The sequence below is a fragment of the Heteronotia binoei genome, chromosome 1, assembly GCF_032191835.1.
Source record: "Heteronotia binoei isolate CCM8104 ecotype False Entrance Well chromosome 1, APGP_CSIRO_Hbin_v1, whole genome shotgun sequence".
Taxonomy (NCBI): Eukaryota; Metazoa; Chordata; class Lepidosauria; order Squamata; family Gekkonidae; genus Heteronotia; species Heteronotia binoei.
In genome coordinates, this window is record NC_083223.1 from 126,872,667 (window position 1) to 126,944,410 (window position 71,744).

A 71,744-nucleotide genomic window follows, 5' to 3' on the forward strand; every position below is an offset into this window, starting at 1 on the left:
CCTTCCTCTGCTTTCTCTCTTATGTATGCAATATTTCCATGGAGCTATGCAAATAATAACAATGTAGTGAAAATGCTATCAACATTCCCAACAGGAAGGAAGGCTGAGTCAACCTTGAGCTGGCTACCTGAACCCAGCTTCCGCCGGGATCAAACTCAGGTCATGAGCAGAGCTTGGACTACAGTACTGCAGTTTACCACTCTGCACCACAGGGCTCCAAACAGCCCACCAGAAATCAAAGTATGCAGACTACTGTGTACACTACTGGTCCAAACATGACTGTCTCAGAGCTCTGTCTCAGGGCAAGCTACACCTCTCATGCCAAAGGTTGCCAAGGAAGTCACCCTTCATACAGTTCAGAATTAGCATGGATTAGAATGGATTGTTCTGAACTACTATATGAGGAAAGGTGCTCTTCCTCTCCCTCACTTTTTTCACTAAGAAAAGAAAAGGTGCAACATTTTACATTTTCTTTTTTGATTATTTAATATCATTAACACTTTTAAATGAAACATTATGATATCCTACAAAGAAACAGAAATGACCTTCTCTACATCTTAGTGCTGACTAGCCAAGGGAAAGAAAGCATCACATAATGGGTGATTTGTTACTCTTCCAAGGCTGTGTAGCTTCCACAACAGCTAATCACTTAATGCATTCCTTTTTTCGAACTTTTGATTTCGGTGCTGCCAAAAAAGAAAGGGAAAAGGATCCATTAATACTCAAAGTTGTACATGCGCATTAAAAATTAATTAGAATAAAAATGGGACTTACCATTTGGGTTTTCTTGTCTGTAGAATGTTTTCAACATTGCCACAGCTTCTTCTGATCGATAACCAGCTATGCACTATAACCAGAAGATTTTGCATTTTTTTTAAAAAGGCATCCCAAATTCCACTTTGGTATTAGAATTTACTAGTTCCTGACCCAAAAAAGGGTTTGTGTATCTTTACTATATGGATCCCATAAAGACGTGGCTTCTGCTACCTCAGTGCTGTATTGTCAAGAAAAATTTTCATCTTCAGAACATCCCTCTATCATATAGCTATGAGGCAACTTGAGGGGTATCCTTTAACAGTAGTTAACATAAAGGAACACCAAATTTGCATACAAACACAAGGATATTTGCATAGGCATTTTCTAGCTTCAGATGTAATTTATTCATGGCCTTTACAACTCAAGAGCTGCTGCAGTATGGCTCTTTCCCATATTAGCAGGTTATATAAATTGTATGCCGTGCAGGAAGAGCTCATGCTATAGAAAGAAGCCCATATTCTGACAACTGTCATTACAGACAGAGGTTAGCCGCGCATTCCCCCCACATGACCATCTTAAAGCTTCTTTTATTATCTGTGTGACAACAAAGGAGATATGCTACAGTAGCTCACATGCCACAAAGGTATAATAAGAAGCTGTCTCCACCACATCTGAAACACTGATTTTTTTCACCGGTGAAGGCTTTCAAATTCATTGTACTTCAAAGTATGGACAATTGCAAGGGTATCTTTTTACCTGCAGTTTAAAGTGATACTGTTTACACATAGATTAGCTTCTTCTGTGGACTGTGAAAACCAGACAACTAGAACAGAACATTGTCTTCACTAGCGCTATCTAAGCGTTTCTGACAAGGAACTCCTCTTTCTGATAATGTTTCTCCTCTACCTGCTAAATTTTCCCTAGCCCACCAAAATAACTGAGTTATGTTGCAGCTTATCTCACCCACAAATTATTCCGCAGTATTATTTATTCCTTGAAAATTATTTCTTGAATGAGAGTGACAGATTTTTTAAAAATATACCAAAGTAGGATGTTTCCAGTGAATGCAAAAATCTAAAAGCATATACCTACATAAGGGGATGCTTTCTATACTGTTGTCTGCTGCAACTGCTTGCAAATGATGATCCAATTTCTTAAATAAAAACGTTCCCTCTTCTGCAAGTTCCTACAATGTACATCTAAAGTGTTATTCCCAGACTGAATATCAAGACAAATTTTATTTTAAAAACAATATATTTTATCTGCTTCTCTTAGCCTAGGATCCTTTAAATGACACTCAGCACCAATCCTAAAAGTGAATTATCCCCTTTCCTAAGCACTGCAACCCTGTTGCCTCTCCCTATGACACAGTAACTCAGACTCAAAGTATCACTTTGCTTTTCTTCCATCAATATCTTGCATTAAATATGCTAGATCTTGACTTTCTCTACTAAAATTTTGCATAACACATAGTGCTCTTCAATGAACCGATCAACCAATTTGTATCCATTTTGTTTCATTTTGCTATGGGATTAGGTACTCCCAGACCATTCACAAGACTCACTGTGATACCCCATCTTCATTCCTTCACACCTTTTGATATATTATACCTTGTCCTGTGGCAAAACAGCAGAGCAACATAGGAGATTCTGTACAAAACACTCTTGTCAAATAGACTGCCTACTCCAAACCCTAAAACACAGTGCCAAAGTATTCCACCTGAAATGTTTCTCCTGTGTTTGTTAAGATAGCAGAAGAGATGTCCAAAACAGAGCAACAGCCTCCAAACCGTTCATTTTGGCAGCCATATACAACAAGTGGGATTTATATGAATAAGTTAAGGAATTCCTAAAACAAGGAAGTGTTATATGATTGTCCCAATTTAATAAGAGGAAACCTTCTCTCACCAACTCCTGCTTCTTTGGTTTTGACTCAAGGTCGTCCTTGAGGACGACTCCATCCTTGACTTTGTCCTTGCCCACAGCAAGTCTTTTTAAAATAAAGCTTTGTTCCCACAGTTTCTGCACAGACAAAATCACACATAAACATTATCAACAAAAAGATGACCTCCACTGTCTTGCTAGTCAAGCAATCTATAGATTCATTTATTTTATCAAATTTATATCCTGTCCTCCTCTAATGGGCTCAGGGCAGCTAAACAGTTAAAAACAACATAGAATATTAAAAAAACAGAATATACAATAAAAACAGTTCCATACATTTTCCAACCATAAAAATCCAAGATGCACGTCTGATTATCTGTATTTGTCCAATGAGATTGTCAGTGCTGTGGGGCATTAGCCATCTCCCCTTAACCACTGAAGGCAAGTTTAAATAGTTCGGTCTTACAGGCCCAAAGGAACTGTGGCAAGTCCTGCAGGGCCCTGATGTTTTCAGGGAGGGCATTCCACAGAGCAGGGGCTATTCTTGAAAACGCTCTGGCTCTAGTGGTGGACAATCGAACTTCTTTCAGTCCAAGGATCTTAAGATTTTAAGACCAAACATAGCGCTCTCTGGGGAACATATGGGAAGAGGTGGTCCCGAAGATAGACAGATCCCAGGCCATATAGGGCTTTAAAGATTATGACCAACATCTTGAAACGAATCCGGAATGCCACAGGCAACCAGGGTAATATTTCCAGCGCAGGTTGAATGTGCTCCTGTACAGGTAGCTCCAGTAACAACCTGGCTGTTGTGTTTTGCACCAGTTGCAGCCTCCAAAGTTGAGTCAAGGGCAGCCCCATGTAGAGGGCGTTACAGCATGTTACAGGTTGAAAGTAACATGCCATTACATCATATAGTAAAGGATACTCATCATGCGCAGGGCAGCTGCACACATTATACAGGGTTCTACAGTAACATATAATACTGTATGCTGAAATACTTCCTCAGGGTCTTCCTTTTGCTGACGACACCAGTCTATCACCTCGTCAATTGCCACCATTTCTGCATGGCGAGTAGCCTGTGAGGATATAGAAAAACAAGTATTTATAACTAATGATAATGACATTGGTATGAATGAAAGAGAAAACTCCAACAAATCAGCTCTCTTTTCAGAAAAAAAGAAGCTATATGGCTTCCATGATTCCATATTTGTGGTCTGTTGTCTGACCTACCTATAAATTATGCTGAAGCACTACAGATAGCACTTAGATTAAGACAAACAGCTGAAGTGGTGATGCCATCATGGAGCACACTTGTCCCCACTACTATTCAAGTGACCCTTCTCATTAGAGGTAGGGTGTATAGCACATCACTTCCTGACGGTCTGGTAAAGAACTAAATGAGCCAGCTGAGATCATGCCACATGTGTGCAACTTGTTAGCATTCATTCAAGCGTGGACCATACCACTAAATCTATTCCTAGCTTTAGAGAAAAACAAAACATACAGCAGTTCCAGTGTATAATATTTAGCAGTGCTGACTCTGATAGATTCCCCCGACTCTGGCATAGCCTTTGTTGAGATCAAATTGGGCTGCTGAAATAGGAGAAAGTGAGGAACAGTCTTCCTGCTGTGGAAAGCTTGTAGAATCCAACATGTAAGGTTTATTATTGATGTTCACAAGCAGAAATATGTCAGGGACAAGGCTCATGATAAACTTACAACAATGGATTTTAGCCTACCACTCGACTAAGTGTGGTTTATTCTGTTAGTGTAAGGCACATTCTGTCATTAGGGCATGCCAGTCTTTGTGAGTGAATTAACGCTTGGCATCAGTGCAGTGAAATGTAATAGCCAAAAGCATATAAAAGAACACTACAATATTTATAGGAATTTTCTTTGACACTCCATCAGTAAAATATAAAATCATATTTTATTGATGTTTTATTAAAAGATCCTTTATTAACGTCCACCATACCCTCAAAATAGGCTAGTAGTAACCTGTGTTACATGAATCAGTTTTTCCATTTTTAAAGCCACCCCAGGGCACAACAATTACAGGCATTGCACATATTCTCTTTTAGAGCAAGGACAAAGAGGGTACAGCAGCAGGGACTATTTGGAGAAGTAATGCTCAGCTACAGGGAAAAGGCTTTTTCTGCCCTGTCAGATATCAACATCCTTGCTATTTTTTATCAGCTTATGAATAAACATGAGGGAAGAAATGAGACCTACTAGTCAGAATAGCTAAAAGGATAGCATAGAAGACCATCTCACCAGCTTTAGGGAAGTTCACTGATTCAATTTCCAGTCACTTCTAATTACAAAGATCTGAAAATGTTGCTGGGATGAACTGAAGCTGTCAGTATTTCTCTCTTCTACCAGCTGATAACCTCAATTTTTAATGTCATTTAGTTACAAAATGGGTAATGTATTTTGGTAAGTTCAGTTTATTTGGATATATTTTAAAGCTATTTTATGTGAGAAAAATAAAGCCTTCATGTTTCACATAACTTTGCTTATTTTTCTGTCATTGTTAGACAAAAATCAAAGACCAAATCCTAATTCTCTGAAAGATTAAAATGTGCTACTTTATAACGATAAACATAAAACATAAACATAAAATTATTATAGAATTATTGCTATGTAGTGCAATCAACTACAAATGAACATTATTATATAGCTTTGCTCATACATTTAACATTTTAAATAGTACGTGAAAATCATGCTTAATGGAAGCTATGAATGCTAAGAAATCTTAATCTCCAATAAATCATCACCTATCCACTTTATCTGAATTTGGCATCATACCCACACATTTATAATCCAGTCATGACCAGAGGTTTGTCCTGGAGAAGCCTTCTTTGCAATAGCCTTGCAGCTGACGTCTATACAAAACCCATCCTTATGAATTAATTTGCAGTATACACTGGATTCTTAAGCTTCTCCAGACAAGTTTTAGTGTAATGAGTTTTAATGAGTAAATATATGCAAGAACTGCAACAAAGAGTACAAAATGTGTTGGGAAACATAATGCTGGTCCAAGAAAACAAGGGACACAAGGCAGAATATGACAGTAACTTCCACTGTATCAATACCTGTTAAAGAATCAAGCTTTCAGATATCCTTAAATTGTAAAATGAGACTATAAGATACAAACTGGGAAATCTAAAGCATCAGGGAAGCCACAGAGAATGCACTGAAAGGGGCTACCAGGAAAAGATTCTGGGAGGAACAGTACACAAATTATATATTTTACTGTGACATGTCCATAGATAATTGCTATGAATGAATATATTACACATACACAGTAGGATCCTAAAGTATATTTTATTAGAAAAACTCCTTCATGGGTAAAAAGATTGTTTGGTAGGTACTTTTGCAAGCAAAGTAGAAAAGGCTAGAAAACTATTCCAATTGAAAAGAATTATGGTTTTTATCTAAACTGGATATAAATTTTGTCTGGAGGAAAAACAAGAACAGGCAAGGAAGCTGCCACAAGAAAAACAAACTCAGGCAATTCCTCCTGTTCACCTCAGGCAGTTCAGAATAAATAGCTCAGAGAGATATCTGTTGAACTGTCCTAAAGAGTCCTTATTAAGGAACAGAAAACAGATTAAGACAAGTCTACTGTGCCTGCAGGACTACTCTTTAACACACACTTCAATTCAGGTCCACCTCTTGATGCTTTGTACTCAGGAATACACACTCAAATACATACACACACGCTCCTCTCATGATAGTTGTGAATGAACCGAAACCTTTATTAGGCATTTGGTGAATGAACCACACATATCTAAAAGGCCAATTTTCACAGTATAACATATGTTCTTTTTATATCATACACACAACCTTTCAATCTGGAAATCTGCTGTTAACAGGTTTTAAAAAATTCTTCAGTAAAAAAACATAATACAAAAAATGTAAAATCATCAAAATTCAGAATTATTCATAAATCAGTGCTACATGTTACCCATGCCAAATGCCTTATAAAAAAGGAAAGCTCTCATGACCCTCATGAAACCATTATAAGGAGAGTCCCAAGCAGAATCTCCCTTGATAGCATGTTACAGAAGTATGGTGCAACACAGAAATCAAAATGCAAAATTCATAGAAATAACAATTCAAATGTGCACAAACCTAGCAGCATCCTGCAATGCTGTGACGTCCCTTCCAGCTGTATAATCATTTTCGGTGACTCCTATAGTATCATGTGATGCAATGACCACTTTTGGTTAGGGGTGGACATGAACTGGCTCACAAACTAAAGTTCGTGATGAATTTTGGCAGTTCTGCTGCCAAAAAACCAAACTAGCTTACCCAAATACAAGCATCCTTCACTTACTTTTTTTAAAGCATGGGGACTTTCATTTGTTTACCTGGAGGACTTACATTTTTAGTTTCATTCACTTCATTCTTCCCTTTCCCTATGATCTCATTATTGTAGACCATGAGACAGCCAACAGGCACCTCACCATTTTCCAGTGCTTCCTTCGCCTATCAGACACAAAAAGATTTGGAAAGGACAATGTTGAAACAGTTTGTCAGTGTGTGTGCAGAAACAATGCAAAGTACATTCTCTAATAGTTACCTACCCCTTCCCACTCCGAATGCCAGCACTGAGCAAGGATTTCAAAAACAAAAGATCTTTGTCCAATATAGTAGCTGTCCAGTTTGGTGTAGTGGTTAAGTGTGCAGTCTTTTGTCTGGGAGAACCGGGTTTGATTCCCCATTCCTTTACTTGCAGCTGCTAGAATAGCCTTGGGTCAGCCATAGCTCTCGCAGAGGTTGTCTTTGAAAGAGCAGCTTCTGTGAGAGTTCTCTCAGCCCCACCCACCTCACAGGGTGTCTGTTGTGGGGGAGGAAGATAAAGGAGATTGTGAGCTGCTCTGAGACTCTGATTCAGAGAGAAGGGCAGGGTATAAATCTGCAGTCTTCTTCCATCAGAAAACAGAATCCCTAGCCTAAGGAAAGATGGCTAATAAAACCTAACAAGGATGGATTTTCTATTATTTCAACAGTAGGCCTGTGGCACACCCGTCACAAAATCAGGACCCTTCACAACCACAATGTGGCAGACTCAACTCCCTAAAGCTTAGAGATGTTGGGCAGGGCACATGTAGCCCCCCCACACTCTGCTCTAATACAAGTGCAAGATTTTTAAAAACTTTTGTGAGAAATATTATTTGTTGTTTCAGAGGAATTGTAAGCCAAAATGCCCTCAAAACAAGGTTGGGGAATTGACAGGTGGGCATCTGGCTTAAAAAGGATCTTGAATCTATGTATACAGGATACACATTCAGAAATTATTGCTTAAATTTACAAGGACACTAATTAAGTAAAAGCAATTAAAAATTTATTGTAGAAAAATATAGAACACACATACAAGACAATGAATACATACAACATACTTACAGTCCTAATAAAAATAGAGAGAAAAGCAGAGATAATACAAGGGATTGACAAACAGCGTGATAATTACCAATCGTAGTCTTCAAGGAAGGCTCCAATGGTGACGAACGAGGACTAGGGGGAAGGGACCCTCAACCGGCCAAGAATCGGGGATGTATTTAGACAGTGGAACTGGGGTACTGCTAGATGCACACCTGTGGGGAGCTGGGTCACAGGTTATAAGGACTACCTTGAGCCTTTAGGGGGTAGGAGGTACAGGGGCGGATGACAGTGGTCAGCTGGTACATGACCTCAGGAAAAGGGGAGGCTCCGCAATGACCATAAGGGCTGGACTTATGTGTTAGCCAATAGCCAGTTTATTGGGGGCACCTGATTGGCTGCCCATATCTGGCCAATGAGCAGGCTTGGCTCTGGTTACCTGACTGGACTTCCAGGTAACAATGGACCAAGGGGGAGGCTCCAGGATGACCATTAAGGGAAAGAATGGGAGAAATGATTGGGGTGAGGGTGATTAAAACTATCAAACTTATCTGAAAAAGTGAATAGGTGGCCGAATTGCTACCTAAGGTAACACTCGGTCTATACAAAGACACTTGGCTCTAGGTGAAGATGTTCTTTCTCTTCTTCATCCTTCTACTGGCACCAGTCTTTGTCTTGGGTTCCATTGGACAAAGGCTTAGGCAGTCTGGCAGGATCCACGCCTAAGATAAGCTTGATGGCTTTATGCATAGATGACATCCATTGAGTACGTGAGCCTCCCGCTTCGCTGTTATGGAGTTTGGCACTGCAGGAAGATAGCTGCTGGTAGTGTTAGCCTTCCAAGATGGAGTCTCTGGTCAAGGCTGGAAACCGCTTGCCTGCACAGTTCCTGGCGGTGCAACTTCTTCCGCTACAACGGCCAAGATGGGGATCGCATGGTTCTCCTGGCAGATGTGTGTGAGTTGAGTCTCCAGGCACCCTGGCAACCAAATGGGTGACTACTTTGTTCTGGAATTAGGAGTATTTTTCTCACAGAATCTATTTGTCATTGACAGATCAATTGGCTGCACTCAAAACTAAGTGGGGAAATTAGGTATTCCGTTACATTATTCGTGGATCAATCACAACAAGCTTTCAAAACAACCTAGGTTTGTATTTAAGGCTAAAGTATCAGACTTTACAGTAATCTATGCAGCCAAGATGAATTCTCTGTTTGCTTACATTTGTATATCTGAAAATGCATCTCAGACTTAACAGAGTAATTAATTTATATGGTCACATTAGTATATACTGTATTTTGTCTTCATTGTGACAAGATATACATGTTTCCTTATAAGAATGTTTTTATGATCAACTTCCTATTGTAGCAGGAAGACCCCTGCAATATGCAATTGGTGGTTGGTTCAGTGGCAGATCAGGCCAGAGGCAGGATCAGAAAAAAACAGCTTTTCTTTATTGACGTACATGCATGCATGGGTTTCAGACCTATGGCTGGTGCCAGAAAAGTAAGTCTGAACAATGATTCAAGGAAGGACATAAGGTTTTATACTAGCAAATCCATTACATCAACAGGATCATCACACGGGAAATGCGTAAATTCTCAGACAAGGCAGGATTGCTGCATCTCAGGTACATTCCATACATGGCATTATTTTTATCAAGCATACAGCAAAGTTTCATCACATTTTCTGGTAAAATAAACAGCATCTTTGGGGGCGTCTCCAGGAGCGTCTCCCGGAGAAAGCTCCTGGGTTGCCATACTTCATATCGTTACCACAAGCAAGCGTAGACCACAAGCAAGCATTCATGTTGCAAGATAAGTGTGTTCAGATTCAGCTGTGAGCTGAGCGCAACGAAGCCAGGCTTCCCACAGCCTGTCGTGGACCACATCCTTTAGTTAGGCACAGGGAGACTTCATATTGTGTTTTTAAAACTTTTTCTTCTAGCTAAGCTCTTCTCTACCCCCCCCCCTTTTTGGGCCTAATCAGTTTAATTCCAATCCTTTATTAATCAATGGCCAATTTTATTTTCAATCTTAATTAACACCTGCCACACTATTGGCCGTTTTTTTTTTAGATGAGAAAACACAGCTGATTATTATGCTATTTTAATAGTACTATAACTAAGGCCCTTGCCAATATAGGAGATACACAGTCCATCATCTGGGAAGTGTTGACAAGAAAAGAGGGTTTATAAGTTAGTATTACAGTGTCCATCTTTCTTCTGAGGCTTTTGAAACAAACCATTAGTCTCCTTCCTCTGCTGCAACAGAAGCCTAAGCAAGTACTAATTGACTGAATGAATGCATATTAATATTTTAATTATCCACGTTTCTTTCCACACATCAAATATTAGACTCCAAGTTTCTCAGGACAGAAACCTGTCTTCTTGTACTCTGTAAACCGCAATGCAGACTGATGGCGCTATGTAAATAAAAACACATCCCAGGATGCAAAATGCAGTAATGGTGACTAAAGTCAAAACCAGATACAAGATAACAAAACAAAGATAACCAGCTTGGTGTGTAGCAAACAGTTTTGCTTCAGTGCAGAAAATCCACACTCAAATCCCCTCTTAACTATGTAGCTCACTGCACAGTCCTGGCAAAATCGACATCTTTCTGCCAAGCGCACCTGACAGATTAGGATGAAATGAAATAAGAATACAACGTAACCCACTCTAAATCCCTTGGCTACAGCAGGGAAGCTGTTGAAATTAAAGAAGGCATCTGCAGTAAATCAGATGGAATGCAAAAGGAGGCAGACAGCCTGATCCATTCTTCTGGCAAGGACAAGATGGAAAGAAAATGCAAATACAACATCCTCTTTTTTATTTACTTTCAATTTATATCCCGCCCATGCCAAACGGACTCGGGGCAGCTAACCACCATTATAATTTCTTCAATGTATACTACCCTGGCATCTCAGGAGGAAAAGGCAAGATTAAAATGTAATACAAAAGTAACTAAATAATATCTTCACAACTATGTGACAAACATAAACTGAAATTAACACAGCTTAGAAAAAGAACCCTGCAATGTCTGTGTCCAGAAGAAAAAAAGCACTTAAATAATGTCTCTATGGATAATTTCTTATATTCCATTTATACTGCTGTTCACAGTGCTAAAGTAGAACCACACAAAGCAACTGACATGTAGCATCTCAACTAGTATAAACATATCTAATAGTCAACTGTGGCCTCATCTGTGGACACTTAAACCCATGGAACCACATGGACAGAAGGGAGATTTTTTTCTCCAGACTTGGGGGATCCTCCAGGTTTGCAGAAAAACCTGAAACCTTTCCAAAAGGGGGAGGAGTTAAAAACTCCAAAACACACCACTGCTGCAGTGGGGGAGGGAAAGAAGGCTGGGAGCCTCCTCCCCACACACAGGGAAGCAGATCAAGATGGGTAGCTGTGTTCATCTGTAGCAACAGAAAAGAGCAAGAGTCCACTAGCACCTTAAAGACTAACAAAGTTGGTGGTAGGGTCACACTCACTTCTTCAGATACAAGGAAGCAGTGGCTCTGTTGGTGGACAGCTGGTAAGAAGCTTCCTTGCCACCTGCCTATTTTCAATGACATCACTTCAGTCTCCCTACTCAGCAGCCAAGGTGAGAGTTGGGGAGTACATATGATGCAACAGTGCTGGAGACAGATTGGGGCAAGCAGACTCCTTCTCACTCACCTGCCTGCCTTCTGCACCATAGCCACCTTCCCAAACTCTCTCCTAAGCTGCAGAGCACCAAACGTTGAGACAAGAGTACTGGAAGCAGCTGGGAAGCTCCTTCTCACTCATTCATCTCCTGTGCCATCACTTCAGCCACCCACAAGAACTCTTCCCTTACCTGAGTGCCAAGACTGAGGTGATGGTGCTAAAGGCAGTTGAATATATACCACAACAATCCACAATGTTTTGTTGCAGGTCCTTGCTTGTTATCATAAGGGACATGGTAAGAAGTTTATAGTGAGTCCAAAGCAGTGTACAATAGCACCAATATTTTAAAAATACACCAATATTTTAAAAAACCCAAAACACTCAAAATATTATTCCATCATCAGTAAAACAACAACTTTAGTCCAAGTCCACATACCATGTATCAACAATGAAATCAACAAAATGCCTTTTTCAAGAGTACTATTTTATACAGTCTCAAACAAGAATATCTCACCTCCACTAGCAGCCCATTCCAGAGTACTGCAGCAACCTCTGAGAAACTTTAGGCTGACATAACTTGACAAGATAAGACAAGTCAGTACACCTATCAATGTTCTCAGCATGATATGAACAAACCTAGCATGGGCTAATAGGTAAGTGTTGTCTCTATATCCCAGGAGGGTAATCTATGAGTCTTATATATTCTTTTTAAAAAATGGGGGAGGGGGGGAGGAGCCTAACAATTTGCTGACAAAATATGGGTGTTCAGTATGGCAGTACTTTAAGACACAGTGAACTACCTGAGGGAAAGAATCCTCTAGCTATTTGAGGATTCACCTGCTTCTCTGTCACCTGCTCAAAACCTTGCAGGACACAACATATCTCTTAGGGTTTCAAGCATGTCCATTGCTTTCAGGAATGAGAACAAAGAAACTCTCAAGGATGTATCCCACAGATCAACATTTCTGGGTCAAGGAAGTAATGTTAGCAGGGGTCCTGCTCATTGTAGCAGGCCACTCTGAATCTGTAAGGAAAATGGCTTAACTTAGGGCCTGTTCAGGTGCACAGTTTAATCAGTTGTCGCTGCTGTTTCCTATTGGATTAAAAGTGGCTGATCAGACAGCAACATCTGCCTCCCAGTAGTCAATCGTCACCCCCCTCCAATCCTTCTCCAAATTGGAATATTTTGTTACCTGCTCCTTTGTGGTGTTTTTTGAGTTGTCTGGTTTCACCTCGTCGTTTTCTCCATCTGGATAGTTCTGCTGTGATATTAACCAACTTCTGGATGTCTGAATGCTGTCCCAGAGCAAAAGGAGCCTCAGACATCCGGTTTACGGTTGTCATTTTTTTGTACTACTTAGCAATATGCACATAACTACATGTTTTTAACTATGCGCATAATGTGTGTATGCGCATTATGCTCTTATGCGCCTAATGGTGGAGGAAACAATAAAGAGAACTGTATGGTGCCATTGTGTGGACGGCAGAAGACGGTTTCACCGTGGAGTGATTCGAATTGCAGTGTGGCAGTCTGATCAATAATACCCGGAACAAAGATATTCGGAACAGAACCGGGACAGTTTAACATGGACTCAACACGCTGTGTGAACAGGGCCTTAAAGTAAAATACTTTGTTTCATGATATAATGTATCAGCAAGACTGCCTCTCCAACTCAGCTCTGCTCTGACAGCTTTACTTACCTGAGAAAGGCTTTCTAAAGGAACTATCCTGCAAATGGGAGAACCAGTAGCTCCCACCTTGTAGGATGGCCGTCTTGAGGAAACCAGGAAAGCTCCCACATATCTGTCATTTTGTAGAATGTGCAAAACAGTAATGCTCAATAGGAATAATTTTTTTAAAAGATTAGAACTGCAAAACAATGAAACAGTCCAGAAAGGCACTTTTATAATAGTATAGGATTGTGGTCTATGGCAATGATTATTATAGGTATCATCTTGCTTTTACTGCATTGTCTTGTATCTTCCAATCCACTCTTCGTATTCTTTATAGTATGCCTCGTCTTAGATAGCTTGTTTGCATAGTTCTCTAATTATATAACCCAGTCCTATTGCTATGTTTACTGGATATCTTATGTTATCGGGCCACACTGTTTTATACCCTGTAACATGCCTCAATAAATCACAATCTCTGAACCAGACACAATGTTAGAGCATTCCACAGGAGACTGTCCCCCGGTAGTCTAAGTCTTTGATTTATGGTGGTCCAAAGAGAATTTCAGAACATAGCAATTTCAGTCATTTCCTCATATGTGTTGAGTCAAGAAACATGAACAAAAAGCTTTGGTAAGATGATTTTTTTTTTATTGGACAGTGTTCTTATAATTTGGAATGGGCCAAAGGTGTATTTTAGTTATATTTTATTTGTTGGATTTATATCCCACCCTTCCCGCAAAACAGGCTCAGTCAGGTAACATCAGAAATTAATAAAGATTAAAACCTCATTAACACAGTAGATTCTTAAAAACAATTAAGACAGCAAAGTATACATAGCATTACAATGAGCTGGACAGATGGTAACAGGAGTCACACCAAACTTATATAACACCAGTACTCCATATGGGCAGACTGATAGGGTGACTTTTTGCATGGAGATCAAATGACTGTCCACCACTTCAACCAAAGGCCTGGCAGAACAGTTCCATTTTACTGTAGGTTCTGCATGGCCCTGATCTTAGGCAGAAGCATGTTCCACCAAGTAGGGGCCAGGACAGAGAAGGCCCTGGCCAAGGCTAAGTGGATGCACTTTGGGCCAGGGATAACCAGTAGATGTTAGTCAAGGCTCTTGGGGCGGGGGAGGTATATGGGGAGAGTCCGTCCCTTACATAGTTATTAGAGGAGCAGTTTCATATTCAGTCTGCTTCTAAACTCATTTCAAGTAAGGAACTGAAAATCAGGAAATTATGGCCAACAATCATAGAAATAATATGCTCCAACCTCTATCATGTCCTGAATCCCAGGGTCGTGGTCATGCCTGTGCTATAAAAGTCACTGAAGGATCATGACAATAGTATGTTAAGGAGAAGAATTTATACCCTGCCCTCAGAGTGTCATACAATCTCTTTTCCCTTCCCCTCCCCACAACAGTCACACTGGGAGGCAGGTGGGGCTGAGAGAGCTCTTTTGAGAACTGGTCTTGAGAAAGCAGCTCTTTCAAGAATGGTGACTGACCCATGTGGAGGAGTGGGGAATTAAACCCGGTTCTCCCAGATTAGAGTCCACACGCTTAACCACTACACCAAACTGGCTCTTAGGCTGAGATGCAGCAGTGCCATCCTGACCAGCTATCCACTGACTTAAACAGCATTAGAAGGTTGTTTTCAGGATTGCACTAGTAGGCATGCAGAACAGGTGCAACCATGTCCAACTTTGTATAGGATCAGGGTATGAAATATACACAATTGAACTGACGCTTCTATCCCATGTTAGAAGAACTGATAATTCAGCTGAGGAAAAGAGTGAGAGAATTCAGCAACAAAGGAGATGTCTGAACAAAGTTTGAGTCCGGGGTGCCCTTTTATCAAGATGTAAGCTTTCGTGTGCACTTCTTCAGACACTTCTTCAGATACCAAACAGTGCAGTAAGGCGCCTTGCTTAGTTTGCAGGAGGAACTGTTGGCGGAACCTGGCTTATTGTACTACGATGAGAAAAGCTGTCTCAGTGGATATTCTCCCTTTTCCAAAACGAGCAATGCGACAAAAGCTCGCCTGTAGGCCTCGGCAACTGGTTCTCCTATGGATCCCCATATACACTCACCATGTTTATAGCTCGATCCATCCAGGCCTCCGTCTCTTCCGCGATCACCACCCGCTTTCCCGCCGCTTCCATTTCCAGGGCTATGCCTAATAGGTGGAACAAAGGATGTAGAGCTGAAGCTTCCGGAGGATCCCGATAGAGGAAGAACCGAGGCAAACTGGGGAACTCCGAAACAGGTGGGACTCGTATTGCCTCTCGGCCGCCTTGCGTAATGAACGTCTGAGGCTAGGAGGAGGGGCTTCATCTTGCAGCGGCTGTACTTCTGCAACAAGAGAGTGAAGCCGGATCGTCTTGGATATACGCTGTCGATATGCTGTTAGCCGTGTGGGGCTTCTTGAAGCGCCACAAAAAGAAATGCTTCTTCTTGGGAGCTTTCCTGGGCGGTGAGTGAATGCGAGTAACCGACAAAGCTGCCCCCCTCCTACATTTGATTGCTCTTGGTCGCTCTTTAGCACAATGTACTTGTCTTCCATCTGCACCTCTCTACTGACGTCCCTTCCATGTCTCATCATTTTTTACTGGTTTCTCCATTACTGCTCCTTGTATACAGCCTTCCTTCCCACATGCATCCCGTTCTTTTCCTTTACTGACCCTTTCTGTGCGTATTTACTGAGTAGCAAGTCCTACTGTGTTCAGCGGGGATTACTGGCAAGTAAATGTGAATGGGGACTACTGGCAAATAAATGTAAAATGCCCTATTTTTGAGTGCCTGTCCAAACGATGATAATATTTGTGGAGCTGCTTTTCTAGTATTTAAAGCATGTCCATGTTCACATACATAATATTGGCTACAGCTGTAGAGTAGGACAACATTATTATTCTCGTTTTGTAGTTCAGGTGTTAGACTGTAGTTGGCTGTCACACCCACCCTTCTGCACAGTGACTGCTCTCTACCTGTTCCTTGATTTCCTGTTCTCTTTTTATTCAGTATATTAAACACAAAAGCGTCTCTTATTTTTTTCACATGTGAAAAGAAGACTCGAGCTGCTTTGTTAGAATTATACTGGGAAGAGGAATTAAAAACCAGGCCCATACATCACTGTTGATATCTTTCCACCCATTTGCTGAGCTGCATGCTTAGACTCATCCCTTCCCCCTCAGGATTACGTTTTTCTGCTCCTTTCCTGTTACAGTCTGTTCTTCAACAAACATGCTTATTTCTCAGCCCAGAAACTTTAACATGTGGTCTTTGCTTGGTAAATAAAATTATTTTTAATAACCCATATGGGCTAAGAAAATGAAGCTCCTTTTCTTTTCCTGTTATATTCAGATAAACTGGAATTTATTAAAGCAAACTAAATAAACAAATAAATAAACTAGCAGTTTATTAATGGCAAAATGCACCAGAAGAAAAATCACCATGTTTGTGTACTTGGTGCATTAAAAAGAACCCACATCATTACATGCCAAGCTAAACTGTTCTTAGCTTTGTTGCAACATGTATGTAGGTGTTCTACAAAATGGTGCAGTTATTGATTGTGCCAAAAGCTCCTTGGGCATGTAGATTTTCTGTCTCATTACACAGAGATTTCACTACTAGCCTAGTTCATTTATAAAATGGCATGCTGTATCAGGCCTTGACATATTGTCTTTGGCTCTGGGAGCCACCCCCAAAATTTAGAAACCTGGCTAATTTTTCAGCATTTAGGGGTGTTCTAACTTTGCTATCACAAAACCTGGTTCTGTTTTCTTTGTAATTCTATATAATGTTGTTAAAGCTATGACAAAAGGTAACCCTTGTTATTATCACAACAACAAAAACAAACCTCTAGCCTAAAACCTCTCCAGTTTCTCCTAATTGCATTATTACTTGAAAAAAAATCTACTTAATTGAAAACTGGAGCCAGTAAAGAAAGCAGTGATTGTGCCAAAAAGTTAAATAATTATTTCATCCACCACCATTAAATACTGTCAAGATATATTTACATATATATAAGCTACGACCAAAAATTCAAGCATATTTATTGCTTTAATGCAGTAATGATAATTAAGCTTTGGATTGGATCCATCCAGCTTTCTTGCTCAATTTTAGCCGATTCCCAACTTTTTTATAGTCCTCATTCCTCATGGCTTTTGTCTATACAGCTCTCATGACACCAAACATAGCATAGCATTTTTGATGATCAGCGGGGACTCTTTCTCCCTTTTTTCACCAGGGAAAACTGATAGGATCCAACCCTTTGTACTTCTGCTGAAAATTACTGAACTACTGAAAAACACTATGTTAAAATTACTGCTGAAAATACTCTTAAGTGCCACCAAGAAATTCTAGATATCATGATGACCTGGCAGCTGGGATTGTCAAGCCCTGTGCTCTGCCAACAATACAAGGGAAAGGTTGTTGAGACAGTCTTTACCAGTTATGGATGGCATTTCATTAACATAGGGCTTTAACAGCATTTGAAATCTTAAAACTTCATTTTGGCCTGTTAAGACATTGGCATTTACCTTTTAGCAAGTGCAATTTAAGCAGCTACTCTACTTTTTAAAAATAAGATTTCTGTTTCCTGTGAGGAAATACAGAATTAAACTGTAACACAGAATTATAGTGACATACTAATTCTAAAGTGGTAAAATTTGAACAGAGACTTTAATAATGTCCAATATTTGACACTAATATCAAGTTCACATATTTAGTCTAAAAATGACAGTTACTGCTTGCATGTGAATCTGCTACAATCAGTTTTGATGGATTAGGGTTCCTTATCCCAGCAGTCACCACTAGTTCAGTCAGTTCACATGATGTTGCTTAATTTGGGTTGTGTAATTCTGAAGCTGTTTGCTGTTACAATTTTATTCAGATTACCTTGTTAAGGGAAAATAGCCTGAGGAAGGAGGGTTTGTGTGAACCTGTTCTGTGATGGGATCCAGTCTTCCTTACTGTCCTTGTAGTTAGCAGTGAGAACTCCCTCTAGGTTAACATTTTTGGTATTTCTACTGTTGTTCTGTGGCTGTTTAAAGGGAAGTATCTTCTAGAGCACAACTAATCTAGAGCAGACTTAACTGCAGTTTTAAAAGTTGCATTCCCTCTTGCAACACCTTTCACAGGAGTTTATGTACTTGGAAAATATGGGCAGAGAAAAATGAAAGAAATTCAAGAAAGAGAAGCAGCAGAATATATAGCACAAGCACGAAGGCAGTATCATTTTGAAAGTAACCAAAGGACTTGCAACATGACAGGTAAGGCAAGAGAAAGCATGGTTCAGAGCATACCAGAGAATGTAGCAACCAAGCCAGCTGGGATAATAGGCTTTGTTTTTGTTTCTCTCCCCATTCTTGATTGCTGTTGCAGCCATTAAAGAATTGCAAGGAAAAAGAACAAGACTAGGAAGGAGACCCTGCCCCCTTTGACCCCAGAACTTTTATTTGGTTTCTTGTTTGGAGGTAGCTACTTCTGGGGTGTGTGAATGTTTCCTGTGATACCTGATACCTACCATTAGCCTGAGAGCACATCACGAGGAAGTGTGCCAACTAAGCGATTTGGAAACTTTAGCTGACTCAAAAAGCATTCTGGATGGGACTTACTGTAATGAAGTACATCATTGTCTTATATTCTAACTAGGAATAAAGCCCGTTGAAGAGAAGAATACAACAGACTCTAAAAAGAGGCTCTAGGCAAGTGCCCCTCCTAGTTGTCTTCCCATTCATCCAAGAGAAGGCATTCATTCCTCCACACACACACCTCATGGGGAGCTGATCTTCCATCTGGAAAGCAGTTGTAATTCTGAGTGATTTCCAGCTGTCACCTGGAGAATGGCAACAGTGGGTCCTGAGGGGGAAATGGATGGTTTGGAGGGCGCAGTGTAAAGCATTGTACCTGTCTAAGGTCCCACCCTTCCTCAAATCCCACCCTCTCCAGGCTTCACACCTTAAATATCCAGGAATTTCGTAACCTGGAGCTGGCAGCCCTATCTCCTTCTCTTTATCTGCCCCTCTGACTTTAGCTTTCCATAGTCTCCCTGAAGCCTCCACCTAGGGAAAACACAGTCTTTATCCACACTGGGGAGGGGGGACAGTTTACATCAGTGGTCCCCAATCTTTTTGGCACCAGGGACCAGTTTTGTGGAAGACCATTTTTCCACGGACCGGGGAAGGACATGGTTTTGGGAGGATACAATTTATTTCTGTTAGTTTTGTGTAGTCGTTAAGTGTGTGGATTCTTATCTGGGAGAACCAGGTTTGATTCCCCACTCCTCTACTTGCAGCTGCTGGAATGGCTTTGGGTCACCTATAGCTCTCACAGAGCAGTCCTTGAAAGGGCAGCTTCTGTGAGTGCTCTCTCAGCCCCACCTACCTCACAGGGTATTTGTTGTGGCAGAGGAAGATAACGGAGATTATGACCGCTCTGAGATTCAGAGTGAAGGGGGCGGGATATATATCCAGTGTTGTCTTTTTCTTCTTCTTACATTGTAATATATAATGAAATAATTGTACAACTCACAGACTGGTTGCTAACAGGCCACGGACTGGGGGTTGGGGACCGCTGGTTAACATCATTCTCCTTTCCCCCTTTGATCTGAACAACAACCCTGTGAGGCAGGTTAGGCTGAAAGTCCGTGACTGGTCCAAAATCACCCAGTCAGCTTCCACAGCAAGAACCTGAGTTTGGCAAACCCCGCTCTGAAGCCGTAACTCCTATGCCCTCCTCAGACTCCACCAAAGAATCTACAGGAATTTCCCACCAACCTGGAACTGGCAGCTGTAGTTAGGACTGGCCCCAGTGAGTTCTCCTTCAGAGGCATTTAGTGATACCTTTCAGACCAACATTCACTCTTTGATAACTTTGTTGGTCTTAAGCACAGGACTTCAGTTTTTCTCTTGCTTTCCCTCCCTATCTCTGTCTCTGTATTTAGCCTGCTGGTACAGGACATCGTTTATTCCCGTGTCTCTGTCTGTTTCCCTTCCGGAGGAGGATAGAGAAGAGATCTCAGCCAATCAAGAGATAGTCTTTCCTCCTCCCTCCCTCAGCCAATCATGAGAAGACATTCTCTATGGCTGTTTCCCTTCTTCTCCATCTTCTCCAGATGAGGGAGGCTTTCTTTCTCTTCTCTGCAAAGCAGAGTAATAGGCAGCTTAGCCAGTAGGAGCCATAAACTGCCAGAATCAAGGTTGGTTGCCTTTGACTGACAGAAGCCGTTTGGCTGGCTAACAACAGCCACTCGGGTGGAAGAGAGGAGTGAAGTCAACCAATGAGTTCTCCCTCAAAGGCCAAACTAGGACTTTAAAGGGCCTCCCCCACTGGCTTTTACTGAGAGAATCAAGCTTGGTTGCTTTTTACTGAGAGAAGCAAGGCTAGTTGCCTAACAGCAGCCACTGCCTTGCAGTTTTCCCACGGGCCATCCTCATTTGTCCTGGGGCCAACAGTGGGTAGGAGAGAGCAGAGTCAGCCAATGAGATGCAAGAAGAGTTGATTGATTTTTACAGGCCAAAGGTTGATGCACCACAGTCCCACCCAATCCCAACCAATGATAGCAAAATTGGGAATATATTTGGATACTTAATCCAGTGGCTAGAGCTGTGAACAGGCAAGGCATATCTTTCTATACACCTGAAAAGGTCCCCAGGTTTGCAGAAAAATGTGAAACCTTAAAAAAAAATAACTGGACGGCTTAAAGATCCAAAAATGATAAAAGGAATGCCCGTAACTTTGAGCAGCAGATTCCCTCAGTGGCTGTTGCTAAGCAGCCACAGCAGTCCAAGTTAAGCTATGTCAGTAAGAGGCATGGTGAGGGGAAAGAACCCTTTCCAAGCCTATTTTAGCCTTTGTGGGAGAGCTCATTGCAGCCAGGCCTGGTTAGAGTTGCCAACTCCAGGTTAGGAAATTCCTGGAGATTTTGTGATAAAGTCTGAGGAGTGCAGGGCTTGAGAGGGGAGAGGTTTCAGCATGGTGTATTGCCACAGAGTCTATCCTCCAAAGTAGTCATTTTCTCCAAGGGGGACAGATTCAGTTGTGATTCTGGGGGATATCCGGGTCCAGCGTGGAAGTTGGCAACTGTGCCTGGCAGCAACCTCTGGTGACTTGATGCCACCTATCTTGCATGATTCAAGTAGGCTTGCTACTTTTCAACAGCAGCCACACCATGAAAGCAAGCGTGATGTAGCAGTTTGAGCTTCAGATTAGGATCTGTGAGACCCAGGTTAGATCCCATCTTGCTGTGTAAGCAGACTGGGTGATTCTCAGCCAGTCACGTACTCTCAACCTAATCTACCTCACAGGGTTGTTGTGTAGATAAAAAAGAGGAAAAGAGAATAATGTAACCTGCTTTGGTCCCCACTGTGGAGAAGGGTGGGGGGGTATAAATGAAGTGAATAAAGAATAAGTATAGGTGAAGATGGGATGCAAATAAAAGTTAAGTTGGTGAATGGCTGAGAAGGAGAGAATGAGGCGGAGACAAGATATGGGGACTGCTAAGAGGGAAAGAGGTGAGGAAATTCCTAGGAATTTGGGGTGGGGGAGCCTAGGGAAGGTGAGGTTGGAGGAGGGGAGCTCAGAGGGGTATTATAACTAGATTCCACCCTCCAAAACAGCCATTTCCTCCAGAGAAACTAGGGTTGCCAATCTCCAGGTAAGCAAACCAGGAAAACGCTCCATGAAAAATAAAATGTCAAGATTATAAATAACAAATATTTATTAAGTGTATTCTTACCAACACTGAGCAAAAAGTTCTTCAAGGTCTTACTGACAACAAGAGTAATAATAAAGAATATTTATAGAACAAAATAAAAAGATAAGTCCATTTGAAAATTCTTGTTGATTCTCTAGTACAAGGGTGGGGAACCTTTTTTCTGCCAAGTAGGTGGATATTTATAATATCATTCGCGGGCCATAAAAAATTATCAACTTAAAAAACAGTGCTCCGCCGAGGGAGAATGATTCAGACCAGCAAAATTAATGCAAATAATTGTTTTTCTATTTGAAGTCATGTGGGGAGAACCTAATCTGGCACACACACACACCCAGCCCGCCGCCCTAGGAAAATGCATAGGTCCAAAGCTTTTTTGTAGAAAGAGCCCAGCAGGAACTCAGTAGCATATTAGACCACATCCCCTAATATTAGCATATTAGGTCACACGCTCATTAGCATATTAGGCCACACCATCTGAGATAATCAAGTGCAAACTGAACTGTGACAGTAACTTTTCCAGGCCCTGCAGCAATTCTGGCCAGCCAGCCGGGTCCCAGGGAGGCTGCCACACAGTACATCTGGGCCCTATGATTCCTGCCTGGCCCTGGGGAGGCTGCTGCACAGCGCAGCTGGCCCCACGATCCTCGCTGGCCAGCCAGGGCCCAGAGAGGCTGCCACATGGCTCGGTTCGGCCCAGTAATCTCCGAGGGCCACACCAAGTGACCTCGAGGGCTGTATATGACCCTCGGGACGTAGGTTCCCCACCCGTTGCTCTAGTATCAGCAACTTATGCTTAAAGTAGAATGTCAGTTGCAGAACGCTCACCAATGCCACAATACAAAGCTCTGGGGCCGAGGAAAATCCTCATATGCTATGGCTCTGGAGCCAATGGCTGCTTGCTCAGTTATATACTGCAGAAAAACACGTTTAGCCCTTTTCCAACCTGGCTGCTGCCTTTTTCATTTAACAATGTAACAAAGTTCTCATGTATGGATTAACTTTTCTGTAGTATAAATACAGCTTACAATAAATTGCCCACAGATGTTACCAGCAATAATAAATTTAAAGTGACAGCTCATAAATTACAAAATGATACTATTTTCCAATCATTTTAAATGGATTGTGCATACATGAGAACTTTGAGGATTTGCCTTGGGACTTTGTATCAGAGAATCCATGGAAATCTGAAATCTAAAAAAAAAAAAAGAGGGGATAAAAATAATAGAAATGTTTGTAGAAGTGTTTAAGAACCAGGTCTATCAGTGGCTATTGGTACACAAACTACTATTGCCAGCCTTGCTTTCTGTCAGTAAAAGGCAGGGGTGAGGAGAAGTGTGCACTAGGGACATCATTACCTCGAAACTGGTTGAGGCATTAGGCCTTCAGACCAACCACTGCACCACCCCATCCAATTTGAATGGATGGGACAATAATGAAAGGGGAACCATGCACCCACCAAACGCAGGGCGTACAAATAGTAAACCATTGGGACACTGAGTTTTTTTGTAATCGCCCCCTTGTCATCCTTCGACATAGTACTCGGAGTAGAATGGCTAGCCAAGCATGAACTGGACATTAAATGGGGTGATCAAATCATTGACTTTAGAGATCCCATGTGTGAGAAATACATGTGACGAGAGACATGGGGGCACAATCCCCCGCCTCTCAATGAAAAACTGTGTCTTACGATAGAAGAAGTGAGAATGATCCCCCGGGAGTACCGGGACCTGAAAGCAGTGTTCAGCGAGGAGGAGGCCAACGAGCTCCCCCCACACAGGGATACTGACTGCGCTATAGAACTGATCCCAGGCCAGGACCTACCCAAAGCAAAAATTTACTCCATGGGATGGGACGAGAAAACCAAACTCAGAAAATTCTTAGATAAGAACTTAGAGCGAGGAATTCATCTGCCCAGCCACGGCACCCCACGCAGCACCAGTGCTTTTCCGCAAGAAAAAGGTCGGGGAGCTCTGGCTTTGTATGGATTTTCGTGGGATTAATGTGATTTCAGTGTTGAACGTGTACCCCATCCCCCTCATCAAAGACCTCCTGAGTACAGTCTCAAGAGGGAAAATGTTTACTAAATTAGACTTGAGAGTCCGTATCAAAGAGGGGGATGAATGGAAAACTGCGTTCAACACTCCCATGGGTCAGTTCAAATACTTGGTGATGCCATTTGGATTACAAGGAGCCCCAGGGGTATTTATGAACTTTATCAATGAGGTGCTAAGGAAGTTCTTGTACCAGGGGGTAGTGGTGTACCTGGATGACATCATAATCTATTCAGAGGATCTCCCCTCCCGTGTCAAGTTAGTATGGGAAGTCCTAGAAATTTTGTATGAACACAAACTGTTTGCCAAACTATCGAAATGTGAATTCCACAAGACGGAACTTGATTACCTAGGATACCGGGTTTTGGGGAAGGGTTTAGCGATGGACCCAGCGGAAATACAGGCAGTGCTAGACAGGGAGTCCCCCAAAACCCGCAAACAGCTACAATCCTTCATCGGATTCGCAAATTTCTACAGAAATTTTATTCAGGAGTTTGCCCACATCATGCTATGCCTCACAGACCTCTTAAAAACTAAAGGGAAGGGGCCAGAGGCAAAACATCCTGGAGCAAAGCTCTTGTGGACAAGCAAATGCCAAGAAACATTCAATCACATAAAGAGATTATTCACTAGTGAGCCGATCTTAATTCACCCCAATGAATTAAAAAGCTTCGTGGTTCAATGCGACGCCAGTGACATCGCAGGAGGAGGAATTTTAATGCAATTAGATGAGGAGGGGGCCCGCAGACCCTGTGCCTATATCTCCAAGAAATTTTCCCCTGAGCAAAGAAATTGGTCAGTGTGGGACAAAGAAGTCTTTGCCGTGAAATTTGCATTAGAGACTTGGAGATCCTGGTTAGAAGGTGTTCGGGTCCTGTTTGAAAGTTGGACCGATCACAAAAATTTGGAAGCACTCAAAGGCCGTAAGAAACTAACCAAGAAACAAATAAGGTGGGTGGGGTTTTTTGCTAAGTTCAATTGCAAACTGAAGCACATCCTGGGAACAAAACATTTCTTAGTTGATGCCTTGTCCCACCTACCCCAGCATGACAGCCAAAAAGAAGTAATTTGATCTCCCCATTACATCTGGGAGGGGCTGTTACCACCCAGTCGCAAAAACTCTGGCAAGAAACGTAGAATCTTTTATTATAATTCCTCCAAAACACGGTGGTAATGTCATACTGATATTTTGTTTCAGTAGAGATTTTAACTTCTTGCTTCTTGGACTGTTGCGATCCTTCATTGACATACGGGATAAAGATCATCCTTGTAAAATGTGTTAGTGACATTTCTCAAACTGTAGTTAGTTTGCTGATCATTTCCTTCCCATTGATAGTACTTTCAATGCTTCCAACTCTGAGGGATGCTTTGATGTATCAACTGAATTCTGAGAGCCTCACTTCTCTGCTGAAAAATAAGTAAGTATAACCAGTCAGTTTTTTAATAGTGTCAGAAGATGTTCTATGTATGCCTATTCTCTGGACTAGGGCATTGCACTTATGTTGCAATGAAGTGAGTGTGTTATTTTCAACATCCTGTTAAAGCTTTTAAAACCCTTCTATCTTGACAGGTAAGAATTAAAAAAAATTCACAGCATGTGTAAAATCTTATATGCATTAAGAAAAAAAGATTTTGCACTGACAGATCTCAGGTTCCTTAACCTTCCTTCAGCTCTCTATGGCACATAAGATTTCATTCAGGAGGATCCTCCAACACTCAGCTGTGGCTTTTTGGGAGGAAACAGCAGAGCAATCTGGTTCTGCAAATGCCTAGTTATAGGAGTTTGAGTGCAGCTCAATATGTTTTATAAATAAAAAGTGGAATCCTTTATTGAGAGGACTCTGGAGACTAGAAATTAGGAAAAGATCAGCCAGTTTGTTTCAGAGGTCATAACGTGTAAAATCTGATTTACCTGGAGCTACCTTGCAACAAGTCATGCTGACTCAGTGACTCCAAAATGTATGATTCTTAAATTCTTATCAAGTATCAGATTTTCACTGACCTGAAAGCTGCATGAATAAAGGTCATCCTGAAACAGGTAATTCTATAATATAGCAGATTGTTTTCAGCTTAACTTCCTGTCCAAAGCATACTGCTTCCTCAGCAACTGTTCTAATGCTTGCATCACCTCTAACATTTGATAAAACATTTTTTGCAGGGGGTTTTTTGAGCAGGAATGCACAGGAATGCATTTCTGGCTGGCTTGGTGTCAGGAGGTGTGGCCTAATATGCTAATGAATTCCTGCTGGGCTTTTTCTACAAAAAGTCCTATGTTAAACAATGGTGACATCAAAGGATGTGGCCTAATATGCAAATGAGTTCCTGCTGGGCTTTTCTACCAAAAAAGCCCTGATTTTTTGTATTGATATTTACTTACATTTAAATCTGAGTTGCCCAATTTATGTTTCTTTATTTTTCTTTCTCCACATAGACCATCCAACAAGTTAGAAATATGGGAAGATTTGAAAATTATAAGTAAGTCACAATGATTCATGATGATTGAATGAGGCTCTTCATGTATACCTGAGAACTGTACAAGCACAGAAAAACTTTGGGTTGTCTTCAAAGATGTGGTTTCCACTCCCCTTTTGCCCAACCCAAAATACATATTGAATACTGTTGATTAAATGGTTCCTAGTCTAAAGAACAGCTTTATAGCTAGTAGTAAGCTTTTTTTGTAGAAGTCTTTTAAGGAGTATGTCTTTTTCTTCATTTGAAATTATCCAATAATCACCATTTGCATGTGTAATGTTGATAATAAGATACAGCATTTAGCTGCTTGGAAGAGAGGAAAGAAAGAAAACCATTTTGGTTGGGCTAAAAAAAGTTACATTTTGGGGTTTTGGGCTCATAGATTGCTTGTACAGATTTTGGATTGAAGAAATGCTGCTTTTCTCAAGTGCTTTTAGTACAGAAAAAAACTTTTTAATGCAGTCTAAACTTTCTGTATCTTTTTTAAAAAGTTTTTTTAAAACCTGGTTTTGCTTTTGGATGAAAATACCAAAATCCAAAAAGCAAAAACAGGTTTTTCTATAGGTGTGGACAACACACAGCATAGCAAACTCTCTTTTGAGACCCTGAGCAAATACTTCTTTGGTGTAACAGAGTGCTGCTATCCAAGGGGAAACGGGGGCAACATCCACCACTACAGATGCCTTATACAACCCTAGGATCTAATGTTCATGTAAGGCAGAGATCTTCTGCCAGGCATTTGGCTGAGGCGGCAATGGTACACTGAGTAGTCTGGCACTCTCATATTGCCCCACCATTCTCCGTAAGCTTCCTCCAGAAGGCAATGAAGAAATTATGCTCACCATCTGTAAGATAATATAATTAATGTTTTTATTACTTGGTTTAAACTTGGGACATTTTATTATGTTGTTAGCTGCCCTGAGTCCTGCTTGCAGGGAAGGGTGGCCTATATATTGAATATAATAAATAAATTCCTTCTGCACAGTGTCAAGGTAATGCAATTCTTGTTTTATTACCCCCAAATATTATTTTATTGCCTTTTATTTATACACTTATGTTGCCTCAGCCTTTCTTCACTACAGCTAAGGCTGAATCCATAACAAAACTTCAAGTGGTAGTGAACATACATAAAAATGACTAAAGCACTTTGTACATGCAATATAAAGTGCTACAGAATGGTAAAGGATGCTTCAGTTCAACATTACTCTGAGTTAACTTCAAGTCAGCTGTTACTGGACCGTTTTGTGATATCAAAACTATTTCTCCTCATACACCTTAATTCCTTCTGTATTTGATCCTGCTAATTCAGAATTATTTTCCTTTAGTACTTATGGGCTGTTTTATTGTACAAAAGATATCACAGTTATAGAAGATTTTTAGAAACAGACACCCCCCTTCCAAATTAACTCCAGAAGCTTAGTCCTCATTTCAGATTTAAAAAAAACACAGAAGTAATAGTTATTCTATCCTGTACACACAAAACCATAACAGGTAACAAACCAGAAGGTAGTAAGTACCCTTTTATTCATTTTGATGCCATGTTCTTTTTGGCACTTTCTCAAGGTAATGCAAATGCTCATTCCTTTTGCACTACGTCAAGGTAATGCAATTCTTGTTTTATCAAAGGTTTTACAAGAAGCATTGTAGCTGTGTATAGCACATGTATGCTTGTAGTTCTTCTTCGTGTCCAGCTAAACATCATTGGTGGATATATCTACTTGGATAATGCAGCAGTTTGCAAAAATGGCACAGTAAGTAAATCTTTTGAAGCATACAAATATAAAGAATTGAAAAAGCACTAAAGGTAATGAAAATTAATTGCACATGCTTAAATTGCACTGAAATGATCCACATAATGGGTTGTATCCTTTAGCTGCATGAGCAGATGATCTTTCCCACCTTCCCACAAGAGTCCTCTGCAGCTTCTGAAAGGGCATATGAAAGGTAGTCATTGTGGATGAAAAGCTAACAGGCATAGATGGCTTCCTTGCTTCCACAGCAAGCTCTCCTTTGAGATCCTGAGCAAATATTTATTTGGTGTATCAGAGAGCTGCTGTCCAAGGGGAAGTGGGGGGGGGCAACATCCACCACTTATGCAACCTTAAGATCTAACCTATTGAATATATTTAAAAGAAATTTCTACAAGAGAAAGATTAAACAGAAGGATGTTAAGAAATAAGGAACATGTTACTTGAATGTTTTTAAAACTGTAAATGTGAAGAGAAACGAATGTGACCTTTTCTGTTTGTTTGATGTTGACAGGGTTATCTACTCAGCTCTAAAGCAAGATAAAAGTGAAATTTTCAGTGAGAGAGAAGCTCTATAAGGTTTATTTCAATGTTATCTTAATTGTCACAATTCACTTGCCTTCTCAGTAATCTATGAGGAAAGATACTAAGGTTGTTAAGAGCAATGATACCTTGAAAATGATCCCAGCAGTAGGTGAGAAACAAGAAGGCAAGGGGAGGAAAATTCTATATGTACAGAGATTTGAGGAACGTAACATCCTGCTCAACAGAATGATAAAAATATTACAGAATATTTTTCTCCTTTTAGACACTTCTAGCTCCTCCTGAAGTCCAACAGCAATATTTATCAAGTATTCAGCACCTTCTCGGAGATGGTATGACATCTGTAAATTCCCCCCCTTTCCACATTGTGCCAATTTGTGCATAATTTTAAGAAATTGTAGTTTTCAGAAACTTTTTTCTTCTGTCCTAGGTCTGATTGAATTAATTTCTGTGGTTAAAAAAGCTGTGCAGAAAATATTTGGAAGGTAAAAGTGGCTATATGTTTGTTTTTAAATCATATTTTAAATTTGCACAGATACTCAAAAGAACTAATTGAGAGATATGCCACTGATACAACAATTTGATTTCTCTTCCTTGTGCAGTATGTCTCTGAAACACACTCTTTCTCTCTTGGATTTGGACCAGAAGCTGAGAGAGATTAGAACAGTAACAGAACAGTCCACAGAGGGTACCAAGTCTGAAGGAAGTGGATCTCAGTCTCTGCTTTGTCGTTACATGATGCCAGATGAGGAAAACCCTTTAGCTACCCAGGTATTTACATATTTTCTCTGGAGAGATAAAACTGAATTGAAACTTGAAAACTGTTCAAAATTGTTTGTTACTGTTTTTTCAAACAACTGAATCAGAACATATTCTTAAACTAGTGGTCTCTTAGTTGCTGAATCAGAACTAAACCTCTGCATACCAAAAAACAATTATTAGTTCAAATTAAGTAGCTCGCTAATCTGGAGTTAGGGTGGGTTCTTTTTTAAAAAGACTTCTCTGCTGAGACCTTTTCCAGGGTAGTTACTGGAAATAAGCAAAGGGACAGAAGAGAGATTTCTGCTATTGGTAGTTCATTCATAGGGAACCAAGAAATTTATACACCAAGCACAAGCTCCTCCATTTGAGAATTCAAAGACACTTGTTTAAAGTAAAGGCTCACATACACCCACTGCTCCCTGGTTCAAAAATACCCACACAAGGAACATAAATTCTGTTGGCTGGAGCTGATGGGAGTTGTAGGCAAAAACATCTGGAGAGCTACCGTTGGCCACCCCTGCTATAGAAGTTGGCTGGTGTCCCAGCAGCCATGCAGGTAACTCCCACTTAAATATTAGTTCTTTTCAAGTTGTCTTTCTAGGGTCCTAATGAACAGGATACAAGGGCTCTTCGCAACAGCATTTCACACAGTTAGGGAAACCACAGATTTTAAAGGCTTTATTTTCAAGTTAAACTGATTCCAATAAAGGCACTTACAGAAGTCAAAAACATAAGAGTTACTTACACTGGAATGCTGTTTTAGTTTGCTGTCAGTACTGTTCTTGAAGGACACTTTGGAAACTTATTGTCGTCAAGAAATGCATTTTAACCAGTTGTTGAATCCCCCATTGTGGCATTATGCATGTTCTTTTTGTACTCTTCTGTTTCCTAGGCTTGTGGTCTTACAGAAAAAGATACTGCTACTATTAAACTGCTTAATGAAACAAGAGATATGTTGGAAAGGTATGCAGAAAAATATTTGATTGACTTATTTTATTTATTTCATTTATATCCTACTTCTCTCTCCAGTGGGAATGAAAGTGCTTATTTTATTTATTTATTTCATTGCATTTTAACCATCCTCCCTTGCCAAAGCAGGGCTCAGGGCTATGTACAACATGGTAATTCATAATACATTATTAAAAATTTAAAACTAATAAAACACAATAGTTAGCCTAAAGAGATAGTGTTAAGAATTACAGCAGTGCCACTGTCTCATGGGAAAGCAGAGGTGGGTGGGAGTGCCAATAGGATGCAGCTGTCGCCATCCTCAATCAAATGCCTGGTGGAACATGTAACTGTACTGTAACAAGTCCTGCAAGGCACAGATGTTATTCAGCAGAGAGATCCACCAGGTTGGAGCCAGGGTGGAAAACACCTTGGCTATTGTCAAGGACAGCTGGACATCCCTTGAGCCAGGGGCCTCCAATAGATTCTGATCTACCAGGTACAGTGCTCTTTGGGGGGCATATCAGGAGATGTGGTCCAGAAGATACATGGGTCCCAGGCCGTTAAGGGCCTTGAAGGTCAACACCAAAACCTTGAACCTGATCCGGTACTCCATTGGAAGCCAGTGCAGCTCACGCAACACTGGATGGATATGTGCTGTACATAAAGTCTCAGTGAGGACCCGCACTGCTGCTTTCTGTACCAGCTGGAGTTTCTGGGTCACTCTCAAGGGTAGGCCAATGTAGAGCAAGTTCCAGTAGTCTAATCTGGAGGTGACTGTTGCATGGAATACAAGACAGGTAGGGAGCCATGTATCTTGTTGTTTCTTTAAATGGGAGAACAGAAGTGGAATTTTCTGCCTTGTGCACAGTTATACCTTAAGACATTCTCCCATTCTTGTTTTAGCTTCACAACAACCCTGTGAGGTATATTAGACTGCAAGCTACCGTGGCAGAGTGGGGATTTGAACCCAGGTCTCCCAGTTCCTAGTCAGACAATCTTCTATTCCACACTGGCTCTTGTCGATAATAGGTGTCAGCATTGAAACCATATCCACTGGATTAAGGAAGAAAAGGTGGACACACACTTTCATTTGAATTTGGTGGATAACATAATTTGAAGTTCTGTATTTGAATTTTCAAGTTCTGAAGTGCTTTGTACAACTGTATGTAATAACTGTGCATATTTAGCTGTTGTACAAGAGTCTTGTTTATACAGTGAAGAGTCTCTATGTTGGTTCTCTTTAATTTAAACATTTAGGGGTTGACTCAGTAGCAGCTGTTCGTTTCTTGCTGTAAAGGACTTCTACTTTTTTGTGATTTCAACTTTTATTTTGTTGTTGTTTCTTGGAATGGGGGGATAGAAGTGGAATTTTCTGCCTAGTGAGCATATACCTAACCAGCTCACTATGTGTTTATAGCCTCACATGTACTATGCGGCTCTGTCCCCACACAATGCAAAAGCAATGGAGTGAGGGTATATGCAATTATAACAACAATTATAACCAATACTAGGCAATTATTAATAAATATTCATTTCCACGCTGAAGTTCTATTAGCCCATGAAGTCTGAATGAAGACCTGGATGTTCTTTATTTCTCTTTTTCAATTTTTAGAAAAAACCTTCAACAGTGGTGTAACCTTCAAAAGGAAGACTAATGCCAGCTACAATTATTGCTATTACTTCCTTATCTTCCTTTCCAAATTCTCTAAGCACTATCATGGATTCAAGCCTTAATGTAAGGGCCTTGAATTCTTCTTTGGAGTCCAAATACAATTTTGAAGCTTACACCACTGTTGAAGGTTTTCTAAAAATTGAAACGGAGAAATAAAGAACACCTGGGGTCTCAGTCTCCACACAACCATTTGTATGATGGATCCATAAGTAATTTCCTACTGCATATCTGCACACCTTGTGACCTGTCAGGTACTGGGCTTGCCTGATGTTTGACAATTCTGTTTAACAAAAACAGTAGTTCTGAGTTTGTGATAAAGTACATGTTTTACTTTGTCACAAGTTATACAGGCTTCCTAAAGGCAATTACATTTCTCTAAAGAAATAACATTGCACTGTAAAGCACTATGGAAAAACATTGTGAGTTCCAGGCTGTAGTAGCAAGCTAGTTGCACTTTGTCTTTTTAAGTGGATTTATATCAGAAACTGAATAGATTGTGATACTTCTGTTTTTTAATATTCTTTCTGTTAATTCAGATTGTTAAAGTTTAGTGGTCTCATACAGATTTGTTGCTATATGCTAAAAATAGCACATTAATCCTTAAACGCAGTGAAAAATGTACAATTAACGAATTACTTGGAGTGGAATTCTTCCCCAGGTTATTTTCTGTCTACAGAAGGAACACTACCAGTGGCTGTACTTTGAGGACATTGTTTTCTAATGTACAAATGAGAATGTCCTAAAGCAGGGGTGGGGAACCCTTTTTCTGCCAAGGGCCATATGGATATTTATAAAATCATTTGCGGGCCATAAAAAATTATCAACTTAAAAAAACTTCTCCGCTGAGGGAGAATGATTCAGGCCAGCAAAATTAATGCAAATTGTTGTTTCTATTTGAAGTCATGTGGGGAGAGCCTAATCTGGCGCGAACACAAACACACGGCCCGCCGCCCTAGGCAAATGCCTAGGTCCAGGGCTTTTTTGTAGAAAAAGCCCAGCAGGAACTCAGTAGCATATTAGACCACATCCCCTAATATTAGCATATTAGGTCACACACTCATTAGCATATTCGGTCACACCATCTGGAATAATCAAGTGCAAACTGAATTGTGACAGTAACTTTTCCAGGCCCTGCAGCAATTCTGGGTGGCCAGCCAGGCCCCAGGGAGGCTGCCGCACAGTACATCTGGGCCCTGTGATCCCTGCTTGGTCCTGGGGAGGCTGCTGCACAGCGCAGCTGGACCCCACGATCCTCACTGGCCAGCAAGGCCCCAGGGAGGCTGCCATATGTCTCAGTTCGGTCCAGCAATCCCTGAGGGCCACACCAAGTGACCTCGAGGGCCGTATACGGTCCTCAGGACAGAGGTTCCCCACCCCTAAAGGGAGAAAAGTTATAACTTCTGTATGCATTCTGCCAAAAGCAAGTGCAGTTTTCCCCTCAAGTTAAAGCCGTTTATGGGTGATGACAAAACAGGGGTTTTATGACCCAATATTTGAACTGATGAGCAGACGTCCTTCTGCCTTTGTGGTTCCTGTGCCCCATCCACCTATTAGAAGAATGTATTACAACTCAATTTTTAAAAATAGATTCTATATAAGACTGGTTAATAATATATTGTTTTGGGGGGGTTGTGTGTGTTTCCAGTCCAGATTTTAACAGAGTTCTGAGCTCATGCTTAAATAGAGGATTCAGTCGATTATTGGACAATATGGCAGAATTCTTCAGACCCACTGAACAGGACATAGGTGACAGTGGCACTGTGAACAGGTAAAAAGCTTTGATCAGTTTTAAAAGGTAAATCAATTTTTTAAAAGGTGTGTGTGTGTGTGTAAGCCTGAAAGCTAATGGTGATCTGATGACCCCTACTGGGCCCTGGACATTCTTCAGAGAGATGGTTTGTATCCTCTGCCTCTGCTTCCCAGCCCTGATATTGTTTGGAGGTCTCCCATCCAGGTACTTGCTAGGATCAACCCTGCTTAGCTGCCATGTTCTGACAAGATTGGGCTTGTTGGGCTATCCTGGTCAGGGCAGTAAACTCAATTCTTGATGTAACAGGAGCTGGTTAAAGAAAAGAAATGATGTAGTTTTGTTTTGGTGGAGAAATGATGGCATATGTTGAGATTTTGCTGAGTGCATGTAGCATGTTAACTCCAGAAATAAAGCTAAACATTGAAAGTTACCTCTATGTTCTTCTTAGATCAGGTATTGCTTAATAATTCTGATAATTTACTACATGATTAGTAATGGTTGACTCTCAGCATTTGAAAACATGGCTGACTTTCTTATTCAATCCACACGGTGAGCAACTGCATAGGTAGTCTTTATATCAGGCATCTTACATGGCGTTTATTTAACGCTGTACTGCAGTGGTATTTGAAAGACTGAGGGCATATGGATGAAGCTGTCATTGTGGTTTACTTTACTCATTAGTATCACCTAGGTCAGGTTGATGCTGGTATACAAAGTTTCAAAGCTAGCTTCATGCAGGTGTTCACCTTCCTTCAGATGCTACTAGAACATACAAACTGAGCCATAGGAGACTGTCAGTCATGCAATTTTAAGACATAGGTCAGTGAATATGCACCTGACTATGGAAAGGGCCCTATTGTAATATTTTCTGGTCAGAAATCCTTTTACTGGTATAGAGAAATGCTGCATATGTAGATGTTTATTTTGACTTCTCATTAGTAACCACAAATAGCCTGTTCAGGGCCTGGGGCTTGGAAGGAGTATAAATAACCCTGGGAAGATTGCTAGGCAGGCTTGTGCTGCTGGTATTCTGTATCTTTACAGCCATTTTGAGAAGAGTGGCAACCTACACACTGCAGAAATAACTTGCAAGACTGATTTTTGTGCTGTGACTACTCACTGGTTCTTCTTTTTCCTAGTCTTTCTAGTGTCAGTCTTCCATTAGCCAAGATAATTCCAATAATAAATGGGCAGATCCATTCAGTCTGCAGTGAAACACCTAGTCATTTTATTCAGGTAAGAGAGTTGTAGGTTTGCTATTAAGACCATCAGTGTTTAAGAGCACACTCTATCAGCCGGTGCAGTACTACTGTCAGAAATAGCACTAATAGCTGCCAGAATGGGTTATTCTTTTAAAAATGCTACTCAAAAAGAAGCAGTGTGGAATGTTCAGGAACCTTCATTTGGTACATGGATAAAAACAGTAAGATAGATGAGAACTGCTGAGCATCTTTATTCTGTGGCTATTGAGTAGGAATTATTAACTCTTCATCCTTGTCCTCTTTAGCTGGGCTCCTGGCCTGGTTAAGGGGTTGAGAAAGCTTTAGTGACCCTGGTGGATGACCAGTATCTTTCATATGCATATTCTGAGCTGATTTGGCCTTTGATATATTGGATGCTATAATTGTTAACATGGCTTAAATAGCTAGCAGAGATATCAGCTTGGCTGTTGAGTGGCTCCAGTCTTTTCTGTTGGAATTTGCTCATCCTTGCTGATGTTAGCTTGATCCCCATGTGATTCTCTTCTGCTAGCAATCTTTCTTCACTGTGGCTATGACAATTGTGGAGTGGGACCACACCATAAATCCATGGGGATGGATCTAGCAGTCTATCAGCAGAAGTTGCTGATGGTCATATATCTTTGCCCCCCCTCCCCCAGCCATTTCCAACCCCAGGAAAGTTGATTCACAGGATCGTGGAACCTGCACTGAGTAATAGCTACATGGGGGAGGGGGTGAAACTGCCTTTCTGCCTTTGCCAGCAGAAGTCTGCATTTTGACATGTTTGGGAAGGATCTCCCAGAGCTTAGTTCAGGTGCAGCTGTCTTGGCTGGGCATGCTCAGTCATGTTTTTGTAATCTTTAGGAAATGACTGTAATGCACATTATATAGCATTACCCTTGAAGATGACTCAGTAGTACAGAAAGCTGTTACTTGTCTCCAGAGGCAAGGGCAGGAATACATCTAACCTGTTTTGTAGGTGGTATGTATTAGCTCCCAATTAACATTCTTGCTCACCCATGCTTCTCTCTGAATTTTTTTCTTTGCCCTCTTTCCCCACTATGTTATACTGCTTTTATCTTCCTAATGTTGATTTCATGATTTTTTTTACTAGTTACCCTTTCTTAAAGACTAAATTGGTGTGAGTAAATGAAAAAGGAGAGAAAGTTGTTGAGGAGAAGCCACAAACTAATCTCATGCATGGTCTGTCTCACCACATCTTCCTCTTGTCCCAAAACTTCTTCCTCTTGTCATAAAATATCGGTATCTTCTCAGTAGAGGTGATCTGGAACTGAGATGAAGATTTAAGAGTGCTTGCCATGCTCTAGTGTGCTTCCAGTGCGGATGTAATATCTTCTATTATGTTACTAGTCCTTACGGACTTTTTACTTGCTGTAGCACTAAGTTCATTTGTACTCTCTTTTCCAGGATTTGTTAACAATGGAACAAGTGAAAGACTTTGCTGCTAATGTGTATGAAGCCTTCAGTACTCATCAGCAACTAGAGAAATGAACTGTAAAACAAGAGGAATACATGATATATTCTCAGTGTCTGCTCCACATGAAAGCGTCATTTAATAAGGAATTTTGTGAATGTAACAATGGTGCAGGATCAAAGACCACAAGACAACATACAAAAATTCAACTTTTAGTTTTTTTATTTGAACAGATTTCAAATCCTGATTTAAAGTAGTGGAGAAAAAAAACACTGTGCTGTATAAGCCTTTGTACTGAGGCAGTCTTAGTTATGAATGACTTGTTTACACAAAAAAGCCCCCAACTCAGTGCAATCATACAATCTGACAGATATACCTCTGTTCTTTAAATTGTGCAGGCTATAACAATAATAGAAGCCAGAACTTACTGTTTTATTTAATAGAATGCAATTGGGAGAAGATTTCCCCCCCAATCATATCCTTAACACAGTGAGATCATTCAGCTTGAAGGGAAAGTTTTCTATTCATGGATTTCCAGAGGCAGAGAACATAGCTGAATAGTAAGGAAGGGGGGAGAGAAATAAGGGGATAACAGCAACCTGCCTACATATTCTGCCTCTCTTTTCAATGGCAGATGAATGCTTCTAGGTGAAGCATCTTTCAGCACCAAACAGCTGTTAAACAAGGCCACACTTTCCTGTGTCTCTTTCCCTCTTCCTGCAAGAGAAGGTCATTACTGTGATAATCTCTGCTAGAAGGGCTACAGGAAGGGTCTTTGAGCTCCACTGACCTCCCTACTCAGTCTTAGAATGAAACATAGGAGAGAAGTTTAAGGTTCTTTAGCTTGGAGGTTATGTATAAGAGCATCTGATGAAGGCCTACTAATCTCTAAGGGATGTCATGCTAAGTTCTTGTTCAAATGTTTCAGACTTGAGAATAGTTTGGTTTCAGAAAATACTGTTTACGCTGCTGGCAAACAGCTACTGCTGTATACATTCATTTGTAAATATTTTTAATTTGTATTAATGGAAGCCCTATTAAATACTTTTGTCACAGTAAAGTATTTTAACAAAGATTATGTGCAGTAACTGTCAAAATACAGGAGAATATCCATAAGTCAATGTTGTTCGTACAATTTTGATAAGGGGAAAATAACCAGCTTTGCATTTGGTTTTAAAAAGTTTTTTTAACAAAAAAAATTAAATCTATTCAATATGTAACAGGAAACAGTCAATATATTTTGTCATCTTCTGTTTATTAATATACCATAGCAAAAGAAATTATAATCTCCTTTTCATATGCCTGTTTCTGAACTAGACTTTGTTATTTTATGTCCTTAACACATAGCTGTAAAGGTTTAAATACAGAACAAAAGGCTATCCAAGCTGGATGCCAGCACTGATTCACAAAACTACCCTGTAGTTGTTTATAGATAAAAGGACTGTAGAGAAGTGTTGCAGGTAGATACAAGTGTATCACCAACATTTAGATAAGATTATCAGGTTATTTAAAAATCACTAAACATCCCCCTGAGAGAGCAGCACCTTAACAACCCTAATAGTTAACTGCTGATTACAAAAGCATTAATGTACAGCTGTAGATCATTTACAGTCAGTCAAGAGTAGGATCCAAGTCCTGCTGTGCAACATCGTTTCAAAGAATCATCATGACTCAGGGTGAAACTAGGCATGGCAGCCACTGCATTTAAAAGAGATTTTAAAATGCAAGGGTCTGCAGCATGGAGGGCTGAGGAAGTCTTATGTGTGCCCCCACACCATCTAGCAGCTGTTTCAGTACTTGAAAAGGTGCATGAAGAAAACAAGAGCACCCACTGTGCTGCAGGCCTTGATCAGGATCAAGCCCTTCTGACACTTTAAAATTTCTTTAACATAGCAGTGGTGTCCAACAGTTAGACCTGTGGAAATCATGTCTAGTTTGTCCTCCAGTCTCAGTGAAACAACTAGTGTGTCTTTACTTCTAAAGGTACAGTTATGGTTATCTCTAGCTGGATAAAGACTTGCCGCTTTTTAAAAAGCTATTGTTCATATTCAGTATAATTAAAGACAGGCTTAAAAGGTTAGTGGGGCTATACAGATGATCTCTTTTAAGGATTCTCTCCTTTATGACTAATGGTAGACTTCTGCCTGGTAGGTTAATGCTTTTTTGAAGCAGAAAATGTGAAGTTCTGAACTTCTCACCTTTTATGAACTTCTGAGATCACTTTGAATTTTATAAACTTTTTCTGACATGGACCCCTATTGATAGGACTCTGTTTCACATGGCATTTGAGAAACTGAAACTGTAAGGATCAGTGTGTGGATGCCCACATTCCCTCCAAAAATAACTCCATGTTAACTGAGATCTGATTATCAAAATACTATAATGGCAATTCATAAGTAAGGGATGTTTGCCACTAGTTTACTTTGGTCAGCTGCAGTGTCCAAGCCCATTCACAGGGCAATGTACTAAAGGGTAATTGAGGTATAGTGACTATAATTCCCTGTTCTCCTAAAGAAGTCCATTTCAGTGGTTCTCCATAGCCAATCATTTTTACCTAAAACAGAAAAATAGATATTAAATGATGTTCAAATAACTGTCAATCTTTACCCCCCAAAACTTAAATGAATATTTCAGATAATAAAACCAGTTCTACTTGAACAGCATTCGACCACTTCAACTAGAACATCTAAAAAACATGCTAAATCTAAGAAAGCATGTTAAACATGCTTTGCTTAATTTACCATGGCTAGTAAACAGCCATAGTCCTGCTGTACATTGCATTGGTCAGGCTGCAGCTGGAGTACTGTGTGCAGTTCTGAAGGCCTCACTTCAAAAAGGATGTGCAGATGAGGATGACCAGAGGCCTAGAGACCAAGCCATACGAGCAAAGGCTGAGGGACTTGGGAATGTTCAGTCTGGAGAAGGCAATGAGAGGGGACATGATTGTTCTCTTTAAGCATCTGAAGGGCTGTCACTTAGAGAAGTGCAGGGAGCTGTTCCTGTTGATAGCAGAGGAGAGGACTCACAATAATGGGTTTAAATTAAGAGTAGGGAGGTACCAGCTGTAGATTAGGGAAAACTTTTTTACAGTAAGAGTTATGCAATGGTGAAATCAGCTACTGAGGGAGGTGGTGAGTGACTGCCCTCACTGGCAGTCTTTAAGCAATGGCTGGACAAACACTTGTCAGAGATGTTCTAGGCCAGGGGTCCCCAACCACTGGACTGTGGACCAGTACCGGTCAATGGTCTGCTAGTAACCGGGCCGTGGAGTGAGGCAAAGCAGCCCTGGACTAAAGAGGCAGTTTAGCCTCGCTCCAAGGCTGCCTCCCCTTGCAGGGTCCCGGGCTGGCAGAAGGGGCAGCACTGCTGTGATCTTAGCCTACCCCTCATTTACAGACATCCACCAATCAGCTGATCAGTGAGGGTTTTTAAATGGGAGGGGGAGGCAGAAACAGCCCCAGTCTCCCCCCCCCCCCATTTTAAGACCCATGGGAGGCAGGGATGTGGCATGGGTGTGGGGGACAGCCTGTGTTGGCAAAACCCCCAATGTCACCCCCCCTCCCCCGGTCCATGGAAAAATTGTCTTCCACAAAACCGGTCCCTGGTGCCAAAAAGGTTGGGGGCCACTGCTCTAAACTGATCCTGCATTGAGCAGGGAGTTGAACTAGATGGCATGTATGGCCCCTTACAACTCTGTAATTCTATGATTCTATAAATTGATTCTCCATCAACAAAGTTTAGAGTAGACAAGATATTTAAACACCCGATTCAGCTCAGTTGTGTTGTGTTGGCTGGGGATGGGGATTCACCAGCTACATCCATTAATTTCAATGGGTTTCTAGATAAGATCTACACTGTATCCATGGATACGTATCTTCCCCCAACTATACAAGAAACTGAATCTCGCTGGATGAAGGTAGGAGGAAACAACAGCTCTGGAGATGAGTGGGGGGGGGGGTTATAGACTAACAGTAGAATTCTGCAATCACCTAGGAATTCACCTGTTTCAATTCCTCCCTCTTCTTGCTGCTGCCTATTCTCTTCAGCTACAGGCAGTCAGCCAGGATAGTCACTAAATATCCATTGTTAGTATGTATTAGGTACAATTTGGTATATACTACAGTTCTAGAACTACATAAAGTAGATGTGAAAGTATTTTTCATAGTGCATCTATTACAATGTTATTTGGTGCTGTACCAGCATGAGACCTGTTTCTACCAAGTACTCATTCCTTGCCAACTGACTTTCTATTTTTGTGAAAGTGTTAGAAATTGGGAGCTGAAATAGGTTTTTGACTGTGGCTAGACCTTCAACTAGTCCTTCATGAATTGTACAAAAGTAGTAAAACAGGCAAACACTTCTTACCTCTGTCATCTCAGCACTACCTTTTGGTTCACCAAGCACAAGAAATCCAGAAGATGGCCAGTTAAGGAAAATTGCATATAGGACATTTTCTTTTGGTTTGAAAGTGTACCTGGAAAAATATATTTAAAAATCAGGGAGTTAAAGTTAAGTAAAGGAAGAAAAACTGAATGGATTTAGTTTAAGACATGGATGAAGTTATAAACCAGAAACATCAGATGATCTGAAGGATGGAGGACAACCTTTAACAGTCTGCTCTGAAGAGTGTTTTGAAAACACAGAGCAAGAAATACTGTAGGGAAAGGATGCCCTGCTTCCCCAGATACTCCTGAGGTTTTGGAGGAGGAGGGGAAGGGGAGAAGATTGGATTTATATCCTGCCCTTCACTACCCAAAGGAGTCTCAGAGCAGCTTACAATCTCTTTTCCATTTTCCCTCCCCACAACAGACACCCTGTAGGTGGAGCTGGGAGAACTCTACCAGAAACTGCTCTTGAGAGAAACAGCTCTGTAAGAACTTGAGACTGACTCAAGGTCACATCAGCTGGTGCATGTGGAAGAGTAGGGAACCAAATCTGGTTCTCCCATATAAGAGTCTGCACCCTTAACTACTACACCAACTGGCTCTCACAAATTTACTGTGTGATGATAACAAAAGCTGTACTTCACACAGGTATTAAGTTTCTGAATGGAATTTGTTAAATCTTTTTTCAATGGCTTGACAAAGTTTCTTTCTGTAATGAGCAAAATTCTAAAAAATTTCTATCAAAGAAGAAGGCAGAGTTTCCAGAGATTACCCTGCAGCTGAAAACCCTATTAGTTATTCTTCACAGGCATGTCTGTCTTCACCTTCACTTTGGTGAACTTACCATACTTCCGGTGTAACACTATCATTCTGAGCTCTCCAAGGTTTTGTACTGAAAATGGCTTCTCCATTCACTGACAGCCATTTCCCCATTTGTGTCAGGCGCTCTTCAAAAATAACAGAAATGCGACCATCATGGGTAGGTCCAATGTTCATCAGGAGATTTCCTCCACAGGACACAGTTTCTACAAGTTGCTGAAATTATTTGGAAGGGATAAGAGCTGATTTGTGGTATAAGTGGACACACTGATTAAGGCTGAAGCATTCTAAAGGTGTTAGGCCTAAATTCACATTTCCATTATAACACTGATAGTACTTTGCTGCATGTACAAACAAAGTCTAGCTATTCAATTGGAGCGGCAGCTTCTGTGAATCACCACAGACTTCTCTGCTATGGACTTACCAATACTATCTCCATACTATTTTTGTGGCAACCAGCACAAATTAGAGCAGAGGGTGAAGTACCTATTGAACTGTCAAACTGATACTGTTATTAGGGTTTGTAGAATCTTTCAGGCTCAAGTGCCATGTTCTCCTGGAGAAAGTTTTTCTTCCAGACGTTTCATTCTCGGCTGTGGAGAACATCCTCAGTGGCATTGCAGCCGGAGCAGGCGCTCTGACCTTCTTGGCTGCTGTGCATTGAGTGAGGCCAGGGCTGCTGGAGAGCTGCTATTTCTAGGCTGGGTGTGTGTGTGGTGAAAGGGCAATAGGGCTATTTTCTAGGCTGGGGGTGTGTGGTGAAAGGGCACCCCCCCAGCCTAGAAATAGCAGCTCTCCAGCAGCCCTGGCCTCACTCAATGCACAGCAGCCAAGAAGGTCAGAGCGCCTGCTCCGGCTGCAACGCCACTGTGGATGTTCTCTGCAGCCAAGAATGAAACGTCTGGAAGAAAAACTTTCTCCAGTAGAACACGGCACTTGAGCCCGAAAGATTCTACAAACACTAATGATGTTACCAGCCGTGAAAACCTGAAATCTTTGATACTGTTATGTTCATTTTCTACTTAAAGCAAGTGAAATTGACTGATCTATACATTTTAAAAATATAAGAATTTTTGGTCAGGTTTTGGAAACAATGCAAGCATTAATGGCCCTCATTCAATTACAAGATTATGTCTTTGTCTAACTTTACCTTTACAAGCTCTTGAATTGTGAGGTAATCACTCAACTGTGCATTCCTCCTGTATCCCCATGACTTTTTGTCAATTGTCATGCAGTTTTCCCACTTGTGAGGCAAAAGATGTCCTGGATTGTAGCGATCTGAACAAGTGTAATATCCTCCATGTTTACAGATACTGCCAGTTCCCCAGCGATCATTTGTTACAACTGTATCTCGAACTGGGCTGAAAATTTCAGAAAACATTATTAGTATGTGACACGTAGTTCAGAATGCTAGGATCTTCCATTACTGGCCATAAGAAATAAAGATTTGTATGTATAGATTTCAGTCCTTTTCATGAGAACTGCCAGCGGCAGAGCCCCTGCTGCATAAAATTAAGCACTCTAAGGGGCCCATTGAATTTAATTGTCTTAATTGTGTTTAAATCAGCCCTAGGCTGGGGCTGCTGTGTGTATGTATGCTGTATCTATCTATGTGTGTGTGTACATCTCTCTCTCTGTTTTCATGGAAGTAGGTGAATATACCTGAGCCAACAACTGATAAAACACAATTTTGTTGTACAATCCTAATAAGCATTACTGCAATTTATGCCTATTGATTTAATGGGCTTAGATGAAAAAACTCTGCATAGGACCCCACTGTATCCATGTGCCAATTCTGCTCATCCCTTCACCATCTTCCCATTCCTCCCTCGGCCAGTGTGCAATCAGCATTTTCCTGGAAGTACTGTCCCCACCCTTCATAATAGCCTCCCAGAGGAAATGAGAACTGTGTCCATTTTGCTGTCCTTCCTAATCGGATTTTTAGGAAGGCTTTTGGGTCGTTAAGAATTGGTTTTTGGATCATGACATGTAAATTAGTACTGCATCAAGGCAGAAATTATTTCTCAGACTTATTTTTCTTGGTAACCTTGTTGAATTCTGTTGTTGGTTCAATTATTCCACTGTTGCTTTATTTTTATATTAGCCACCTTGAGCCTCAACTATGTTGGGAGAAAAGCAAATATAAAATATTTGTAAGTAACCATTGTTGATCAGCAGCCTTTGAGCTAATTGATTAAATTCAAATACATCATAGAATATTTTGCACAGTTATTGGTGTGAAGAAGCTAAGATTTAATACTTAATTCTTCATCCCCTTGTTATAGTTATTGACCAGAAATACACCAAAAAATACTTCAAACAATAAAAAGACATAGTCAGCTGTGAAGTCTTTGGCAGGCAATACTACTATTTAATTTATATATATACTGTATATATATACTGTGTGTGTGTGTGTGTGTGTGTGTATATATATATATGTATGTATGTATATATATTTAAGTTAATGTCTGATATAGCCTTCCTTCTACAGGTATCATTTGAAATAAAAGGCCTCCCCCATGCTAATGAGGAAAGAAAAAAAATAGCTGTAACATGCAACAAGAGGTTGGGGAGGCAGAAAATGCAAGACTGGCAAGCCTCATTAGGGTGCATTTTTAGAAAATTTTCCAGTAGTCATAGAACAATCCCTGAAATGTTGTTATGATTTCCAGTATTCCACTTCAGAAATGTGAGAATTTAACTAGCCTATAAACCCTAATCCTCAGAATTAAAAAATCAAGCTCTCTTGAAAGAACCAATATGGAACAATGATTCTTTATGCAATATTGAACACCAAACCTGTGTAGCTGAAATGACCACATTATCCCAAAGTGACAACAAAGTATAAAACACACCTCTGTTATGTACATTTATTTTAGCCAATATTTTAACTGAAAAGCAGTTTATAATATCTCTGAATCCAAAAGCTATTTGCTACTTTTTAGATTTAGAACTATTATATTAATGGCTTTTCAGCCAAAGCAAGTACAGTGGCTGGAATATAGTTTTCAAAATAATATTTAGATAAACAATATAAATGAGAGAGCAGCTATACCTCTCATTATAAAGCCAAGCTAGAAATCCAGTGCTGTTCCAATAAGTGTCTGGGGCATTCCCATCTCCATCTGACCACAGAATCTCTGGGAGGTACCAATTCACAATCTCATACAGCTCTGGGAGCACCTTGGCATTTGGAAATTGTTTGGTTCTGAATAAATTGGAGGCATCACTAAGAAAGAGAGGATTGAACCATTCAAATAGTGAATGGTACAGCCCAAAGTGTAAGCTGGTCCTGTTTCTAATGGACGAAGCCAACTCAGCCACAATGTCCCGCTTTGGTCCAATGTCAACAGCATTCCAAGACCAAGAATATTTAGATCCCCATAGGGTAAATCCTAAACAAGGAAAGTACAGATTTGTTTAAAGAACAATCATTGTAAATATTTTGTATGCTTTTATTTTGCATTACTTGTCAATGAGATTTCTCTAGTGTTTACAAAAAGAATAACACTTAAAATCCTCCAGAAGGATACATATACCTCCAGAAGTATAAACTAGTTCTGCATGTCCAAAGCATCTTCAGGGTTTGCTTGTTGAAGTGTAATCCACCTCCCATACCGCTTGGCAAGCTGTTTAGAAACTAAAGAGGCTTTCAAAAACACTTTGTCATCAATACATGTAGTCATTACCATTCACCTATACATGTATACACTTATATAATTAACAATCACAGGCCTAAAAAGCTTATTCAAACTACTACTTACATTTCTTTATTTAAAGCATTTCTGTGCCGCCTTTCCACCCAAACATCTCCAGGGGGCAAACACCAAAGCATTAAAACATTTAAAACATCATTTAAATTGTATATGTAAAATATTTAACAATTCATTGAAAACATACAGACTTACAAACTTAACACAACTAGGGGAAAAGGCCAATAAGAGTTTACTATGGATACTCCAAACAAAACAGAAAAATATTCCGCTACTGACAGAAGACAATGATAAAGACAGAGAGATCTCCTTGGGAAGGGGGTTCCATTGTTTCAGAGCCACATCCAAGAAGGCCTTCTCTCAGGTTGGCATTCACCTAGCCTCAAAGGGAAGGGGGACTCAAAGCAAGGCTGCTGAAGATTACCAGAGTGGACATGTAGTTCATATGGGAGAAGGCAATCCTTATATACTAAGATGTAAACAAGGTTACTCTATAGTAAGAATGTTAGCTTCTTGTTAAAGTACTCTTCACAACAGTGTTCTATGTGTGTCAAGTAACAGGGGCACTGCCTATTTTAGCTCAAAAGTCAAGTTTAATTCAGAAGTCTATGTCCTACATCCCACTGGTTCTGTCTTACTAGTTCCTTACAGTAGCAGACAAGCGCACATTGGAGTATACTAAAGGGCACATTCAAAGAAGCTGCAATATTTATAGTTCTATCATTTTTCTCCTGTTTTTCTACCCTTCCCTGTACAATCTAGTGTGTAAATATGTGTAATGATAATAATTAGTCATCTGTTTCTTTGTAGGAATCAAAACAAGGAAGTTATACTTTTAGATTCTTCACTTCTGTATGCAACTACCCAGGCTATGCTTCTGCTTAAATGAACAAATGAAACTAATGAATACTGAAGGAGGCATATTCAAATTACCTTCGTGATGTTTCGAAGTCAAGACTACATATCTGGCACCTGAAGATTTCAAAAGATCTGCCCACTGGTCAGCATCAAAAAACTCTGCTGTAAACAAGGGTCCAAAATCTTCATAACTGAATCCAGGAGGGTAGTTCATCTCCATAAATTTTATGTAAGATTCTCTCTTTTCTTTCTTCCAATACCACCTGCAAAGTAACACATTTCACAGTTTGCACACATATAAACTGTCAGATTCCAGCCTGGTCTGGAAGTAGGTTTACCAACCCCATCTAGGTAAATTCCTGGAGACTTGTGGGGGCTAGTCTGGGCTGTCCAGTTCAGGACTGGAATCAATCTGCACAAATGGAAGTAAAGAACAGTGCTTTAAAACATCATTGTAGTCAATCCTATACATGTCTCCTGAGAAATAAGTCCCACAATTATCAGTGGTGCTTACTCCCAGGCAAGTGCATTTGATTGCACTCTAATTTACTCCAGCAATTACTTTCATTTGTTCATTTACGCAGCAAATACTTGATTTCTGTACTCATTGTATTTCAGTTCTGTATGAACTGCCTAAATTACTTTAATTAATTAATCCTTATACTTCAGGGGTGGCCAAGGGTAGCTGTCCAGATGTTTTATGCCTACAACTCCCATCAGCCCCAGTCATTCGGCATGCTGGCTGGGGCTGATGGGAGTTGTAGGCAAAAAAAACATCTAGAGAGCAGACTGGAGAGTCTGAGTCTGTTGTATACTTGTTCGTAATGCTTACATTTCAAAATCACGTGGGGGTCTGATCAAACCATCCCCTTTACAAGTAGTCAGGGCTTTTATTGTAGAAAAAGCCCAGCAGGAACTCATTTGCATATCAGTCCACACCCCCTGGTGTCAAGTCAGCCAAAAACTGTGTTCCTGCTCAAAAAAGCCCTGTAAGTAGGTGTGGCCAACATGAACTGGACTTACTCTTTAGAGTGAATTTAAAGAACATTTTCCAGGAGACACAGGACAAGCCCAAAAATATCATTATGACGTCAAGTGTTCAGCTTCGGCCACAACCAGTCAGTTCACAGAATTCATTAGTGATTGAGTCATATCCACAATCAATTTGAACAAAAATTTGAGCCTTCCTCATGCCTTCCTTTGTGACAGTCTGAGGGTTACCTGTTGTATTACATGAAACAATAAGGAAGTGCAAGGGCAGTAATCTTCTACAGAGAAACTTCCACATACTTGTAAACCACCACAGACCTGAAGGATTAACTTGCAGGACTTCCAAGTAAGTTTTTTACCTATCAAAATTTTAAACTAGCCACAATGTGTTTCAGCAAGAGAGAAATGTTACCACTTTTATTCCAGAAGAACAAACGCAAATGAGACTAATACATTGCTTTCTAGAAAGAGGAAATTGGGATATATTAGTAGCTCAACACAAAATAATATACCTGGAGTCCCAGATGTAGAACTACCAGGCCGTCTAAAGTCGATACATGATGCTAAACCCACTAGTGTCAATGCGGTTTTAACTTTCAAGGAAAACATTGCACCTTTCTTGAAAATCAGTCCCACTGAACTCTCGGTGAGACTTACTTGTTCCGAGTAAACATGCATGGGCCCGATCTGTAAAAGAATCAGTCCCACTGAACTCTCGGTGAGACTTACTTCTAAGTAAACATGCATGGGCCCAGTCTGTAAAAGATAGGGAAATACAAAGTAGCAGTTGTGCCTGCGGATCTCACCAAAACCATTCGCTGCCGAAGCTGGGTACAGAGAACAACCCCCAGTGGATAAAAATCCCAAACTTGACTTCATCAAACCACGTGGGAAGCGGCCTGGAATCCAACGACTCCCAGGTAGGCTCATAGGGAGCGGCATCAGCCCGCAGGGGAAGGAGGCACAAAAGTAGCAGCGAAAGAACAAGTGGCGAGCTGATCAGCTGAGCCATAGGAGATGCCCTCGGCTGCTTTACTCTGTTCCGCTTCGCGCTGGTGTTTCACATGACAGCAGTCAGCTGACCGCGCCAAGACGAGGAAGAGGAGTTCAGCTCCCGCCCTGTGACTAGGCTTTTTCTTCCAGGTAGCTCTGTGGAGTTTTATTGAGAGCAGTCCGCGGAGGCCCTCACGGGACATTTGGGCTTAGTGGTTTATGAGGGGTACAATGCTGACCACTCTAATCCTCAGGACGAAATAAACACCGTTAAAATCAAATTCAAGTAAAAAAAGATTAGGATGCGGGACGGCAGCCTCAACGGTTCAGGCTCTGCCGGATTGAGTACTTAAAAAAAAAATCATATTTGTTCTTGAGCTGCACTGAATTTGTATGCAATACAGGAGTCGACCAAAACTGTTTTTGCGTCACACTGAGCGGCTAATTGCGGAGAGGTTTGTTGTAACAATCAAATTTCGTGCATCTCCGATGGGTCTGGGTAAAAGTCGGATCTACACGGATCTTCATGAATTCATATGATTTTTACATTGAAATGAAATAAAACCAGTATTATTCTGTAGATCCTGTCTTATAGGCAGGACCACAAAAATCATGCCTCTACGGATTCGTGGCGCCTCAGCAGTGCAAAAACAGGGTTCCAAAGCATGGATCCTCATGAATTCATATGATTTTTATGGTGAAATGAAATCAAACCACCATCATGTTGTAGATCCTCTCGTATAGGCAGCACCAGAAAAATCATGCCTCCAGGAATTTCAGCACCACAACACTGAAAAAACATGTTTCCAAACCATGGATCCTCATGATTTTTGCTTTGGGCCACCCCAAGCTCACCAGACAATCACATATCATGTCCATGGGCAGAGTTTGCACCACAGAAATCATGGATTCACAGCTCTTGGCAGCACCATGGGAAAAAAACCTTGGTTTTGAACCACGGATCCTCTTGGATCCACATGATTTTTGCCTTGGATCCCCCCCAAGATCACTATCCAGTCACATATAGATGTGGGCAGAGCCACTGCTTTGTGGCAGCGCCAAGGACCAAAAACTTTGGATCACGGATCCTCATGGATCCACATGATTTTTGCTTTGGATCCCCCCAAGATCACCATCCAGTCACATATCATGTCCATGGGCAGAGTTTGCACCCCAGAAATCGTGGCTCCATGGCTTCGTGGCAGTGCCAGGAACCAAAAATGTGGTTTTGAACCACGGATCCACATGATTTCTGCTTCGGATCCCCCGAAGCTCACCATCCAATCACATATCATGTCCATGGGCAGAGTTTGCACCACATAAAGCGTGGATCCATGGCTTCGTGGCAGCGCCAGGGACAAAAAACCTGGTTTCAGACCACGGATCTTAATAGATCTTTCTGTTCTTGCTTCGGATCACCCCAAGCTCCCCCTGGAGTCATATATCAATGCCCACAACTTATATCCTAAAACCATGGATCCACAGCTTTTTGGTGACACCTTGGAGCAAAAACTGGTCCTACACCATGGATCCTAATAGATTTTTCTGTTCTTGCTTCATATCATCCCAAGCTCCCCCTCAAATAATATATCATGTCAATGGCCACAACTTATATCCCATTACCATGGATCCACAGTTTTGTGGTGACACCATGGAGCAAAAAATGGTCCTGCACCATGGAACCACATGGATCCTCATGGTTTTTGCTCAGGGTCACCCAAACATCAACATCAAACCATGTATCATGTCCATGGGTAGGGTCTGCACCACAGAAGTTATGGGTCCATGGGTTTGTGGCAATCCCATGGAGCAAGAACAGAGTTCCAGACTATAGATCCTCATGGATCCTCAGAATGTCAATTTTCGAAACTTTGTGTGTGAGCATCACAAACTCAACATCTACTTGCTTATAGCATCGCTGGCCACTGTTTATGGCACGGAAGTTTACTCAATCATCTCCATACCACCATATTACAAAATCGGATATCTAAAGTACAGATATCTCATAGATTCATACTTATGATTGGACCCTCTGAAACGCAACATTGAATCACATTTCACAGCAGGATCCACAAACTATGCCACAAAAAACACCATTTTATGACACCAACTTTATAAAGAAACTTTGGTAGAAACATGGATCATCATGTAGCATGTCAGTGAATGCTCAACCCACCCACTTCTGCAAGTTCGGCTGGCTGTGGCTCTTTGGGCTCAAAAAAGGGGTAAGGGAGAAGGATGAAGCTCACTCTCCCTTTTCATGGTGTTACCAATCCAAAGTTGGCCCCTATGGCGATTTCTCAACACGGAGCCCACAGCACCCATCCTGCTGAAAATCTCTGCAGCAATCTTGTGTTTCATGGTCTTCTTTCACCCTTTCTTTTGCAATGCTAGAATACAGGTTTTCCTTGGTCGTCTTATAACAGGATTAATTAGGGTTGCCAAGTTGAATTCAAGAAATATCTGGGGACTTTGGGGGTGGAGCCAGGAGACATTGGGGGTGGAGCCAGGACCAAGGGTCTGACAAGCATGATTGAACTCCAAAGGGATTTCTGGCAATCACATTTAAAGGGACTGCAAATGTTTCAAATACCCTCCATTCATTAGGAATAGTGAAGGATTGGGGCACCTTCTTTTGAGGCTCATAGAATTGGACCCCCTAGTCTAATCCTTTTGAAATTTCGTGAGTATTTAGGGGAGAGGCACTGGATGTCTCTACCCCAAAACACAGCCCCTGCAGAGCCCCAGATAGCCGTGGATGAATTTTCCATTATACCCTATGGGAATCGGTCTCCTTAGGGAATAATGGAGTGTCCAGCAGACACTACCCTGCCCGCCCCGTTTCTGATGACCCTGAAGTGGGGGAAGGACCTCCAAACAGGGGGATTCTTTGCCCCTACCTGGGGATTGGCTACCCTAGTTTCCAGGTTAAAATGTAGGCCACATAGAGTGAATTACAGTAATCTAGCCTGGGAGTGACCATGGCTAGGTCTGAACAATTACCATGGCTAGGTCTGAACGAGACAGGAGGCAAGTTAGTTGCCTGGCTTGGCATAGATGGAAGAATGCAATATGTGTGACCTGGGCCTCCACTGGAAGAGAGGCATCCAAGGTCACTCCCAAGCTCTTGACTGTTGGTGCCAGTGTTGAGGGTGCCCCATCAAGAGCAGGCAACCTACACTCCAGCTCCAACCCCAGTCCCCCTAGCCACAGAACCTCCATCTTTGAATGGTTCAGTTTCAACCTACTCTGCTTCAGCAAGCCCACCACTGCCTCCAAACCCACAGCCAAGGATGACGGGATTGAGGTCAATCGGTCACCGAACAGCAAATACAGCTGAGTGTCATCTGCATAGTGATGACACCCTAGCCCAAAACGCCATACCAGCTGGGCAAGGGGAGAGGAGTGCCCCTTCAGGAACCCAACAAACCAGAGGGTGTTGTGAGGACACATCTTCTCCTTGTGCCACCCTTTGTCCTCATTCATGGAGAAAAGAGGAGAGCCATTGTAAGGCCAAGTCACGTATTCCCATGTCAGCAAGGCGGTGAGTCAACAGATCGTAGTCGGCTGTATCAAACGCTTCTGTGAGATCCAATGATAACAGCAGTGCCAACCCGCCTTGGTCCAGCTGCATTCGGAGGTCATCTGATTAGAGCAACCAGAACAATCTCAGTCCTGTGGCCAGGATGGAAACCCAACTGGAATGGATCTAGCACCGATGTGTCCTCCAGGAAGCCCTGGAGCTGCTCAGCTACTGCTCTCTGAATTACCTTTCCCAGAAACGTTAGATTTCATACTGAGCGGTAACTGGCCAGATCCGCAGAATCTAATGATGGCTTCTTTAAGAGTGATATAACCACTGCTTCCTTTAGGCCCTTTGGAAACATCCCGGTTTCTAGGGACAGGTTGATAATTTCCTTCATGACCCCGGATCCTCACATCACCAGCCCTAACCAGCCACAAGGGACATAGGTCTCGTAAGCAAGTGGTAGGTCTAACAGCTCCCAGGACCATGTCAACATCAGCAGAGGAGAGCAAGTTGAAAGAGTCACAAACTGAACCCAAAGACAGCCAAGGGGCCTCCAGTTCATTCACTGTGTCGAAATTGGCAGGTAGGTCATTGCGGAGCAACAAGACTTTATCCGCAAAAAAGTTCATGAATGTCTGAGAACTAATAGCCAAATTATTTCCTCTATTTGAGCCTCTAGTTGTGAAGGATCTTAGTGACCGAATTATTTTAAACATTTGAGCTTGGTGGGAGTAGGCCTGCCAAGCTCCTGTGGGGAGCTGGGGATCCCCCAGCCTGGAGGGCCCCAACTCGGCCGCAGGGAGCAGGTCGCTGGAGGGATCCCTGCACCCAAAGAGCCCTGTCGCCATGTGCTGTCCCTGGCATGATGATGTCACCCAGAAGTTATGTCATCACGCTGAGGACATTGTGCTAGGGACGCTCTAGGAGTCGCAGTAAAAACTCTATAGTACCATAGAGCTTTGCCACAAATTCTAGAGTGTTTCCGGTGTGACACTTTCTGGTTTCTGGCTGTGACTCTTTCAACTTGCTCTATGATACCATAGAGTTTTACTACAACTCCTAGAACATCCCCAGCACAACACCCCCAGTGCAATGACGTCACTGCCAGCAGTGGAGTGGATGCGATGGAGGCTGAGTAGAACTCCCTCTTTGCAGCCTTAACTGCCATCTAATAGGACTTTACCAACATCCTATGAGTTGTTCAAGCCATCTCGTCACAAGTATGTTTGTTTATGTTTATGTTTAATTCGATTTATACTCTGCCCTCCCCACCGAGGCTGTCAAACTCGCTTTAGTTGTCGGAGCTCTTGTTTCATCCCCTGGATTTCCTCTGTATACCAGGAGGATGATTTTGCACAGGAGCACAGAGAACATTGGGGTGCAATCTTTTCGATGGCTTCAGCAAGATGGGAATTCCAGTCCCCTACCAGCATTTAAGGAGGTGCAGGAGGGCTGTGGATCCTGCAGAGCGTTCTGGAACCCACTAGGGTCCATAAGTCTCCACAAGCAAGCAAAAACCAGCTCGTTACCCAGACAGGGAAGAGCGGAAATGTCCAGCCAGGCCTTCAAAACCAAATAGTCCAACCATGGCACATCTTCCTTTGAGGCTAGGTCCACATTCAACCCAATACTCAAGATCAAATCCAATGTATGGCATGCCTGATGTCTGGGGCCCGGGATGATTTTTTTGTGTCCCAGTGCTGCCATGGAAGTCATTAATTCCATAGCATGAACAGAAGTGTCAGACTTGTCTGCACGGACATTGAAGTCTCCCAAGATCAATAGCCATGGGAAATCCAAGGCCCACCTGGTCACCGTCTCAAGCAGGCTCAGAAGGCCATTTGCTGCTGAGCTAGGCAATCGGTACACCACACAGATGGCCGGAATCATCTCTGACTCCCACACCAGGCCAGCACATTCAATTCCGGTGATTTTCGGGATGGGGAGTGGTTTGAAGGAAAAAACCTCACGGATGAGCAAAGCCACCTGCACCCTGTGTTCGAGACTGATGCAAGATCGAAAAACCTGATGGGGCAAGCTCTTTCAGGGCGACCGTTCCCCCTTCCTGAACCCATATCTCGGTCACACAAGCCAGGTCTACATACTGAGCTACAAGGTAGTCTTGTAGAGTCTTGGTCTTGTTATTGATAGACCTGGCATTGCATAGCTGCAGTGTCAAAGCGGAATATATAACTCGTGCCCTCTCATCGAAGTTTCGAGGGATGTGACGAAGGTAGGAAGGGGACCTAGCATATCCATATCTCTGTCTCCTTCCATGCCAAGACCTTCTCCCACCGCCATACCTCCCTCTGCTCTGGATAACTGGAATCCGCAGCTCAGGGCTGGCATTTTACATGATGTTTTCAATATGCATGTTGTTCAACATATAGAGTCAGAGTTGGAAGGGGCCTCCAGGGTCATCTAGTCCAACCCCCTGCACAATGCAGGAAACTCACGAATACCTCCCCCCAAATTCACAGGATCTTCATTGCTGTCAGATGGCCATCTAACCTCTGTTTAAAAACCTCCAAGGAAGAAGAGCCCACCACCTCCTGAGGAAGCCTGTTCCACTGAGGAACCGCTCTAACTGTCAGGAAGCTCTTCCTAATGTTGAGCTGGAAACAGTCTGGTGCTAATTATATTTGATATTTTCTCGCTTCAGATGGCATTTCAGTATATATTAGATGTATTTCAGTCACACCATATCAGTCCTTCCATGTCAATTAAGAGCCTGCCGGAATAAAGTTGTCTTATAGGCCTTGCGGAACTGGGTGAAGTCCCGCAAGGCCCTAACTTTTTCCCGCAGTTGATTCCACCAATGGCGGAATAGTATTTCAATAGTATTTCTGACCATGTGATTTTACCCAGCATAGTTCAAGGTTACACTGCTTGCCTGTGGCATTCCAGATCCATTTTAAGGTGCTGGTAATAACCTTTAAAGCCCCATATGGCCTGGGACCTGTCAACCTTTGGGACCACCTCTCCCCATATGTGCCCCAGAGAGCACAATGTTCAGAGTCCCAAAATCTTATTCAGATTCATGGACTGAAGGAGGTTCGATTGTCCATCTCTAGAGCCAGAGCATTTTCGACCATAGCCCCCCCCCCTCTGTGGAATGCCCTCCCCAAAAACATAAGGGACCTCCGGGACCTGCCACAGTTCCACCGGACCTGTAAGACCGAACTATTTAAGCTTGCCTTCAATGGTTAAGGGGAGGTTGCAAATGTCCCACAGCACTGACAATCCCACTAGACAAATATTCAGAAATCGACATGCATTTTGTATTTTAAGGTTGAAATTTGGGGAAATTGATTTTATTGTATATAGTTTTTAATATTCTATGTAGTTTTTAACTGTTGTCAGCTGCCCTGAGCCCATTAGGGGAGGGCGGGATATAAATTTGATAAAATAAAATAAATAAAATAAGTTTGTCAAAGTTTGCCATTCTGAAGTCCAACCTGTAAGTCTCACTACATATAGCTTTTCCCTTCCCTAAGATGTAAATTTCAAAATCACATGGTCACTACTGCCCAGGGTGCCCACTATTTCCACTTCTTCAATCAGTTCTTCTGTGTTGGTGAGAATCAAGTCCAAAATAGCAGATCCCCTTGTTTCTTTCTTCACTTTCCAGAAAAGGAAGTTGTCAGCAAGACAAGTCAGGAATCTATTTGAACTTTCATTTTTAGCAGAGTTGGACTTCCAACAGATGTCCAGGTAACTGAAATCTCCCATGATCACTGTGTCCCTTCACTTGGAGAACTTTGCAATCTGTTGTAGGAGTCCAGGTAACTGAAATCTCCCATGATCACTGTGTCCCTTCTCTTGGAGAACTTTGCAATCTGTTGTAGGAGTATCTCATCCAAGTCTTCTGCCTGGATTGGTGGTCTATAGCAGACCCCTACTATAATATGACTGTTATTTCTTACTCCTTTTATTTTTACCCAGAGACTCTCAACTGAGCTGCCATGCTCAGATTCACATATTTTCTCACGTATATACCTCTTTCACATATACCGCTACACCTCTGCCCTTTCTCATTTGTCTGTCCCTTTTAAATAAGTTGTACCCCTGAATCCTAATATTCCAGTCGTGAATGTCATCCCACCAAGTTTGTGTAAGGCCTATTATGTCACAGTCTCCTTCCTGTATTAGGACTTCCAGTTCTGTTTGTTTCCCATTCTCTGTGCATTAGTGTATCCATGTTTTATGCATCCTGAGGGATTAGTTTCTGTACATACCTGCAAGTTAACATTACCTAGGGTATGCACCACTCTCTGCAAAGCTTTAGTGTTCTTATCCCCAGTTTCTGGCATCATACAAGGCTTTGAATCATTGTCTCGATTCCCCATACAATTTAGTTTAAAGCCCTCCTTATTAGATTAGCAAGGCTGTTACCAGTCATCCTTTTTCCTACTATTGTAAGATGCAAACCATCTCGCAATAGAAGACCACCCCTCTGAGCAAGGAGTTTCCAATTACCACCACCTTCGTCTTCCGATATTAGGGAGCAGAAGCGCCAGATTTCCTGTCCACAGGATCTTGAGAAGCTTCAAGCTTTGTGAAGGATGGGGAAGTAGCTCTTGTTCCAATGGTTCAGAATCAGTTACTGTGGGGAGATCCTGGAACCTATTGCTGAGCAGCAGAGGCTCAGAATATCTCCCGATTTTCCTGCTCCTTTGGGTTACATTTTTCCAGGAACCCTCCTCCTGTGTTGAGTTCTCTTCCAGTTGCTGAGTTACTTCCTCTTCCTCCTCTTGTCCTTTCAAGAGTGCCTCATGGGTTCTGTCAAGAAAATTTTCACCTTCCTTTACACACTGCAGTGTGGACAATCGTGCCTCCAGTAGGACTACTAACTCACACTTGCTGCAAGTGTAATTGCTGCTACTCTCAGGTAGAAATACATACACCTCACTGCCTCAGCTCCCTTAGTTAATATTTTTTCTGGAGCTGTATAATTTTTAAATTTTTTGTTATATGTACTATTTTATTAAGCTAGAAGATGTTTGACCACAACTGTATTATTTGTCATATCTCATTATTCATGCTAATGTCCTATATTTTATTTTCACATTTATTTTTTAAATATCTTACGTTTTACCTATTTAGGTCCATCTTGATTTTTACAATTTTTATGTGGTTGTTGTTGGCCTGCACTGTGCTGTGTATTTGGTCATGGACCATAATAAAGCAAACTGAAACTGAAACTGCCATCTGACAGCAATGAAGATCCTGTGAATTTAGGGGGACGTATTTGTGAGTTTCCTGCATTGTGCAGGGGGTTGGGCTAGATGACCCTGGAGGTCCTTTCCAACTCTATGATTCTAATAGCCCAATTTGATTAAAGAAATAATAATATAAAGATAACCCAATCAATCAATCCAAAACCATAATGTAATCAATTGGTATTCAATTAATTAATTCACTATCTCCTGTACAGAATTAAAATACAATTTGGGGGCCCACTATGTGATTTAATGGTATATTTCTTCTGAACCAATGCAAACATAATAATAATAAAATTTTATTTATACCCCGCCCTCCCCGCCAAGGCAGGCTCAGGGCGGCTTACAGGCATGGCAAAGCCATTGAACAATAAAACAGTTATACAATTCAATGAAATTACAATTTACTATTAAATTTTTACATAATCTAAAACAATCTAAAAACAGTCTAAAATATCTCTATTCACTGTTATCTCAGTTATTAATATTTGTGATGGCGTGATGTTTATTTCAAGCTCCATCTTGAAAGGCTAGCCGGAAGAGGGCGGTTTTGCACGCCCTACAGAATTGACTAAGGTCCCGTAGGGCCCGCACCTCTTCAGGCAGCTGGTTCCACCATTGGGGTGCTTTTATAGAGAAGGCCTGTTCTCTAGTTATTTTTAGTTTGGCCTCCTTTGGCTCAGGTACTTCTAGGAGATTTTGTGAGCTAGATCGTAGTGCTCTCTGAGGAACATATGGAGAGAGGCGGTCCCTAAGGTAGACAGGTCCTCGGCCATATAGGGCTTTAAAGGTAATAACCAGCACCTTGTAACGAACTCGGTAAACAATTAGCAGCCAATGCAGCTCCCGCAGCCTAGCCTGCACATGTTCCCACCGGGGTAGGCCCAATAGCAGTCTGGCTGCTGCGTTCTGCACTAGCTGCAGTTTCCAGGTTCGGCACAGGGGCAGCCCCATGTAGAGGGCATTACAGTAGTCTAGCCTTGAGGTGACCGTTGCATGGATCACTGTTGCTAGGTCACTGCGCTCCAGGAAGGGAGCCAACTGCCTCGCCCGCCTAAGATGAAAGAAGGCGGATTTGGCAGTGGCTGCCACCTGGGCCTCCATTATCAGGGAAGACTCCAGTAGCACTCCCAAGCTCCTGACCCTGCGCACTGGTACCAGTGATGCACCGTCAAAAGCAGGAAGGGAGATCCCTCCATCCGGAGCACCGCGTCCCAGGCACAGGACCTCCGTCTTCGCTGGATTCAATTTCAGCCCACTCGACCTGATCCAATCTGCTACGGCCTGCAGCGCCTGGTCCAGATTTATAGATCAAATTTATAGATCATCATAAAGATCCATGAGGATTCATAGTCTGGAACCATGCATTTGCTCCATGGTGTTGTCGCAAAGCCATGGAGCAAGCTATGCCCATGGACATCATATCTCATGGTGTGTTTTATGGCATGTTTGGGTGACTGAATGCAAAGACTCTGAGGATCCAAGAGGATCTGTGCTTCAGTACCATCTTTTGGCAGAATGGTGTCATCATGGACTCATGGATCCAAGACATTTCTTTTTTTTTTTTTTGTAAAAACAATTTTTATTATTCTACAACATATTATATCACTATTTCATTTACTTCTCTCAAATAAAAGTCAATATGTTGCATCACATTTTCCACCTCTCCTCCTCCCTTTCAAGACTTCCCCAGTGTTACTTACAATATAAAAGCAATAAAGGTAATTTAACATTTTTAAAAAAAACTGTTTAAAAAGAAAAAAGGAACTTATACTTCTTTATGGTTATTACCTCATTCGATTAATGATCTAGTATATTACTAAATTAAGTAATATTATCTATCTTATTATAATCTTTTAAGAAAGAACAAAATATTTTCTGGAATTTTATTTTGCTTCCACAACTGCACATACAATGTCCGTGCAGCTGAAAGCGTGTACCAAAGTAATGTTCTGTCTTGCTTCGGAAAATTTTCTATTAGTAATCCCAACAAAAAGATTTCCAGTGCATTCTTCACTTTGTATCCCAAAATCTTTGACATTTCTTGCTGGATCATTTGCCAATATTGTACAGCCCTTTCACAAGTCGACCACATATGGTAGAAGGACCCTTCATGTTTTTTTACATTTCCAACATCGATCAGACATCTGGTTATTTGTTTTCGACAGTTTTTTTGGTGTCATATACCATCTATACAACATTTTGTAACAATTTTCTCTTATGTTATTACATGTCGATATTTTCAGAGTTCTTCCACAAATATTCCCATTGTTCTGTCTGAATTTCCTTGTTTACATTAATTGTCCACTTTATCATTTGAGATTTTACCACTTCTTCCTCTGTAGACCATTTTAGTAACAGTTTATATACTCTTGAGATCAATTTTACGTCCTCACCAAACAGCATTTTCTCCATTTCTGTTTGTTCTTGTCTTATTCCTTCATTCCTAATATCCTGCTTCAGCAGACTTTTAATTTGTAACCATTGAAACCAATTAAATTTATAATCCAATTCTTCCACTGATTTTAATTCTGCTTTGCCTCCTTGTATTTTTAACAATTGTTTATATGGTAACCATTTCTCTTCCTCAATATCTGAATATAACTTTATTACTTCCGTTGGCACAATCCACAGTGGTTTCCTCTCATCTCCATATTTTTGGTATTTCAACCAAGTTTTAAGCACTTCTTACAAAATGATGTGAGAAAAAACCATCCATTTTACATGGATCCAAGACATTTCTGATGTAAACCATGACCATGGGCATGATATGTGATATGATAGGGGTATTGGGGTCATTCAATGCAAAAACCCCAAAGATCAATGAGGATCCATGGTAAAACATGTTTTTACAGCATGGCTTCTCAAATAAAGTGTGAATGTATGATTTCTGTGGTGCAAGTTGTGCCATGGACATGATAGGTGATTTGATGGTGATGTTGTGGTAACTCCAAGTAAAACCACAGAGGATCCATGGGGATCCTTGTTTCAAAACCATATTTTGGCTCCATGATGTTGCCACAAATGTGTGGCCAGAACTCCCTTTGGAATTCAATTATGCTTGTCACAACCTTGCTCCTGGCTCTACCCCCAGTGTCTCCTGGTTCCAACCCCAGAGTCCCCAGCAATGTTCCCTCTAAGATGCAGAGTCTGCTGAGCCAAAATTTTGCTTTGTGAGCTACTGGCATTAAAGTTGTGAGCTACTGCATAAATTAGTGTGCTCTGGGGTCATCCTTCCTGAACTGAGACAAAAATATGTGAGCTGGAGGCTAAAAATCTGTGAGCTAGCTCACACTAACTCAGCTTAGAGGGAACACTGGTCCCCAGACATTTCTTGAATTGGACCTGGGAACCTTATATTTCCACAGTTTGCCTCTTGACCATGTTGTGCATTGGATCCTAAGCTATGTATATAGGAGTTCCCAACCTTTTTGAGCCTGTGGGCACATTTGGAAATCTGACATAAGGTGATGGGCACAACTACAAAATGGTTGCTACAGGAGGTGGAGCTGCACACGGAGAGGAAGCCTGAGGGGTAATAAAAATACATTGGGAACGTGAAAGAAAATGAAACAAACACAGATACCACTGAAACAATGTTATTTTAATCTGCATAGCCAACCTAAGTGCCCACCTAAGCACACTTGGTGGGCACTAAGAAAAGTGTTGATGGGCTCCACCTCCATGGTGCCCGCACAGGCACCACACTGGGGACTCCTGGTTTATACTATGTCCTTGCCTCTGTGTCTGTCTGCTGCAATTAAGCATCATGACAGATGCATAATTTGTTCTATGCTGTAACTGTTCCTGGCTTTACCTGGTGCATTCTGTCCTGATATCCTTAACTGTGAAACCTGTTTATAAATTCTTGCTTTTGGACAGCAATTGCAAGGAAGAGACTAGCCCTTTCCTGGAAGTAAGCCCCATTTAAGAAGAAGAAGATACTGGATTTATATCCCGCCCTATACTCTGAATCTCAGAGTCTCAGAGAGGTCACAATCTCCTTTACCTCCCCCCCCCACAACAGATAACCTGTGAGGTGGGTGGTGCTGAGAGAGCTCTTGCAGCAGCCGCCCTTTCAAGGACAGCTCCTATGAGAGCTATGACTGACCCAAGGCCATTCCAGCAGGTGCAAGTGGAGGAGTGAGGAATCAAACCCGGTTCTCCCAGATAAGAGTCCACACACTTAACCACTACACCAAACTGGCTCAGTAAACCCAAGTAGGATTCTGAATAGACCTGCACTCTAAAATCCCTGTTTTTTTTTAAAGTGTGTAGATCTACATTTCTGACATAAAATACAGGAAACAAGCCAGGATGCAGAATAGCATTTTGTTAATACTAATAATGGATACAGTAACCATTGCTAAGTAAATCATAGAGAGTGATGCAAAGTTTGCTCCTGATAGTATAATCTCAAATCAAATCTGCCCTGCATTCATCTGCTACACCTGGTCTTCATTGCCACTGTGATGGAGAGATTATATGTAGAGATGGTGATAGATCATTGTTGTATCACAATATTTAGTGGTTGTTTGCTGGGCTACTTTTAAAACTTCTGCCCCAAAATGAATCAGACATTACACATCTGTACCACTCTTCTATACAATCTGCATATCTAAGGATAGGCCTCATATGCTTTCACACATGCCAAATAATGCAGTTTCAATCTACTTCAGCAACTGTTTGCATGTATATTTTGCCATTTCACACAGTAAAATCCAGTTCCAAAGTGCATTGAAAGTGGATTGTAAATGTGTTATTTAGTGTGTGTGAAAGCATCCTAAGGAATCAGTAGATTCAGGTGGGTAGCTGTGTTGTTCTGAAACAACAGAAAAAATTTGAGTCTAGTGGCACCTTTAAGGTCAACAGAGTTTAATTCTGGGTTGCATGTTGCATGCACGCAAAAGCTACTCAACTTTGTTGATCTTAAAGGTGTCACTGGACTCAGACCTTGTTTTAATGAAACAATTTATAAGTTGACCAAGTATCTACATATGTTTCACTATCAGAAAAATTCAGAGCACACTTTTAACATTTGCCAGTGCTTCCAAAGCTCCGTTGAAGGAATTGGCTTACTTTGCTCATTCACTTGCTCATTCAATTACCTTTGAATTATTAGCTGCTCACATTGAATGCAACATTAGTGTCATCTATCAAAAGTTGAAATGTCTGTACTTAGTGGTTTGAAGAGGTTTTCCTTGTACAGAGCTATAGACGCATTTGGCAGACTCCCACCAACTGAAAGAAAGAGCACTTCTTAATGGACTACAGTAACATCATCATCTTAACCTTATTTGGCATTGACTCCTATTTGATTATTTAGTATCAAAAGGGCATCCTGACCCTGTGAGTAATTTACCATGTTCCCAATGGCAATTGTTCAGAGGATGACAGGATGACCTATAGTATATTTTATAGAAACCAGCAGCCACTTATTAAAATAGACTGTTCTGCCAATAGGTCAGTTGATGTGACCCTCCCTACATTGTTTGGCAGGAAAATACATTATTAATTTATTGAGAAACTTAAAATCTACTTTTCAATTCAGTTTAAAGCAGAAAATAACAATAAAAAGTTAAACATGACTATTTAGAAAGAACCATATAACAATAAAGCATAATAAGAACATAAGAGAAGCCATGTTGGATCAGGCCAATGGCCCATCCAGTCCAACACTCTGTGTCACACAGTGGCCAAAATATACACACACACACACAAACACACTGTGGCTAATAGCCACTGATAGACTTCTGCTCCATATTTTTATCTAACGCCCTCTTGAAGCTGGCTATGCTTGTAGCTGCCACCACCTCCCGTGGCAGTGAATTCCACATGTTAATCACCCTTTGGGTGAAGAAATACTTCCTTCATCCATTTTAACCTGACTGCTCAGCAATTTCATTGAATGCCCACAAGTTCTTGTATTGTGAGAAAGGGAGAAAAGTTCTTCTTTCTCTGCTTTCTCCACCCCATGCATAATCTTGTAAACCTCTATCATGTCACCCCACAGTCGACGTTTCTCCAAGCTAAAGAGCCCCAATCGTTTTAACCTTTCTTCATAGGGAAAGTGTTCCATACCTTTAATCATTCTAGTTGCCCTTTTCTGGAGTCTTTCAAATGCTATATCCTTTTTGAGGTGCGGTGATCAGAACTGTATGCAGTACTCCAAATGAGACCGCACCATCGATTTATACAGGGGCATAATGATACTGGCTGATTTGTTTTCAATTCCCTTCCTAATAATTCCCAGCATGACATTGGCCTTTTTTATTGCAATTGCACACTGTCTTGACATTTTCAGTGAGTAATCTACCACAACCCCAGGATCTCTCTCTTGGTCAGTCTCTGCCAGTTCACACCCCATCAACTTGCATTTGTAGCTGGGATTCTTGGCCCCAATGTGCGGTACTTTGCACTTGGCCACATTGAACCTCATCTGCCACGCTGATGCTATAGCTGTCGACCTCAGGCAGTAGGTAAGAAAATACAACACTTTTCTTTCCGAACGCCAACAATATTAGACTAAGGGAGTAATCCTAAACAGGTCTATTTGGAAGTGTTATTCAGTGGGGCTTACTCCCACATAGGTGTTTTTAGGATTATAGCATTTGTATGGCTATGAACAGGACAACAAAATAAAGAAAAGATGGGAACAATACACTGAAGAATTGTACAATAATAATAATAATAATAAAATTTTATTTATACCCCGCCCTCCCCGCCGAGGCAGGGGAGGCTACAAAATAGATGAAAGGATGACAGATTCCTTCCAAAACATCTTTTGAAGAAGAACCTATAGTTTTAGAAAGTGAAGTGAGAGCTGCACTGAGAGCAATTGGGAGAAACACATCACCAGGAGTAGATCAGATATCAACAGAGCTACTCCAGCCACAGAAACTGAGTCCATCAAAATTGTGCCAACAAATAGGGGGAGGGGGACTAATGGCCCACAGACTGGAAATGCTCATCTCCCTGATCTGAAAAAGAAGACATTAAAGATGGCAGCAACTATCAGACCATCTCATTAACTTCTCATTCAAGTACAGTGCTGCTCAAAATCTTACATCAAAGAAGCCCTGACCTGGATAGCCCAGGCAAGCCTGATCTTGTCAAACCTTGGAATCTAAGCAGGGACAACTCTGGCAAATACTCAGATTGGAGACCTCCTTGAAATACCAGAGTTAGGAGGCAGGGACAGGCTTTGTTCAGCCACCTCTCTGAATATCCTCCATGGCCTCAGTAGAGGTCAGTCACCAGAGGTTGCCATGACTTCCAGGTCTATGTGCGTGCACACACACAAACACAATTATTAAAATACCCCCCAAATTGCTACCATATATGGAATAAGAATTGCCAGATGTTCAAACTGGAGTCAGAAAAGGCACTAGAGAACATATTGCAAATTTACATTCATTACTGGAGCATATGAGATAATTTCAGAGGAAAAGTTGTGTTGGAACAATCAGAACAAAGTTTTATTTTGGATATTAGTTCTCATGTGAATAAGCATATATGCACACAAAAGCTTATACCCGGATTAAAACTTTGTTGGTCTTAAAGGTACCACTGGACTTTTTGAACTTTGTTCAGAAGAAAATCACTTTGTGTTTCATAGATTACAGCGAAGTTTTTTACTTTGTGGATCAAGAAAAGCCACAGTTGTCTTTAAAAAAAATGGGTGTGTCACAACATTTGATTGTTTTTGATGTGCAATCTATACTCCAAACAAGAGGCCACTGTTAGGACAGAATATGGAGAAACAGAATGGTTCCCAATTGGCAAACATGACAGACAAGGATGCATTTTATCTCCCTCTCTCTTCAATCTATGGAGAACATACCATAAGGAAAACTCGATTAGATTTAGATGACGGTAGAGTGCTAGATAGGCTTGCCAATCCCCAGGTCCCAGTGGGGGTTCTCCCACTTTCCCAGGCTCCTTCCCGCCCCCAGTCAGCTGGCCGATGGGGGGAAGCCCTGCCCCCACAGCCATCATATGCCTTTTCCCCTCTACTTGAGAAAGCCTTCCTCTTTGGATGGTGTGTCTGCGTCTTTAAAGCTGAAGGGGAGCGGGGGGGGGGGGGCAGAGGCAGAACAACATGGCTGTGAAATGAGCCCAGACCCTCCGTTTGTTGCACAATCCTTGCAGAGGTCGTTTGCATAGTGTGAAGGTAAACTTGAACCTATGGTTGCCCTGTGTTACTGTGGAAAACGTGAAAGTTCAGCAACTCATGAGTAGAGGTGCCAAACCCCAGGTGGGGGCAGGGGAGCCCTGGTTTGGAGGCCCTCTGGAGCTTCAGGATCATCAGAAACAGGGGGGGGGAATGTCTGCTGGACCATAGGGTATAATGGAGAATTAATCCCAGGGTATCTGAGGCTCTGGAGGGGTGGTTTTTTGAGGAAGAGGTACCAAATTTTCAGTGTAGCATCTGATGAGTCTCCTCAAAATGCTCTCCAAGTTTTAAAAAGATTGGACCAGGAGATCCAATTCTATGAGCCCGAAAAGGAGGTGCCCCTATCCTTCATTATTTCTAATGTAGGGAAGGCATTAAAAAGGTATGTGATGGCCAGAACTTCCTTTGGAGTTCAATTGTGCTTGCCACAACTTTGCTTATGACTCCACCCCCAATGTCTCCTGGCTCCACTCCCAAAGTCTCCAGATATTTCTTGAATTGGACTTGGCAACCCTAGTGCTAGAAGGAGAATTAATAATTTGAGATATGCAGATATTGGCAGAAAACTGTGAAGACTTTAAATGGCTACTGACAAAGGTTAAAGCAGAAAGTGCCAAAGCAGAATTACAGCTGAACATCAAGAAGACAAAATTAATGACTATTGGGGAATTACACAACTTTAAAGTGGATGTTGAAGAAGTTGAAATTGTTCAAGATTTTCTATTCCTTGGCTCCATCATCAACCAAAAGAGAGACTGCATACAAAAAGTCAGAAGGAGATTGAGACAGGGGAGGACAGCCATGAGGCACTAGAAAAGATCCTTAAGTGTGTGTTGTGGCAACCAAGATCGAGTTAATTCATGCTACAGTATTCCCCACTGCTATGTTTACTCAAAATAATTTTTAATCCTTCTTTGAGGTTCTTCCAGACTTAACCTTGTACTGACATCATGGCAAAGATGAATTAGAACTAGGCTTCCCAACCACCCCGCTTTGGCGGGAGACTTCTGGTTTTGCAGCTTCATCCCCCGGTCTCCAGAAATCGGGAAGCGGGGGGTTGGGGTGGGGGGGCGGAGGGGGGGGAGAACATACCGTTTGTAAAACGGCTGCCCCTTTAAGGCTGGGCAGGAAGGAGGAAACAGGAAGGGCTTCGGAGAACGGCCCCTCCCTTTCTTTGCTTTCGTTTTCAAAGCAAGAGTTCTCCGGAAGAAGATCTGGTAAGTATTTGTGTGTGTGAGAGAGGGAGGGGGCAGGGAGGGGGGGATTCCCTGGTATGGAGGCCCTCCCCCCCCTTTAGAAAGCGTGGGGGGGGAGGGAAATGTCTACTAGGCGCTCTATTATTCCCTATGGAGAACAATTCCCATAGGGAATAATAAGGAATTGATCCGTGGGTATTGGGGGCTCTGGGGGGGCTATTTTTTGAGGTAGAGGTACCAAATTTTTAGTATAGCATCTAGTGCCTCTCCCCAAAATACCCCCCAAGTTTCAAAACGATTGGACTAGAGGGTCCAATTCTATGAGCCCCAAAAGATGGTGCCCCTATCCTTAATTATTTCCTATGGAAGAAAGGCATTTAAAAAGGTGAGCTGTCCCTTTAAATGTGATGGCCAGAACTCCCTTGGAGTTCAATTATGCTTGTCACATCCTTGTTCCTGGTTCCACCCCCAATGTCTCCTGGCTCCACCCCCAAAGTCTCCTGGCTCCGCCCCCAAAGTCCCCAGATTTTTCTTTAATTGGACTTGGCAACCCTAATTAGAACAGCTGGTTTCTTACAGAGAAACAGATAAGCACAGCAAACTGAGTGCTGTTTCTTTTAGTTAGTTTATTCATCTCATGTTGTGTCTTACTCTTTTCCTGTTGCCTTAAGTGTAAGGATGTGTTGTGGCAACCAAGATCGAGTTAATTCATGCTACAGTATTCCCCACTGCTATGTATGGGTGTGAAAGTTGGAAAATGAAGAAAACGAATGGAAGAAAGATTATTTTGAAATGTTGTGCTGGAAGATACCATGGACTGTCAAAAAGACAGATAAGTGGGTCCTAAAAAGGTAAAGGTAGTCCCCTGTGCAAGCACCAGTCATTTTCGATTCTGGGGTGACGTTGCTTTCACAATGTTTTCACTGCAGACTTTTTGTGGGGTGGTTTGCCATTGCCTTCCCCAGTTATCTACACTTTCCTCCCAGCAAGCTGGGTACTCATTTTACCGACCTCAGAAGAATGGAAGGCTGAGTCAACCTCGAGCCAGCTACCTGAACCAGCTTCTGCTGGGATCGAACTCAGGTCGTGAGCAGAGGGCTCTGACTGCAGTACTGCAGCTTTACTGCTCTGCACCACAGGGCTCCTTCAGTGGGTCCTAGATGAAATCAAACCTGAACTCTCCCTAGAAGCTAAAATGGCTAAACTGAGGCTATCATACTCTGGCCACATTATGAGAAGATAAGAGTCACTAGAAAAAGACAATAATGCTAAAAAAAACCAAAATTGAAGGCAACAGGAAAAGAGTAAGACACAACATGAGATGAATTAACTATCTAAAAGAAACAGCAAACCTAAGATTTACGTTTAGAAGGCAACAAGAAAGGATTTGATAGCTGTAACTTTTACACTGTTCTTTCTTTTGTGTCTCCAAACAACTGCAGCAAGTAGAACTCCAGTTTTATCCAACAAGTGGGGCAGACTTTGGGCACTTGTTGGGTAAAACTGGAGTTCTACTTGCTGCAGTTGGTTGGAGACACAAAAGAAAGAACAGTGTAAAAGTTACAGCTATCAAATCCTCTCTTGTTGCCTTCTAAACGTACAGCTGGAATCTTAGGTTTGCAAAATGACAACTTTGTTTAAGAAGAGAATTAAAATACCCTGTGAAAATCAGTGGAGTGTGTCATGGGTTCTCAACACTACTGGCCAGCAGGGCTTTCTTTGCAGAAAAAAAATCCAGCAGGAACTCACTTGCATATTAGACCACACCCCCTGACATCACCATTGTTTCACATAGGGCTTTTTGTAGAGAAAGCTCAGCAGGACTTCATTTGCATATTAGGCCACACCCCCTGGTACCAAGCCAGCCAGAACTGCGTTCCTGCTCAAAAAAAGCCCTGCTGGCCAGCATTAAAAGGGGAAGAGGGCATATTACTGCCAACATTTCACTAATGGGGTCAGCAAGTTCTCTGCTTCAATCAACAAGAAACTGTCACAAAGCAAATTGGGTTGTGGGGAAGGAAAGTTCGATAAGACTGTTCCCCTTGACTAACAATTGCTTAGATCCTCACCATGTTAGGGAGCTCCGACTTCCATTCTAAAAATCTGGAGTATACCAGATCTTATGTATGCCTGGGCTCACAGTCATTTTAAAGATGATAGGTCTCTTCCTCCAGGCTTTTAGTTCAGGCAGCAGGCATTCACTTTATATCTGGCTTGCCCTCCAGTGACCTCAGGTCTGAGTGACCACTTGGGCCCAACTGGATGTTTATCTGTTGAGGCTAGGCTTCCCAACCCTCCCGCCCTGGCGGGGGAAAGCAGGATTTCCACCCTCTTCCCCTGCTCCCCCAAAAAACGGAGGCGGGGGGGAGGGGGGAGGCGGCGCCGGCTGCCCCATCTCAGGGCGGGCGGCGCCGCTGCGCAGCTGCCGCCTTCCACCGGCAGCGGGGGAGCCCGGGTTAGGCGACTCTGGCTTTCCGCCGCCCCCCGAAGGGTCCGGGGGGGGCTTGAACCTGGCTTCTCCGAGGGTTTCCTCTCCAGGATCATGTTGCCTCCCTCTGCGGGATTCTCCTCTCCCTGCTCTCCCGCAGCCGCGCTCCGGAGCCCCGGCCTCCGCCACCTGCCAGGTTGGCTGCGGAGAAGGCGAAGTAAACAGGCCGCCGGAGCCAAAGCCGGAGCGGCCTCCCCAACCAGACCCGGGGAGGGGGGAAAGGAGGAGGGGAGACGAGAGGAGGGGAAGGGGGTGGAAAGCCACGACTTTTCTGGGGGGGGGAAGAAAAAATAAATAAAATCCACACGCAGGATTCTAATTCAGAGGCCAGTGCGTCTCATGGGGAGGGGAGGGAAACTCCAGCGAGCCGCGACACACAACCACACGGTGGACTAGCCGCTGGAGCCACGCCGGCAAGCAGCAGTAGCCGCCGCCGCTTTGCAAAAGGGGAGCAAGCCGTGAGCAAGCGCAATCACCTGCGCTTTCCTAGAAACTCCTTGCATCACCACTTCGGAATTTGAGCAGCCGGCGAGACCATCCAGAGGGGAACGGGAGGGGGACTGCGTAGACGCCCCTCCGAGCTCAGGCTGGGCCCATCTCGGAGGAGCGGCTGGGGTGGGGTGGGGGGGCAGCGGCAGCGGCAGCGGCAGCGCGGTGCTCTCCTTGGCGCCATTTCCCCCCCTCCCCCTAGCTCCACCCCAGTGTCTCCAGGCTCCACCCCCAAAGTCTCCTGGCTCCACCCCCAAAGTCCCCAGATATTTCTGGGAATTGACTTGGCAACCCTAGTTGAGGCACTGGTTGGTTTTAATGCTGATGTTCTGACTATTTTAATTACTTAGTGGATTTTATTGTGTGGTTTTATGATAGAACCTGCCCTGAGCCTGCTTGCATGGAGGGTGGGATACAAACAGAATAAAATAAATAAATAAATACTTTTGCTATGCCTCCATCATTTCATAGACCATCAAACTGAAAGGAGCTAAAATAAATCTACACCAAACTACTTGGCTTTGCAGGCCTTATTGATTAATCAGACTAGGCCTACATAATCCTGATTATGAAGCAACAGGCTACAAGAGACGACAAAAATATGCCTCCATTTTTTATCTTCCTTTACACTGTTGGACCAGGACTTGCAGCAATTTCTCCAGCATGAAGCTTCATTGGGTATTCCACTGACACAAATATTTTGAATCTGCTTGAAGGGAACATGTTCCATTAAGACAATTAGCCTTGTCTGAAATGCATTAATGTTAATGTGCAAACTCTCATGGTCTCCAATGGGATTTGTAGAAGGTTCTGAACACTGGCACCAGGCCACAAAATGTAGTTCAATCAGTTGATAATGAGCCAGTGGTGGTGGAATTTGTTGGCTTTGCATAGACCGCAATAATCCTGTGCTCTGGGTTTCACTGTTACGCTACATCACTCCAACAAAAATGAAGTTCAATTTTGTTATGGTTCATGTCTTCTAAAACTATCCTCCAGATATTTGAAATGGGGAGTGGCACCTATTAACAGTTCCAGCAATCTCCTATAATTTTAGTCAACTAGCCATTTATCCAAAGTAGCTTCCAGTACTTAACATCATGAAGGTCCAGTAAAGTTAATATTTCACTAGATAGACAGTATTTGTTAGCAGGTGGCACACAATCTACTGGCGGGGAGCCAATGTCTTGAGAGGGCAAGGAAATAAATTACCAGTCTTCTTCATCCAATCATTACAAATATGCAGTTATATAATAAACGCCCTGCTGGATCTGACCAGTGGTCTATCTAGTCTAGCATCCTCTATCACAGGGGTGGGGAACCTCCATCCCAAGGGCCGTATACGGCCCTCGAGGTCACTTGGTGTGGCCCTCAGGCATTGCTGTACTGAACCAAGCCATGTGGCAGCCTTCCTGGGGCCTTGCTGGCCAGCGAGGATTGTGGGGCCCAGCTGCACTGTGCAGCAGCCTTCCCAGGCTGAAGCAGAGATCACAGGGCCCAGATGTATTGTGCGGCAGCCTCCCTGGGGCCTGGCTGGCTAGCCAGAATTGCTGCAGGGTCTGGGAAAGTTCAGTTTGGGAAAGTTCAGTTATCCCAGATGGTGTGACCTAATATGCTAATGAGTGTGTAACCTAATATGCTAATATTAGGGGATGTGGTCTAATATGCTACTGAGTTCCTGCTGGGCTTTTCCTACAAAAAAGCCTGGACCTATGCATTTGCCTAGGGTGGTGGGCTGAGTGTGTGCGCCAGATTAGGCTCTCCCCACCTGACTTCAAATAGAAAAACAATTATTTGCATTAATTTTGCTGGCATGAATCATTTTCCCTCAGCGGAGCAGTTTTTTTAAGTTGATAATTTTTTATGGCCCACGAATGATTTTATAAATATCCATATGGCCCTTGGCAGAAAAAAGGTTCCCCACCCCTGCTCTATCATGTCTCCCCCCCCCCCCCCCCCGGTTTAGTTGTCTCTTTTCTAAATTGAGATGTCCCAGAATCTTCAGTCTTTCCTCATAGGGAAGGTGCTCCAATCCTCTAGTCATCTTGGTTGTGCTCCTCTGTACTTTTTACAGCTCTACAATGTTCTTTTTGAGATACAGTGACCAGAACAGTAGACAGTGTTCCTACAGAGGCTGCACCACAGATCTATACTGGGGCATTACAATATCAGCCATTTTATTCTCAAACCTTTTC

General features: G+C 42.0%; 3 protein-coding genes across 4 annotated transcripts; 1 reads left to right on the plus strand and 2 right to left on the minus strand.

The window, feature by feature from the left end:
* Positions 1-467: 467 nt before the first annotated feature.
* ADAT2 (adenosine deaminase tRNA specific 2) lies at positions 468-15,555 on the minus strand. Its single transcript, XM_060240442.1, has 6 exons — positions 15,462-15,555; positions 7,032-7,136; positions 3,568-3,718; positions 2,476-2,582; positions 775-847; positions 468-686 (listed from the first exon to the last, which is right to left on the minus strand). Exons 1-6 carry the CDS (start codon positions 15,531-15,533, stop codon positions 646-648), a joined length of 549 nt encoding a protein of 182 aa, XP_060096425.1. The 5' UTR covers positions 15,534-15,555; the 3' UTR covers positions 468-645.
* PEX3 (peroxisomal biogenesis factor 3) lies at positions 15,526-37,990 on the plus strand. Its single transcript, XM_060240431.1, has 12 exons — positions 15,526-15,844; positions 18,510-18,641; positions 25,475-25,556; positions 26,570-26,613; positions 28,237-28,361; positions 29,167-29,233; positions 29,332-29,386; positions 29,504-29,672; positions 30,556-30,626; positions 33,932-34,054; positions 35,176-35,272; positions 36,685-37,990. Exons 1-12 carry the CDS (start codon positions 15,772-15,774, stop codon positions 36,766-36,768), a joined length of 1,122 nt encoding a protein of 373 aa, XP_060096414.1. The 5' UTR covers positions 15,526-15,771; the 3' UTR covers positions 36,769-37,990.
* Positions 37,930-48,551, minus strand: FUCA2 (alpha-L-fucosidase 2). 2 transcript variants are annotated; one of them, XM_060240408.1, is made up of 7 exons: positions 48,263-48,551; positions 46,542-46,729; positions 44,951-45,290; positions 43,046-43,256; positions 41,921-42,111; positions 41,057-41,165; positions 37,930-39,245 (listed from the first exon to the last, which is right to left on the minus strand). In XM_060240408.1, exons 1-7 carry the CDS (start codon positions 48,466-48,468, stop codon positions 39,105-39,107), a joined length of 1,386 nt encoding a protein of 461 aa, XP_060096391.1. In that variant the 5' UTR covers positions 48,469-48,551; the 3' UTR covers positions 37,930-39,104. The 2 variants fall into 2 exon arrangements, with proteins under 2 accessions (XP_060096391.1, XP_060096400.1); XM_060240417.1 differs by lacking the exon at positions 46,542-46,729.
* Positions 48,552-71,744: the final 23,193 nt, after the last annotated feature.

Excerpts from the sequence above, each read along its gene's own strand:
- ADAT2 (XM_060240442.1), bottom strand. The coding sequence starts at position 15,533 with ATGGAAGCGGCGGGAAAGCGGGTGGTGATCGCGGAAGAGACGGAGGCC. Across the intron at positions 7,137-15,461 it reads TGGATCGAGCTATAAACATG|GCGAAGGAAGCACTGGAAAA; the intron begins GTGAGTGTATAT and ends TGTGTCTGATAG. Across the intron at positions 687-774 it reads CAGACAAGAAAACCCAAATG|CACCGAAATCAAAAGTTCGA; the intron begins GTAAGTCCCATT and ends CTTTTTTGGCAG.
- PEX3 (XM_060240431.1), top strand. The coding sequence starts at position 15,772 with ATGCTGTTAGCCGTGTGGGGCTTCTTGAAGCGCCACAAAAAGAAATGC. Across the intron at positions 18,642-25,474 it reads AAGGACTTGCAACATGACAG|TACTTTCAATGCTTCCAACT; the intron begins GTAAGGCAAGAG and ends TCCCATTGATAG. Across the intron at positions 25,557-26,569 it reads ACTTCTCTGCTGAAAAATAA|ACCATCCAACAAGTTAGAAA; the intron begins GTAAGTATAACC and ends TTCTCCACATAG.
- FUCA2 (XM_060240408.1), bottom strand. The coding sequence starts at position 48,468 with ATGGCTCAGCTGATCAGCTCGCCACTTGTTCTTTCGCTGCTACTTTTG. Across the intron at positions 45,291-46,541 it reads GACTTCGAAACATCACGAAG|GATTTACCCTATGGGGATCT; the intron begins GTAATTTGAATA and ends TTCCTTGTTTAG. Across the intron at positions 39,246-41,056 it reads GTAGTGCTGAGATGACAGAG|GTAAAAATGATTGGCTATGG; the intron begins GTAAGAAGTGTT and ends TTTCTGTTTTAG.